The following is a 72089-nucleotide window of genomic DNA, read 5'->3' as shown; positions in this document are numbered from 1 at the left end:
TATTCATATATCTGTGACTCAAGGTGAACACTGTTATTCGGGTTTCCTTTTATGTATAAGGAGAATTCCAATACAAGAATGCAGTGCTGCTGGTCATCAGTAGTGCTGAGCTCTGGATTGATCCCCTGTCAGGGATGATGAGTGTGACCAAAGCCTCCATGCCTGTTCACATGCACTCTGTCATAACCAGGGGCTGATTTTTGGAGATGGCAGATATTATAATTGTCATTCTTGCAGATTGCAGCAAACATCAGATGGAAGCTGAGAAGCCAGGTTAGAGCTCATCATTTTTGTAAGTAGGTCTCCATACTGTGTTTGAAGTAACTATAAATTTTATCTTAGAGATAAAACTTTCATTTTGGGGGAGCGTAATTCAAAACTTGTACTATCTTTTCAATTTCAAAATTCCTCAAACTTTTAATATCTAACACATTTGAATATTTGCATTGGACTTACTCATAATGCATTTTATTTTGATCCAAGGCAGACCGAATAGACTGGGATTCTTTTTCACCAACTCGAAAATCCACTGTCATGTTAGCAGTTATGTGGTGGGTGGTGTCTGGATACCAGAAGTCAAGCTGTGGGAGATGAGTTCAGTGTTAGTCACAGTTGTTTACTTGCTCACTCAACACATACTTATTAAGAAATGACTGTAAGTGAAAGGAATTTGGGGTTCAATGTGACTGAAGTACGGACCCTTCTTTTAATAATCCTATGAGATTTTTACATATATATGTAAGAATTGTTGAATATTAGGGAGTGGGGAAAAAACCATTGTACTGATGATCACTTTTTTTAGGACATAGTAGCTACACATGCAAAAAGATTGAGCAGCTTTTGGTTAATATGTTGGTTTCTACCACCTTGGGGTCAGTTGGAGTTGTTTCACAATTGATTTAGCCATAGCATCTGTCTCTAGTTGGGAATATGGATTAATATGTGGCATCCCTCTCCCCTGCTCCCACTCCTGAGTCAGGCCTCAAAACGAGATGTCCCTGTAAACTCTGCAATTCCTGGAAGGTTTGTGTCCAATGAAGGCATAATCTCTACCCAGTTACTTTTCTAGCAGTATGTTCTTGGGAAAATAGTAAAACTCTTCGAGTTTCAGTTCTCTCCCCTAAGAAATAGGGTTAACAGTACTCCACTGGCAGTGCTGTGAAGATTGTGAAATAGCTATGATGTCTCGGCCATGCAGGCATTTAACAACTGCTGATTCCCTTCTCTTTATTTTCCTCTGGCTGATAATTTTAGAAACTTGGTGAAGGAGGCTATAAAGATAGCATTCAGATTAAAATAATTTGAGAAGATTTCAATTCTTGTTCTTCAAAATTATACTCAATTGTGAAACCAAATGAAGTACAAATTCCCCACCTAGGAAATGTGGAGAAAATGCTCACTTTCCACCCATCATGCCAAGCTTGTGGGTGTGTCTCAGTCTACCTGGCTGGTTTGTGGTTGGCTCCCATTCTACCTCTATTCTACATCAATTATGTGCCAATATGAGGCTGCTATGACCTAACCAATATGTATTGGTTTATTTTGATCAAAAAGCTATGGTATAATTAGATATGAGAGATGTAAGTGTGATTAAAAGGTGAATTAGGCAGGGCCATCTAATCTAATCTAATAGCAATTTTTCTGTTCTAACAGGCTAATGTAGTGCAGGAGTTGAAGGCTTGGTGAACTTTTGTGAGCATTTGTTAAGCACTAGGCACAGAGCTGGGTGGCAGGGTTGTAGAGGTTAATAAATGAGAAGCAAGATGTTTGGTGTGGGAAACAGAGCTGTATATGCATTTCCAATATGCTAACCAATTCCAGGGGCAAGCACAAGGTGTTCTAGGAGCACAAGAAGCAACCCAAACTGATCATGAGAGTTGATAACCAGAAAAGGACTTCCTTCAGGATACGCTGCCTGAGCTGGTTCTTAAAGAATGGAAAGCAGTTAGCCAAGTCAAGAAGGAAATACATTCCTCCTGAGAAAAGTGGGTTAGTTTTTGGTAGTTATGGTACTTGAAGGGTGAGAAAGAGGGTTGATGGGGAGGGGTTCAGAGGATTGGCAGATTGTGAAGGTCTTGGAATGCCACAGCAATACCAATAGTTTTCTATTGTAATAAGATATTGTAATAACTTCTACAGTGCTTATTAAGGCCAGGCCTGCTTCCGAGCATTACCTAAATATTAGCTTATTTAGTTTTTATAGCAATTTTAGGATGTTGGTATGATTATTATCCTTACTTTACAGAGCAGAAGATCGAGACACAGAGAGGTTAAGTAACTTGCCTATGGACATAGAGCTAGTGTAGAACTAGGATTTGAACCTCTGAAGGCCATAATCTTTCCATACTAGGCTGCCTCTCACTAAAAATTGGAGGAATGCAATTGTCCAGTTTTAGAGAAAGCAGTCAGGTTGCTTTGAGGACTTTGCTTTGTGGGAGGCAGGACTAGAACCCTAAGCACTAGAGAAATTGAAATTGTTGAGATTGTCCCTTTAAAAGCCAGGGCAGACATGGATTTGGCAGTGGCAGGGGAATGAAGAGGGAGTGTGGATTTAAAAAAACACTTGGGAATTAGTATAGGCAGGACTTTGGATTGATTTGATGTGACTAGAATAAATCTCAGATTTGGTTCTGGGTTTAAATCTAGTATGTTTACAGTGTTCTGTCAGTTTTCTACTGTACAGCTATAATGGAAAAAAAAATCATTATACAACCCCCCCAAAAAAAACCCCCTGATATGTGGTCTTGGTCATATAATTTATTGTCTTTGAACTTCAGTTCTAATGTTTTAAACAAGATAAATTATGACACTAACATTGAAAGTCTAATGGAGAATTTGAAATGATGTATGCAAGGTGGTGCTATCATAATTTTAACAGAAATTATGTCCCTGGTACAGATTAGAATGGAGTGAGGAGAGAGGAGGAGCGGGCTAGGCACTAGAAGGGAGGGAGAAGAGACCATGATAAAAGTGTCAGGAACATCTCCCTGCTTCACAGTTTCATCCAGAAAAAGCTGTTGTCTGCAAAGCTTTTGGGTAGGAAAACAAGTGATAATTTGGGGAAAAATAAACAAAAACAAGAAAAATATTGTCTGAATTACCCAGGTAGTTCCTATCACTTACCCTACCTTTGTCTTTGGTAGCTCCGTGTGCATTAAAAATAAAAGACAAAAAAAGTAGCTTTTAGGGAATGGAAAGAAAATATAAAATAGCCCTCTACATCCTTTACCTGGTTGGTTTTGGCTAAGTCCTTTATGGTGTTTGTTTGTTTTTCATCCTGGGGCTTCACACGGAGTACCTTCTCCCTTGAGGAATACAAAAGATGCAACATGCGAACTGCAAAGAAGTATTTCTTAATCCTCTTTTCACACGGAATCTGAAACAAGGGGCAGTGAGATTTACCTGTCAAAGAGACATGAGCGAAAGCAAGAATGGTAGTGATCAAACCCACAGCCAGGATGAACCGTGTGGTTCTTCTGTGCTTGCCCCAAGAAGACCCTCTGCCAGTTTTATGCCTCAGCTCTTATCTGGAGGTACAACTCATTTCCTCTTGGGGTTCTGGTGGGTGACATGTTCCCCCTATATTTTCTAGTTGGGGAGGAACACTAACACTAAATGCCTACTTTGTGTCAGGTAAGTGCTATGCATTCATATACATTTTATAATTGGAAATACCCATTTTACAGGTGGGATGAGAGGCAAATTCCATGTTTAGCAAATAATTTGCCCAAGGTAGCAGAGTTATTATGTTCACAGAGTTGAGATTTGAACCCAGTTCTTTGTTCTAAAATACTACTCAGAGGAGTTCCCATCGTGGTGCAGTGGATATGAATCTGACTAGGAACCATGAGGTTGAGGATTCAATCCTTGGCCTCGCTCAGTGAGTTAAGGATCTGGTGTTGCCATGAGCTGTGGTGTAGGTTGAAGACACGGCTTGGATCTGGCGTTGCTGTGGCTGTTGCGTAGGTCAGCAGCTACAGCTCTGATTAGATCCCTATGCTGTGGGTACGGTCCTAAAAAGACAAAAAAAAAAAAACAAAAAAACAAAAAAAAACTACCCTACCCTATGCTTGAATTGAATGGTGGAAGGAGTTACTTTATAAATTTGCACCTAGAACCTGAGGTAAATTTGGGTATCTGGCCATATAACCTTGATGGGTAGTCCTTAATAACAAACAATATGATTTTTGAAGGTACATTATGAATTGTTAAAAACATTTAACTTACAAAATATTTTGAATAGACTAAAAATACTGTGAGTAATCTGGAAAACATTGATGTATTCACCATCTTGATTTTATACTTTTGCTATCATTGCTTGATATCTCTCTTGGTAAAGAAGTAAACATTACAGAAATTACTAAATCATGTCATCTCCACTCCTTTCTCTTTTTCCTCCCTCTATCCTCAGAGGGAACCCCTGTTCATAAAGCAACTTGAGGACATTTAGAGGGCAAGATAATATGGTTGCTCAAATGTTTGTTCATTGGCTGATTTCTTCACGGTCTAGATGCTCTAGGTGCCCACTAAGTGCTTTTTGAAAGTTGAATTAATGGAAGTCATTTATGAACCATTTTAAACAATGTCTTGGGGGATTCTTCAATCTTGAACTCAACTCACTTAATTATGGATTGTTTGGGAGAAGGCAACACCTTTACCCAGAATTATAGGTAACAACATTAGTGAGTGCATTTATCTCATCAAATAACTTAGACTTTCCTCTCAAAAACTACATCTTCACATTGAGAAATATATAGATGGTCATATATGAAATTTCTGAGTCATAGTTATATATTTTTATTATCAAAATAATATATGGGGAGATGCCCCTGTTATATGTATAGCAGTAATAGCTTCATTCCTTTTCATCTGATGGATATGCAATATGACGTGTCCCCCAACCCTGCAAATAAGGAAGAGAAGGGTTTACAAATGCCTTCATGTTCTTGACATCGGACAACCTCATTAGCACTAGAAGATCTCAAAGCAAATTCTTGCTCCATTGCTTCTAAGCATGCATTTGACAGGGTTATGGAGGAAAAGGAAATGCTTGACTTAGGAATTAGACACACATAACCTCAGAGTGGCTCCCAAGCACTAGCTACTTTGCCTTGAGCAGGCTGCCTGGTCATTCCAGGCCTTGGTTTCCTCATCTGTAAAATGGAGATGCAAATGGGACTCTAATAAGTGGCTGTGAGGGCTAAAAGAGATCATTTGTAAGGGACTTGGTGGGTGGTAGGTACAAAAACACACCCCTGTCCTCTAGGCAGTTAATGTAATTGTCAAGTTCTGTAAACAGACTTAATTGGCCACTGTTAGGCTAGGCTGCAGAACTGATGAGTATCAGCATACATCAAGTTTAGGTTAAACTAGTGGCTGTGTCCTGGAGGGGCAAAATATCTCCCTGTATTTGTTTTCATGTGGACTGCTTCAAAGAAAAAAGTTGTATGTTATAGCTTTGCTTTTTGGAGTTTTATTTTCTGATTCTAAAAGTAATACATACTCATTGGAAATAATTTAGAAACATATAGAAAAATTGAAAGAAGAAAATAGGAATCACTCTTAATTCTAGCATTCTGATATATTTTCTATGTTAAAACCCTTTTCTGTGTGACTAGGTTTAAAACTGTAGAGAAGGTATCTATACCTGTTTTTCAAGTCAACAAGGAAGGTACTTTTATTTTATTTGGAGATCTAAGTAAATGTTTGAAAAATCCTGATATTTCTCAGGATAAGACTTTGATGATAAATTATCTTTGACTTCTTAACATCTATTGCATATTGACAATTCCTCGTTTCTGGAATAGGACATAGATATGATGTTTTAAGACCTCCTACTTCTCCCCAATCTATTTAGCCTCTGAAAAACAATATGGTAGATGGATTTCAAGAATATTTTGGAGCTTTTTCTCAGAATAGTTGTGATTTCTTGGCAGGAATAGTTTCGGTACAACTTTATATTACTGAATCAAGATTTATGAAGGGTGGCATATGTATGGAGTAGGATGAATAGTTGTTAGATACCTTACCATTTTAGGATTTACTATATAAGGCTCATAGGTTAATTAATCTCTTTAAAAATTATTTAAAGTTGAATGCTTCAAACAACAATAATTTTACATCTTCTTGAATCTTTGTACTCATAGGATTTTTCTATGTCTGAACATATTTAAAATATTGATATTTAAACTATGCTTTTCCTGCATATTTTCAAACATTATTACTATAAAAGAAATGTCCTAGAGAATGGAAATGAAAGTACTCTTGTGATTTACCAGAATCTTTCAAATAATTCTCTATTTTCAAATCAAATCTAGTAAACATCTGGAAAACCTTTAGCTATTTCATAAAGGATATGTTGAAAAGAAAATTTGTTGGCTTTAGCTGTGGATACTGGATTTTTAACATTGAAGTGAAACTGCCCTGCAAAAAAAAGCAGAGAAACTTAACCTTATTGACTGTTTTGGTTCCTCCTGTCTTCCTTTTATGCCTGAAATCCTCTCTTTGAGCAATTCATATAGGTTATCTGGCCAAGGCAGATGAAGACATAGAATGTGATTCTAGATATGTAGAACTTCCATACGCCAGACTGAAAACTGAGTCTTCCATTTTGTAGCCACACTGTTTGAGATAGGAAAGAATCAGGTGCCATTCCTGTGCTGTTCCTTACTTGCTGCTTTGGGGAGGTGAGAGTTTGGGACTGAAGGAAGAGTTTAGAGCCTGTCCTAGGTTCTCAGGGTGGGAGGAAGTCAAAGGAGGGAAAAGGAGAGGTGCTCTCACAGCCTGGGGCTCCTGTGTGGGCAAGGCTGGGCAAGGTCTGATCTGGCAAGGCAGCAGTCTCTAGTCTACCAGGCAGAAAGGCATGTGGTACTTTTGCACCAGTAAGGCCTAAACCAGATTTCCTTTTCTGTTTGTTTTCTTGATTAAGCTCAGGCAAGTGGCACTCCTAGCCTGCTGGCTGTTAACGTTCAGTTGGGAAGAGAGGCAGCAAAAATGTCTCCAGTGCAAGAAATCTCAGATACATTGATTTTAAGAGAGAATGATTGCATATTTACTTTCCTATTCCTTATTCATCTTAAACATCCCTTGGAATTTTAGAGAAATCCATATATGTTAATATTTTCTGTTTTAAAGCACTGAACTTTGGGTTGCAGCATCTCTTAGAAGTTGACACCACTGGCTAGAGGCAGGGTAAATGAGTGTCCTGTGGAACTGTATATGAGTTGTATGGTACACCTCTATCAAGATAACTTCACTCAGGTAACTGGTTGAGTGAACCTTCCAGTTCACATGGATATAACAAATAGAATGAGGGAAAGAAAATTTCACTAAACTACATATATTTAAAAAAATCAATATCAATACTGATGAAGAATTCATGGGAATTTTTTTTTTCTTTTTTTTTGCACCTTAGGGTCTCTCTTTTTCTCTGGCTAGTTAAATGATGTATTATTACTAAATTATTTTGAAGATGCTTGACAAGTTGTAGCAGCTGCACTGCTACCATCTAGTGGACAATTAATGCAATTAATCATTCTTTGGCTTGACAACTTCTAAACAATCATTGGGACTTTAATGGAGCTCGTTTTTGAATAGAACACTGTTACAAATATTTCAACATATTATGCTAGATATGGAATCTTGTACCCCTTGAATCCACATGGAAAACAATGAGGTAATATTTTTTTCTATGATTTTAAAGTGAGAAATGCCCCAAATTTTAATCTAAATACATACTATATTTTAAAATTTGAACTTTGCACACTCTCCAACATTATTAGCAAGTTCAGTTCTAATTCTGGAAAACTTTAGGTCATGTTTGATGTACAAATTATAGATTGATTTTCACCTCTTTCATTTTAGGCCCAGCTATTCCAGCCAGGGTCCCTAGCACCCTCTCGTTTCATTTCCAATCTGCTTTCCACATTTTGGCCTGGCTGGTATTTTTTAGAAAAACTGATCATGTCATTTACAATTTAACATCTTCCATGGCTTTTAATTGTCCTTTTTTTGTTGAATGAAAGAGTCTTTTTTTTTTAAATTTTTAAAATTTTTTTTTTTTAATTTTCCCACTGTACAGCAAGGGGGTCAGGTTATCCTTACATGTATACATTACAATTACATTTTTCCCCCAGCCTTTCTTCTGTTGCAACATGAGTATCTAGACAAAGTTCTCAGTGCTACTCAGCAGATTCTCCTTGTAAATCTATTCTAAGTTGTGTCTGATAAGCCCAAGCTCCCGATCCCTCCCACTCCCTCCCCCTCCCATCAGGCAGCCACAAGTCTCTTTTCCAAGTCCATGATTTTCTTTTCTAAGGATATGGTCATTTGTGCTGGATATTAGATTCCAGTTATAAGTGATATCATATGGTATTTGTCTTCGTCTTTCTGGCTCATTTCACTCAGTATGAGATTCTCTAGCTCCATCCATGTTGCTGCAAATGGCATTATGTCATTCTTTTTTATGGCTGAGTAGTATTCCATTGTGTATATGTACCACCTCTTCCGAATCCAATCATCTGCTGATGGACATTTGGGTGGTTTCCATGTCCTGGCTATTGTGAATAGTGCTGCAATGAACATGCGGGTGCACGTGTCTCTTTTAAGTAGAGTTTTGTCTGGATAGATGCCCAAGAGTGGGATTGCGGGGTCATATGGAAGTTCTATGTATAGATTTCTAAGGTATCTCCAAACTGTTCTCCATAGTGGCTGTACCAGTTTACATTCCCACCAACAGTGCAGGAGGGTTCCCTTTTCTCCACAGCCCCTCCAGCACTTGTTATTTGTGGATTTATTAATGATGGCCATTCTGACTGGTGTGAGGTGGTATCTCGTGGTAGTTTTGATTTTCATTTCTCTTATAACCAGCGATGTTGAGCATTTTTTCATGTGTTTGTTGGCCATCTGTATATCTTCTTTGGAGAAATGTCTATTCAGGTCTTTTGCCCATTTTTCCATTGATTGATTGGCTTTTTTGCTGCTGGGTTGTATAAGTTGTTTATATATTCTAGAGATTAAGCCCTTGTCGGTTGCATCATTTGAAACTATTTTCTCCCATTCTGTAAGTTGTCTTTTTGTTTTCTTTTGGGTTTCCTTTGCTGTGCAAAAGCTTTTCAGTTTGATGAGGTCCCATGGGTTTATTTTTGCTCTAATTTCTATTGCTTTGGGAGACTGACCTGAGAAAATATTCATGAGGTTGATGTCAGAGAGTGTTTTGCCTATGTCTTCTTCTAGGAGTTTGATGGTGTCCTGTCATATATTTAAGTCTTTCAGCCATTTGGAGTTTATTTTTGTGCATGGTGTGAGGGTGTGTTCTAGTTTCATTGCTTTGCATGCAACTGTCCAGGTTTCCCAGCAATGCTTGCTGAATAGACTTTCTTTTTCCCATTTGATGTTCTTGCCTCCCTTGTCAAAGATTAATTGACCATAGGTGTCAGGGTTTATTTCCGGGTTCTCTATTCTGTTCCATTGGTCTGTCTGTCTGTTTTGATACCAGTACCACACTGTTTTGATGACTGTGGCTTTGTAGTATTTCTTGAAGTCTGGGAGAGTGATGCCTCCTGCTTGGTTTTTGTTTCTCAGGATTGCTTTGGCGATTCTGGGTCTTTTGTGGTTCCATAGAAATGTTTGGATTGTTTGTTGTAGTTCTGTGAAAAATGTCATGGGTAATTTGATAGGGATTGCATTGAATCTGTAGATTGCTTTGGGTAGTATGGCCATTTTTACAATCTTGATTTTTGCAATCCAGGAACATGGAATATCTTTCCATTTCTTTACATCTTCTTGATTTCTTTGATTAAAGGTTTATACTTCTCGGCATATAGGTCCTTTACCTCCTTGGTCAGGTGTATTCCGAGGTATTTGATTTTGTGAGGTGCAATTTTAAAAGGTATCATATTTTTGTATTCCTTTTCTAATATTTCATTGCCGGTATACAGAAATGCAACTGACTTCTGAATGTTCATCTTATATCCTGCTACTTTGCTGAATTTAATAATCAGTTCAAGTAGTTTTTGGGTTGAGTCCTTAGGGTTTTCTATGTATAGTATCATGTCATCTGCATACAGTGACAGTTTGATCTCTTCTCTTCCTATATGGATGCCTTTTATTTCTTTTGTTTGTCTAATTGCTGTGGCTAGGACTTCCAAAACTATGTTGAAGAGCAGTGGTGAGAGTGGTCATCCCTGTCTTGTTCCAGATTTGAGGGAGAAGGCTTTCAGTTTTTCCCCATTGAGTATTATATTTGCTGTGGGTTTCTCATAAATGGCTTTGATTCTATTCAGGAATGTTCCCTCTATAGCCACTTTGGCGAGGGTCTTGATCATGAATGGATGTTGGACTTTTTCAAATGCTTTTTCTGCGTCTATTGAGATGATCATATGACTCGACTTTTTTTTTGTTAATGTGGTGTATGATGCTGATTGATTTGCGTATGTTGAACCATCCTTGTGAACCTGGGATGAACCCTACCTGGTCATGGTGTATAATTTTTTTGATATGTTGTTGGATTCGGTTGGCTAAGATTTTGTTGAGAATTTTTGCATCTATGTTCATCAATGATATTGGGTGATAGTTTTCTTTTTTGGTGGTATCTCTGTCTGGTTTTGGAATGAGGGTGATGGTGGCATCATAGAATGTCTTTGGGAGTATTCCTTCTTCTTCAACCTTTTGAAAGAGTTTAAGGAGGATGGGCACCAGTTCCTCTTTATATGTTTGATAGGATTCACCTGTGAAGCCATCTGGTTCTGGACTTTTATTTGTAGGGAGTGATTTTATGACCTCTTCCATTTCATTTCTAGTGATCGGTCTGTTCAGTTGGTCTGTTTCTACTTGATTCAGTTTTGGCAGGCTGTAAGATTCTAGAAAATTGTCCATTTCTTCCTGATTGTCAAACTTGTTGCCGTATAGTTGTTCATAGTATTCTCTTATGGTTTTTTGTATTTCTGCTGTATCCGTTGTGATTTCTCCTTTTTCATTTATAATTTTGGTTATTTGGGTTCTTTCTCTCCTCTTTTTAGTGAGTCTGGCCAGGGGTTTGTCAATTTTGTTCACCTTTTCAAAGAACCAGCTCTTGGTTTTATTAATTTTCTCTATTGTTTTTTGAGTCTCTATTTTATTGATTTCTTCTTTGATCTTTATAATTTCCTTCCTTCTGCTGACTTTAGGACTTTTTGGTTCTTCTTTTTCTAATTCATTTAGGTGGAGGGTTAAGTTGTCAATTTGGGATCTTTCTTCTTTTTTGAGAAAGGCCTGTATTGCTATAAATTTCCCTCTGAGCACTGCTTTCGCAGCATCCCATAGATTTTGAGCGGTTGTGTCTTCATTATCATTTGTTTCAAGGTAGTTTTTAATTTCCTTCTTGATTTCCTCATTGACCCATTGGTTTTTTAGTAGCATGTTGTTTAGTCTCCATGCAGTAGGTTTTTTCTCTTTCCTTTTCCCATGGTTGGTTTCTAATTTCATGGCATTGTGGTCAGAGAAGATACTTGAGATAATTTCTATGCTCCTAAATTTATTGAGATTAGCTTTGTGTCCCAATATGTGGTCGATTCCTGAGAATGTTCCATGAGCATTTGAGAAGAATGTGTCTTCTGCTTTTTTTGGATGTAGTGTCCTGAAGATATCAATGAAGTCTAACTTTTCTATTGTTTCCTTTAGGCTCTCTGTTGCTTTATTGGTTTTCTGTCTAGAGGATCTGTCCATTGATGTGAAGGGGGTATTAAGGTCTCCTACTATGATTGTTTTCTCATCAATATCTCCCTTTATGTCTGTTAATATTTGTTGTATGTATCTGGGTGCTCCTGTATTTGGGGCATATATGTTGACGATGGTAACATCCTCTCCTTGGATGGATCCCTTAATCATTAAGTAGTGTCCTTCTTTGTCTTTCTTTATGTCTTTTGTTTTAAAGTCTATTTTGTCTGATATGAGCGTTGCGACTCCTGCTTTTCTGTCATGTCTATTGACGTGAAATATTTTTCCCCACCCTTTCACTTGAATGAAAGAGTCTTTAAATTCTATAGTGGTTTATAATTTTCACACAAATGATTTTACATAATCCCATAATAACCCTTTTCTTCCTCCTAGCCCTGTATTGCTCCTTTGCCCCTGCCCTCTCCCCTCTGAGAGCTATTAGTTTGTTTGATATCTGTGAATCTGCTTCTTTTTTATTTTATTCACTACTTTGTTGTGTTTTTTAGATTCAACATATAAGTGGTATCATACAGTGTTTGTCTTTCTCTGTCTGACTTATTTCACTAAGCATAATGCCCTCCAAGTCTATCCACGTTGCTGTAAATGACAATTTCATTCCTTTTGTGGCTTAGTAGTATTCCATTCTGTGTGTGTGTGTGTGTGTGTGTGTGTGTGTGTGTGTATACACACATACCATGATTTTTTATCCATTCATCTTTAGAGGGACAGTTAGTTTGCTTCTATATCTTGGCAAATGTAAATAATGTTGCTGTTAACATTGAGGTGCAAGTATCTTTTTGAATGAGTGTTTTTAATTTTTTTAAATCTATACTTGGGAGTGGAACTGCTAGGTCATATGGTAGTTCTATTTTTAGTTTTTTGAGAAATTTTCATACTGTTTTCCATAGTGGCTGCCCAATTTATCTCACCAACACTTATTATTTGTATTCTTTTTGATGATAACCATTCTGACCAGTATGAGGTGATATCTCATTGTGGTTTTGATTTTCATTTTGCTGATAATTAGCTATGTTGAGCATCTTTTCATATGCCTGTTGACCGTCTTCATTTCCTCCTTGTAAAAATGTCTAATCACTTCTGCTCATCTTTTTATTAGGCTGTTTGTTTTTTTAATGTTGATTTGTATGAGCTGTTTATATATGTTGGATATTAACCCTTCATGGATCATATTATTTGCAAATATCTTCTCCCATTTAATAGGTTGGGTTTTTTGTTTTATTGATGGTTTTCTTTGCTGTGCAAAAGATTTTACATTTAATTAGGTCCCCCTTGTTTATTTTTGGTTTTGTTTCCTTTGCTTATGAATCTATGACAGAAGAGGTAAGAATATACAATGGAGAAAAGATAGTCAATATGTAGTGCTGGGAAAACTGGACAGTTACATGTAAAAGAATGAAATTAGAACATGTAAAAGAATGAAATTAGAACATTCTCTAATACCATATACTCTCTCTTTCCACACACACACACACACACACACACACACACACATACACACAATCAAAATGGATTAAAGACCTAAATGTAAGACTGGATACTATAAAACTCCTAGAGGGAAACATGAATGGAACACTCTTTGACATAACTTGAAACAGTATTTTTTTTTTGGATCCATCTCCAAAGGCTTCTCTTTGTTCTTAGACCATTGTTCTAAATTCTTACCATGACTTCTGAACCTGCCTAATATGATTCCCGATTTCCTTATCAGCTCTTACACATGCCCCTCTCCCCTCAATGCTCTGAGTTCCACCTTCTCTGGCTTTCTTCTTACAGTGTCTGCATAGTTACAGGGTCTGGAAGGAGTACTCCCTTTGTCCAGCTAATTATGAATCATTTTTCAGGTTTCAGCACCTCCCAAGAGAGCTTTCTCCCCCAATCAGGTAGACAATGTAAATTAATCCACTAATTATTAAATAATTAGTTGAATACTTATTTCATGCCCACCTTCTCACATGGCCTATATAACCATTGATGGCAGAAATGTTATCTTTCTTTTTCACTGCTTTGGTTTCAATTGCTTAGCAAACTGCCTAGCATGTAGTAAACAGCTCAGAAAATACCTTGAGTGAGCTGAGATAAAAACTAATCCAAGATTGGATTGTTTTATCTATACCACATTTTACAATCCTAAATTTCCTCTTATATTTCTTTTTCCTTATCAGGTCCCCACTATAATGTTGCATCTTTGTACTCTGCCAGGGTTGGCCAGTACTCGAAGGACTTTAACAGCTGTATGGCTGAACTACATCATCAGTTGTGCATGGCATGCTTCGTTGTTTGTTTACTCTCCCCCCCCCAAGTAAGTAGATAATCTGCAGTTTTTTCAATTATAGCGATTCTCTTTTATTATGATCAGTATTAAAGATCCAGGTAGTTTAGAAGAACCAGGAGCTTAAAAGAAAGATTAGGATCTGGAAAACATCCAAGCAAACAAAAGTAGGAATTCAAGATAAGAAAAGAAACCAGGAATCAACATTTAGAAATAAGGCTTTTAGCACTCCAGACTAGTACAGATGTCCCAGGACATAGTTAGTAACATATTTGATCGCCAGCATTGTTTCCTCACAGGTTGCCTGGATCTGGGATTCAGGGAGGATAAAACCATATCTGCCTTTATCCCGGAGTTCAAAGGTGAAGGAATATTTGATTCCTTGGTCATAAGCCCAGTCATCAGAGCCCCCAGCAGCAGGATCTGAAATGAGCAGACAGAAGAGAGAGAGAGAAAAAAAAAATTTAAATCTAGAAGGAGATTAAAAAAACCTATTAGCTTCCTTTTATAATTACTAATGTTTCCCTGTACTAAATAGCATGGGGAGATGGATTTTCTAGTGAACTGAATCATGAAAGGTATGAGGGCTATTTTAAAAATTAGTCCAGTCTTACCTCTAAGTCTCCTTAGCGGGAGTGATGTGTTTAATACCCCAGGAAGAATGTAGTTTGTAATATATAAACTTCTCAGTGTGCTTATATGCTGTAGTAAATGATGCTATGCAGTGTGTAATTTGTTTACAAAGTATATACGTTTCTGGGAAAAGAATGCGTATCTCCTGGAAAAATAAGGAAAACTGCATGATGATTGATGAGAGGAAAAGACTCTAAATCCTCCTAAAACTGTACTGAATGATGAAATTGGAGCAGCTTGAGGGCAGGGCTTCATTTTGTGCCTTCATTTTATTTCCTCAGGGTCTGGCATATGGCCTGGCATAGATTAGATATTCTCAGTTATTCATTCAATGACAGTTATGATGTCATTCATTTATTCAGTCACGTGTTTGTTCAATCATTCATACATTTATTAAGTCAACAGTTGTATAGCTCTCATTGAGCAGCAGGCCATGTGCTCAACACTGGAGATGCCAAGACAAAGGAAGGGCACAGCCCTTGCCCTCCAAGGGCTTACAGTATAATGGAAAAAGAAACCTCTTTGAACTAGCCTGAGTAAAACTGACAAGAAGTTGACAATATATGAATACAGGGATTATTTCTGATAGAGCCCACTTAAGAAAATAGTATACCCTATATGATATAGGTAAGTTTAATAAAGGATGAGAAAACAGAAAACTATATTCTTCATGAAGCCTTAGGATTGGAGCCTCTTTGAATTAGAGGCCCCTTGATAATGAAACTGGCCTTTTATTCTTGTATTTCTGCCCATTTAAGACCTGGAGCAGAAAGAAATCATGCCAAGGCAAATATATGTAGAAATTTGAAGTTGGGACCTGCACAATTTGCCTGGCTGGTGAAATCCAAACTACAGCATGGAAGGCTCTGGGGTCCAGCCCCTACCTAACTCTCTTGCTGCTTGTATCCCTTGAAAGTAGTTTGAGCTTGAAGTAGCCCTTTGAACCTGCAGTCTGTTTAGCCAAGACAACCTTCTCTTTTATTGCTTTCCTCTGGCAGTTGTCCTTCCAGATAAAACTTCTGTGTCATCATCCTGGGAAATCATCCCTGATACTGTGGGAGGGGTTGGTTAGTCTTTGGGTGTGCTCTTTTCTTGTGCATCCTTCAGTCACTGCATTTAGCACCTGTATGACAACTGACATTTAGTTTTCTTGTTTCCCTACTGTGGGTTCATTGACAGTTGCTCTGGTCCCCATCCTCCTTTCTCCTTCCCTCTTGCCTTCTCTTCATCCTTCCTTCCTTTATCCCTTTGTACCCGTTAAGGATCTGGCAAGTGGTAGATGCTCAATAGATGTTTACAATGTTTCTGTGGGTTGAAAGGGATAACTCCCCCCCCTTTTTTTTTCTGAGCAGAAAACTTATGACATATTTTATTAAAAATTTACTATCAGGCAGTAGCCACATGCTTTAAATGACAGAAAGGAAAGACTCTGGGAACCATTTGTTGCCTTTTAGGCATGTGGATTCTTTTATGGTTCTGAAGCCAAGACTCACAGATTGTTGTAGCTCCTGGGCCGTATGTGTACTTGGTGCCATACAGTGTAGCAAGTTCTTTCACGGCAGCCTTAGCCAGGTTATTCTGCAAAACAGCCAGCAGTAGGTGAGTGAAAGCACACACTGACAAACAAACACATTATTTTTACATCATTGGAGATACGTAGGTCACATTTCGGATTAGTGGTTTAAACTTATTCAGTTCCCATCCCCATTTTTCAGCTAACTTAGTCATAGGATCAAGTGATTCTTGTTGGAGGATGTCTTCCCTATCACCCTCTGAAAGCACTCACCCTGAGCCTCTTTTTGTCACACACAGAATATGTCCTATTGTGTCAATACCATTAGCTGCCCTCTGAGTTCTCAGTGACTTTTTCTGTGCTTTATCTCAGTGTCCCCCATGCTTAGCCCAGGGCTTGCTACTTGGTGGTTACTTAGTAATGATTTGTTAAAACTCTGAGGATAATTAGTACTCTTTTTATCCTACTGTTTGAGAATTAGGTCCTTATGTTTATTTTAAATCATTGGTACAGTAAAATCTTGGTCCTAGCTCTAAGTTCTGTTTTAGTCAGAGGACAGTCTTTTACTTTCTTTTTAATTTACATATAATTTAGTTGCTCTTTCTTTCCCTGGAATTCTTATTTAGGTCTGTTAAACATTTTTCTTAGTTCAGGCTAGAGAAATGAGGCTGTAATGATCTGTAACTGTCCCAGATATCATATTTATTGACATAGTAAAATGTCACTGCATATGAAGAATTAGATTATATCTAAGGATTAGTTTGGCAAATCTGTCTTGTTTCTGGAGCTTGTGAGAAAAGCAGGAGGCAAGAGGTCTTTATGGTTGTGCAAAGATGTTGCCTAACTATTACAGGCAGACAAACAAAAACCAAATACATACAAAATAAACCTAGACAAAATGATGCAAAAACCACCTGAAAATATGGCAGGTTATAAAGCCAAGATTAAGTCATGATAGGATTATATGAGTTGGGGCAGGAGTGTTAGAAACCATTCATATGAATGTTTGGACAGTCAATGCAACATTCAGTGATAGCATAAAAATACTTAAGGATGGACAGTTCTAAGGAAGAGTGGTAGTTCCAGCGTGGAAGAGATTTTATAGGGGGCATTTATTTCATTTCAAAATGCAGAACATTTGAATTCTAGAATTAAAAAAAAAAACTAGTGAGTATTAACTTACGTGTTTTTTTCCCTTAGAAGCAGCAGCATCACCTTTTCATTAGACCTGCTTACCTCCCCTAACCCTATATCCAGCTCCTCAAGGAGAAGGCTCTGTGCCCAACTCCTCCCTGTGCCATAATCTCCATAGTGTCTGCTAACATACTGTCTATTTAACTGAATCACTTGGAAAGCAAGGCTTGGCTGAGCTGTCTAGAGAATACAGATTTGTGAATCTGATTGTTTACTCCAAGAGAATTAGCCATAATTCATTCTGGCTATGAAACTAGCTATATTTCATACTTTGGCATCATGACAGTCTTGTGCATAATGCCTGGAAGGCTGAGAGGTTGGTGATGACATCAGAATAATTCTGTTTTTACAAAGTAGCAACTTCCCTTAAGCCTCATTTTAATATTAAAACCAGTTCAGTAAACCTCTTAAGTCTAATTGATGAGAGCATGGCTGTAAGACTCCAAGGGTTTCAGCTCCCAAACAGTTTTGAAAATTTAAAAGGACTTGTAAAACTTAAATCGTGATTTTCTGGTTTGATCCACTGAAATGATGCAATCAGTTTCTTAGAACTAACTTATTATTCTTAGAGTTTTGGAACAGTAACTTGAACATTTTAGGGTTTTATTACCCTTTTTCCAAACTGGTAAGCTAATATTTGCCTCCACATACTGGATGGAATCTTTACTGTTGTGATATAGAGGTATTATTTCTATCATTTAATCTTATTCTAATCAACATACTAGAGCAAGATCTTCACTCCACCCTTTAGTATGGGGCCTATAGCTGATTGAAATCAGAATAATCCATAAACATTGCATAATGTTCAGAATAGATTTCAAACCATCTTTCAGAGATGTGAAACATAGTGAGGTACTAGTACTTTTGGTAGATAAACAGCATGTTTCCTACTATTCTACAATCTTTTTTTTTCTTTTTAGGGCCACACCCATGGCATATGGAAGTTCCCAGGCTAGGCGTCAAATCAGAGCTGCATCTGCAATTTACACCACAACTGATGGCAATGTTGGATCCTTAACCCACTGAATAAGACCAGGGATGAAACCCACATCTTCATGGATCCTAGTCAGGGATTGTTAACTGCTAAGCCATGAAGGGAACTCCTCTACAATTTTTTTTTTTAACTTGCCATTCATCCAAGGAAATTTCTAGTTACTTATTTTCTGTAAGGTAGAACCTCTGATCCTAAAGAACTCTTACTTCTTCCCTAGCTACCCTCCATAGGTTTTTTTTTCCTCTTCTGTTTTTATCCTTTTATGCCTTGAATTCTTACTTTTAGTTAGTAGAAATAAAATTCTCAGTTGCAGGCATGTAATGTGCAGTACGTGACTATAATTAACAATACTGTACTGTATAGTCGAAGATGGCTCTGAGAGTGGGGCTTTAAGGTTCTCACCATAACAACAAAATGATAATTGTGTGAGGTACAGGCTGTGTAAACTACCTAGGTAAACATTTTGTAGTATATGTGTATATCAAATCATCACATAGTACACCTTAAATTTACACAGTACTATATGTCAATTATACATCAATAAAAATGGATACAAAAGAAATATGATTCTTTAAGATTAGTTCTAAATGTAAGAAGTTATGAAGTCTAGATGCGATTTAAGACAAGATCATTGTCATTATTTGTTGATCTCCCATGTATCGGGTGACTTTCAAGTCTCCGGTATCTCTATTGGTGTACATAATATTTGAGTTATCTGACAAATTGAAGGGGCTTACTCATGATCTGTTATCTTTTTATCATTTTGTCATAACTACCATTAGAGCCACATAAAAATGGTTATTTTGCCTTTCCTCAAAGCGATAACCAAGTTCTTTCTAAGCCTTCAGAGACATCATTTGGAAACAGTTACTCTGCCTTTGATGCTGAAGCAATATGTCAGATTGTAATTATTCTGTTCCTATCGCTGGTGCCCAATGAAGGAGCATTTAGTTTGTGCCTCAGCCTTGGCTCTCCTTGTCCTCAGTTTCCCTCTCATTTTGGTTTCTACCTCATCACTCATACACTGAGCATCCGCTCACCACATCTTTCAGTGGATCTCTCACCCTCTACTGAAGTCTAGCCTCCTCTCTTGACATAAAGAGTCTTTGTGAGTTAGTTCCTACCTTCTCTCTCAGGCTGCATCACTTGCTGTGCATCCCCATGTTCCTTCCAGGCCAGGTTTCCCTGAACCACTTTCTGTACCTTCCCTGCCTCTCCTTGCCTCCATCACTCTAGGTATCTTTCTCCCTTCACTGGAATCCTCTTTCTCTCTTTATTCCCAAAGAGAATTGCTATTGTTCTTTCACATTCAGTCTAAACGTCACCTTCTTTGCAAAACTGCCCTAATTCTCTTAGGGAGCAGTGAGCCCCTCTTCTTTGTGAGGGGTCCCACCTCTATCAGAGTTCTTGTCATTCTATACTGTAACCACTTGTTTTTGTATCTCTTTGCCCTTCAGGTGAGCTCCTGATGGGTGGGAAGGGAGACTTGGCTATTCATTTTGTATCCTCAGCAGATTGCATAACACTAGCACATGGCTGATTGATTGTGTCTTATCCTAGGGCTTCAGGTCTGATTTGGATGGAGATGCAGAGTGCTGAGCTCTGCAAAGGCTGTAACCCCCTCCCCCAAATGGAGACTGGCGATGCTTGTGGGGAGGGTGGCAGTACTGTGTAGTGATAACTGATGAGTTACCACATTTAGACCTTGACCTCTATTGTGCATTTTACTTATTTCCATTAATTAAAAAAAAAACAACAAGTGATGTCTGTGGATCCTTTCTCTTAGCCCCTCTGAGGCCAAGGATAAAAAAAGTCAGAACAGGCATTAATCAACCAACCAAAATATCATATTTTAAATTCCAATTACCATAACAAAAATCCCTGGAATCAGTGTGGGTCTTTTCTTTTCAAGAGTTCAAATATTTTTACAAATCTTACTCATTTATCTTCCCAAAATTATCTGTCCACATTTCATCAACACAGAATTTTCTAGAGAATGGAATGCCATGTGAGGCAGCATGCTTGGTGGGACTGTTCCAACCAAGCTGGGTGAATGACCCCTGCCAGGAATGGTAGAGAGAGAAGTGAGTCCTGCATTTGCTAAAATACTAGAGAGGTAACTCCTTTTCCTTGTGCATTTCTGTAAAAAAGGACTAAGACAGCTGACAAAAAATTGGCAGAAACAATAGCACATCAGAGAGCATGGTCCATGTCTTGAAACTCTAATTAAGGGCACTTTCTATATATCCTGTTATTTGAGGGACATCTTATATCCTTGCTCAGTGGGTTCAAAATAAGAACTAACATTTACATAAAACCTTAGACTTTACAAAGAGCTCTTGATAAGAGCTAGATATTTTTATCCCCATTTTACAGATAAAAGAACTGAAACTCAGAGAGGATAAAAGAACTTGCCCAAGGGCATGCAGCCCCATAAGTGGCTGACTTGAGCTAGGTTCTTCTTGCTTTAAATCCTGTGCTCTTTTTCACTTCTCCTTGTGGCCTTGGAATACTTCAAAAGAAGTGTTGCTAGAGCTGGTTTTACCAATTGTAAAGAACAGAAGGAAGCTAAATATAAATCAGCCTCAGAGAAAACTTTGCTTTCAGTCAAGGCCAAACATGGCCAGCCTTTATTAATCCTTAGATATGAGTTTCCTACCACGTCTTATGCATGTTCTCTTTTGTCACCTGTTTTCTTAAAAAGAGGCCTTGGTCATAGAGCAAAAGACAGAGAGTCTAAAATGTCACATCTAACTCAAAGCCCAAGAGACAAAGGACCAACTAGTGTAATGTTTCCCCGGGCTCTGAGCTCCAGGGGGCTGGTGAGATGAATAAGGTGAGGGTGTTCTTTTCCACTGACCTGCATTCCCAGGTAACATGTGATCTGATCAGGAAGCCCCTGTCTCATGACTGTGCTTATGGTCCGCATTGCAACCTCCATGTACACAACCAGTGCCATGACAGCAGGAGCTGACTCTTCTAATCTTCCACTGGTTCATTATTACAGTACAAGAAAACAAAAGCCCCAAACGGACTATAGGATCTAAACAAATTCAAAGGAAATTTTCTTCAGAACTTCATTTCTAACTCGAAGTTCTGAGTTTAACCATCCCTTGGGTGAATACATGTGATAATGGAAGAATCAAAATGATCTTTAACTGCAGTTTCCTTCCTTCTGTTCTGTGATAATGGGTAACTTATATACCAAGGGACCAATGAGGAATTTAACGTTTATAATTTTGGAGCAAAAGGACAAGCCCCCAAGGCCTACAGACAGGGACTAAAGATAAAGCCTTAGGGATTTGAAAAAAACAAATGTGTTTCTGTGATAAAAGAGGAGAGTAAACAAGTGCAGACTCTGGCTGCAAAGCTGTGAGGTGAAAAAAAAGGTGAGGAGTTGGGGAAGGCCTGCCTTAGGAGAGCAGAATCTGTCTATCCCGGCAGACCCCTTGGGGAGCATGGCAGTGCTTTCACAGATATAAACCATATGCTTTCTTTGGCTGATCTGCATATATATATTTCTGAGCTCTTTAAAATTCAATTAAAATGTGAAGCATGAGTCAGCTGAAGTTGCAAAGTCCAGATTTTTTTTTTTTTTTGGTGGCAATAGTGCTTCTTTCAAATAAATGTTTTTTGTTTTTTTTTTAAAAGCTCTCTATAATGGAGATGTACAGCCTCTCTTGCACTTTAGATGTGCAGAAAATTTTAAACTATTTGTGAGGAGGTGTAAATCCTGTGAAAGCCAGGGACCTTTGGCCAGGATTGAGGCTCTTCTTATCTTTGTTTAAGGCAGAGTTTCTCAACCTTGGCACTTTTGACACATGGGCTAGATAATCCTTTGTTGTGGGGGCTGTCCTGTACATTGGAAGGTGTTTATAAGCCTCCCATGACCTCTACCCATTACATTCCAGGAGCACTCCCACAGTTACGACAACCAAAAACGTACCCCCAACATTGCCAAATGTCCTCTGGGAGAACAGAAGGGGGCAAAAGTTAGCCTGAAGGAAAGTCAGATAAAAGACATAGTTACATTAAAGAAGAAAGTATTTCAGAGAAGAAATTAGAAAGGAAGACAACTGGTTTTGAAAGTGCTCTGAATGCCTTATTCTCCTCTGCCAACAATAGTATAAGTGCCTCCTAAACACCACTGCTAGGTCACTCCAGCTAAAAAATCACACTTTACCTGTAGGGTTGTTAGATTTAGCAAAGGAAGCAGAATATCCCAGTTAACTTAAATATCAGATAAACAATAATGCTTTTCCAGGATAAGTCTGTCCCATGAGATATTTGGAATGTACTTAACCCTAAAAATTATTTGTTGCTTATCTCAAATCAGATCTTACTGGGAATCCTGTATTTGACCTGGCAATCCTTTTGACCAAGTCACTGGCTCTAGGGTCTGCTCTGACTTTCATTCTGATATTCAAGCCCCTCCATAATTTGGTTACCTCACTCCCACTCTTCCCACATGAGAACACTCATAACAGCCTGCCCCCCTTCCATGGCCTTCCTCAGCTCCATTTTTCAGTCCCACCGTTGCACATTTGTTGCCTCTTCTCTCTGACTAAAATGCTCGTTTCCTTCCTTTGTCACTTACATTCTGTTCATCCTTCAAGGCTCTGAACAACTGTATGTCCTCCCTGTAACCTTCACTGAATAGCTTCATCACACATTGTTGTTTCCTACCCTGAATCTCTACTACAACAGTTTCCCTAGTTGGAGACTTCCAATTCTGTACTTCCCTTGTGTGGTTTCTGATATCCAAGTCTTGCCATTTCAATATGATCCTGCATTCTCAGTGGCAGGAACTGTGGTTTATACGGAGCACTTAATAGGTGCTCAGTGGAATTTCTGGTAATTGCCTGATGAATCATGTATTATTGATCAGGCTCTGTAGAAGAATGTCAACAGACCAAGAAGCCACTTAAAATGTATAGTGGGAAATCAGCAACCAGTTTCTCTAATTCAAGAAACTCTGTTGTTGTCATTTAAAATTTTTTTGTCTTATAAGTGAGATTAGAAATTTTGAGAAAATTCCTGAAGTAAATCTTTTGTGCCTCAAGTCCATCTGCCTTAGTTGCTGAAAGCCTGCCTGAGAGAGGGACTGTGACCTTGTTACTCTTGTTATTAGGCAGAGACATGGTGACAGCTGTGTTTGAGTGTGCACATGGCCCTGCAATTGTCCACCTCCTAATCACAATATTTCCTCCCTCTGATTTTCATGTTTATCTCTAATCATGGTCTTGCTTTCTGCTTACATGCTTGGGTGGAGCAGTGGGTTTCTATCTTAGCTCATTAACTAAAATTTTGAGAACTAGTAAGGTGTACTTGACTAGAAGGTGTTAGATTTTAGAAATGGATCTCTTTCTTTAGGTAAAGTTGAATAATGTTTCAGAAATTATTAGACGTTCATATTTCTACTGATATATATATATATCCATCCATGAAGGTATGGGCCAGACTTATAAAGACTGGGCCCTGAGAAGTCAGGGATATTAGCTGACCAGTATAAATATTTAGCAATGTTCAGGGTCAGAGGGTAATAATGATGTTGGGATAAAATAATTGACGAATGGTCTTTTGCGGACTAGCTCCATGGAGTACCAAATATGTACACAAATATGTGTGTGTATCTTTGGAAATTGGGCAGGATCTTCAGTATTCAATAGTTCCAGGCCCAAGGCTGCCTCTACTATGGTTGTTGGCTCAGTAAAGCCTTCATTATCTCAGTTCAAAATGAGGAAGCAGAGCCAGAGAAATTCCAAGATTTCCATCTGAAATAGAAGCTCTATGCTTCTAATGTAGAAACTTAGTGATAGATGCATGCCTTGGATCAGCACCTTTGTGTAGTGTCCATCAGCTTTCCATTTGGACAGTTTGGGGAATGGGTCAAGATACTTAGTTGATCAGTCTTTATTCTGGGCTCCTGCTTTTGAACTTAGAAATGGTATTATGATAATTATTGTTATTAACAGGGCCATGTAGGCATCTTTAGGGGGAAAGTAGACCAAAGATTGGGAGCTTCTCTATGGTCAATAAAGGCAGAGATATGGATAAGTTTGGGAACCTTTTCAACTATATCTCCTAGGTTTGTTTCCTCTGATGATGAAGAGGTCATATAATTCAATATTTCATTACCTTTTAGAATTTTGAAAATGTAAGTATATTCTTTTTCTGTGCCTTAAAATGTCCCTTGAAGATAGTGGTAGCTTTATATTGAAGAAGTCAACACTGAGGAACTGGGTGGTTCATGAAGCCATTAGAAACTCACAGTGCACTTTGTAGTCTTTCTTTAAATAATACAGTGTATGTAAAAGCAATTTGCAATCAGGAAAGCATTATGTATGTCAGATACACTTATGATTCCTCAAACTTTTTACTCATCTGCTGAAGATATATTTTTTGACAGCCTTTGTAATCCATGCTATTACTTCTGTACTTTTACTTCGCTGGTCTTTTGCATTCCCATCTCTGCCTTTCTCCCCACAGAAGGTTGTTTCATGATGAGTAATTGTCAGGTAATCTACATGTAAGATCTTTCATAAATGAAGCTGTATACATTTTTATCATGACTCACGTGTCAAAGGATTGCTGCTTATAGTATGTCCTAAATTTGGACCCAGAGTGCCAGTGTTAACTGTACAGACTAATTTCCTTCTGATTATTTCATTGTAGCTTTTTTTGCTATAACATGACCTTATCATTTTATAGATATAAAAATAAGAATTAAAATCTATATAAGACAAAGTATGCTTTGCATTCCTTTAAGAAAATTTGAGTTTTCTATAATGTGATATGGTGCCAATAATTCATCTTATTAATCTTTTACTATCTTTTGTTTTCTACAGTGGAGTCACTTTTCTAATTGAGAATTAATATGGAGGCACTAGATTTGGATGGAATATTGATCTTTCTAGATCAAGACTTTTACCTTTTTGGAGTTCCTGTCAATGGCTCAGTGGTAACAAACCTGACCTAGTATCCATGAAGACATGGGTTTGATCCCTGGCCTTGCTCAGTGGGTTAAGGATCTGGCATTGCTGTGAGCTGTGGTGTAGGTTGCAGACGGGGCTCAGATCCCACGTTGCTATGGCTGTGATATAGGCCAGCAGCTGCAGCTTAGATTTGACCCCTGGCCTGGAAACTTCCATATGCCACGGGTGTGGCCCTAAAAAAATAAGAAAGACAAAAACAAAGCTTTTTACCTTTTTAAAGTGATATCTTCATTACAAATAAAAACCCTGAAAAAGCCAATATTTTTCTTTTCGAGATACTCAGATTCTCTTTTGGCAATATGTATATTTGTAATAATACTACAGTTATCAATTGTTAGAGCAAAATGTGCTTAGAAAATAAGTTAATTGGATTTAAATAAGAAAAAGATTGAAAGGATCTCTAGTTAACCATCTAAAAGGGTTAAACCAAACTAACTTTAGATCCCTAATGAATCAAATAATCAAATAACATGCAACTTAGATTTTACTGATGGCATCTAATGTTTCTTTTAGATATTAGGCTAAAGTTTAATCACAGAGAAAAATTAGAAATTAAAATAACTTTAAAATCAATGCCTGTGATATAAGTGCAAATAAGTTTTATATTTTAGTCACCTATCTTATCATTGCCTGGAAAACATAGGAAGTAGCACGTCCTTTTCCTTGAATTTATTAGATTTGTCAGTATAAAAATAAATATCTAAGATAAGATTATTTTGAAGTTTGTATTTTTTTTGAGAATTGATTATGAATGTTTTACTTTCATATAATTTTGTTTTACTTCTTTGTTAATTAGAATTTAAAAGCAATTTTGGAGGATAGAAAAGTGATTTTTAGAGAAGAGTATCAGTGGATCAATGGTTTCACACCAGTTGCAGCACATGTGAACTCACTCTGAGTCTTGGGTCTTTTCCTGATAAATCATAGGAAGTAACAAGAATTATTCATGTGATTCTAAGGGTAGAGCTTATTTGATTCTTTTTTTTTTTTTTTTTGTCTTTTTAAGGGCTGCATCTGCAGCATATGGAGGTTCCCAGGCTAGAGTTTGAATCAGAGCTGCAGCTGCTGACCTATACCATAGCCACACCAGTGTGGGATCCCAGCTGCATCTGCGACCTACACCACCACTCACTGCAACACTGTATCCTTAACCCACTGAGCAAGGCTAGGGATCCAGCCTGCATCTTCATGGATGCTGGTCAGATTTGTTTCCACTGAGCCATGATGGGAACTCCTTAATTCTTTTTTTTAAAGGATAATTTGTAGACTTTTAGAGCAGCCCAGATGCTACATCATAATTGTATGTAGCCAGTGGGGCAACACAATTTTTATCACTAAAAGGGCTTAAACTTATTCCTCAAATAAGAAAAAGCATTGAAACTTTGTGAAGTAGTCCATTCCAAAGGACACCTTAAGCTTTTATGTTAGCATTAAGTCTTTTAGTGTTTATGTTTAAAACTGGTTATAAGCAAACTGGATATATTTCTTATTATATTTAGTATGGTTTATAATTTTAGTTTTAATATTTTACTAATGCATTAGTGATTAGTTTTTATGGCTTTGCCTTTTTCTCTTCTAAGTCCAATTTAAATATATTTACATAAATTGAACAAACAACATCCCCTACCTCCTCTCCTCTGGTGGCCAGAAATCTGGGACTGGAATGAGGAACTGACCACACCCATCTCTGGGACAGCAGGCCTGTGAGCACCCACTCCTGGGAACACTTACAGACTGAGCATGATGGAAAACTGAAGTACTTAATTGTTCCAACTAGTGATGTTCTCCTTTATTTTTTGGCAATGGACAGGGAAAATGGGATGTGTTTTGAAAAATAGCTTTTTTTTTTTTTAAAAAAAGAAAAGGACCTGGCCTTAGCTGCCCATTTTCTAAGATTCTGAGTTATTTTTCTGTTTTTCTCTTCACAAAATATTTACAGCATTACATGTTTTGTTTGGTCTATGAAAGACTGAATCTGAAAGTACAAAACAATAGTTTCCAGTTGATAAAGTTACTGGGTCTTTGAATTTATGCATTTGGGTAAGCCAAATATCTATGTCATTGTCTAAGTGGAATACTTTTTTTTTTTTTTTCCCCAGCATAACTTGAATGCTTTAAATCTTATACTTGTTCTTTTAGGTCATTGGTTCCAATTTCTGGCAGCCAGATGTTCATACATTTTCTAAAAAGTTGTTTGAAGGATTAAAACCTGCTTGTTTAAAAAATATCCATTAATATATAATGTTTGTTAGTATGACTATTATAAAACTCTTATATTATTTAACTTTTCATGTCATTATCTCCTGATTCTTCAACAAGATTGCCAGTTTTGTGAGTTAGGGATACTTAATTTTCTTTGCATTATTTCTCATATCTAGTAAGGAACCATTAAATATCATTTGTTCATTGATTGATTTACTTCTCTGTCTCACCTAATCCAATAGTAAAATAAGCAGTTTTAGGATCTTATCACAACCCAATATCAACCACATGTATTTAACTCCTAATGACATCTGCCATACTCTGCCTGTGTCAAATCCAGCTCAAGGCAACTTGACAAAATTGACTTTCTGATTAAGATTATGTATGAAATAAAGAAATTTTGTCACTTATCCCAGATGTATCATTTGTGTCAGTAATGTATTGAAGCAGGAGGAGGTGGAACTATTGTTATTTTGAAGATTAGTGAATTAACCACATGTTTGGGATCAGTCCTTGCATCAAAATGATATTTCTTCTAGCTAATTTATCTGGCCTATTTAAGATTCCTTGTAAATCTGTAGTGGTATTTTTATTTATTTATTTTTTACTTCTGTTACCCAAAATCAGTAATGAAACTTCCAGAAATTGTTCTTGTAATTTTTTTCCAGGAATAGAATTTAAAAGATCTCAACAGTGAAATACTATGTATACTACCACAACCACTTACCAACTCAACATTGTTCTTGGGGAGTTTGTAATCATAGGAGTAAGGGTAGAGTACCATCTGTGAGTATGAGTGGATCGTCAGGTATGCTTTGATGGAAGAGAGGTTGTTGCGTATAAAATCAGCCAGGGCCTTGGTCTCTTTTTCAGACTCTGCAGCAGATCCACAGTAAGTCTCATCACAGGGGTTTCTAGAGGCTCCAGTTGCTAGGAAAGCATATTTTTGTTAGTGGAAAATGGTCACCTACCGAAGTTCTCAGGGCATGTTTCAAAATTTAAAATTAGAGAGGGAGTTAAGTTTTCACAGGAGTTTTTTGTTTGTTTGTTTGTTTCTTTTGTCTTTTTGTCCTTTATAGGGCTGCACCCACAGCATATGGAGGTTCCCAGGCTAGGGGTCTAATTGGAGCTGTAGCTGCCAGCCTAAGCCAGAGCCACAGCAATGCTCACAGGAGTTTTTATAATCATCCTCATGTATGTATACATTATAAAGTATGTATACATTTAGTCACAAGATTAGGGTGTTTTTTTTTTGTCTTTTTTGTCTTTTTTTGCTATTTCTTGGGCCGCTCCCACGGCATATGGAGGTTCCCAGGCTAGGGGTTGAATCGGAGCTGTAGCCACTGGCCTACACCAGAGCCACAGCAACGCGGGATCCGAGCCGCGTCTGCAACCTACACCACAGCTCACGGCAACGCCGGATCGTCAACCCACTGAGCAGGGGCAGGGACCAAACCCACAACCTCATGGTTCCTAGTCGGATTCATTAACCACTGTGCCACGACGGGAACTCCCTTTTTTTTTTTTTGGCTTTTTTTGCTAAAGATTAGGGTGTTTTTAAGCTAATAGGGTAAAAAGTTGCACATGCAATCACCAGTATGTCCCTGTGTAATACTAAGCAACATATTAATATCGTGTAAGAATATTAGTAAGTAGGGGACAACTGATATACATGAGAAATTTCTATATTGCTATAATCATTTACTTAAATTGAATCAAAAATTGTGATTGTCATAATTTTATTTAAATAATTGTTTAAATAATTATTTAATGATGGTCTCCTCTAGATTGTACATTCCACAAGTAGTAGGATTATGTTTGGTTTGTTTGGTCTTATGTTTCCAGGCATCTAGCACAGCTGGAAACACAATAGAGTAAGCAGTACGTTTTTTATTAACTGAATAAATAAACTGTACTTTCAGAAAGTTGGAATTCTAAAATATAAAATTTTGTATTTTTTCTTGTTTTATACACTGTTGTGTTTTCCTCTGATATTTTTCTCCTATGCTTTTCAACAGATGCATGCAAAATAGTCAGCCAGATACTTACTGCACCACCCAGCATCAAAATTTCTGTTGGGGTCTGTGCCAATGCAGGTAGTTCCAGCATTGGTAGAGCGGGTCTTTCTCCACATTCGGTTCTGAAAATGCATTACATGGTTAGGACAAGTATAATGGAAAGTAGCTGGTTTTAATTTCATCAGCCCCTCAGTATTGGTTCGTATACCTTGGTCCAGGTGTAGATGTAGCCATCAATGTTGAGCACAGGCAAGACATAAAAGTCTAGCTTGTTGAGGAATTCTGTCATGTGACTCTCATATCCATAGGTGAGAACAGCCTGTATATAAATTACAAAGCAGAATCTCACGGAAAAATGGAATGCATTATGCTGTTAAAATTTACATAAATTAGATGAATGTTGACTTTGGTAACAAAGGTGCTATCCCCTTTTGAGGTAAATATTAATATTTAAAAAGAAATTAGCAAAATATTACTAATAGTTTTGTTTAAAATAGTTTCTAATTCTGCTGTTTCTGTGATATTCTATCCATATGTAATTCATATAATTCTTACTTTATATTTTAACTTTAAAGATGAACAAAAATTTAATAAAGACTTTGAAAGAACATAAATACTCATTTTCTTTGAAATAGTCATTTTAATAACTTTTTTCAAAGTTAGTAGGATATGAGAATAAGTCCTATTCCTAGTAAGGAATATCTATGGGCAACCATGCATTTTCCTAATACTATCATCTAGAAATCAGTTTTAATTTTGATGAGACTTCCTGTAGATGGTCTCAATGGAGGAAGTGTTTGACATGGAAGAAGGATGAAAAAGCCTCCCACTGTGAAGTGAGATAACATGATTTTGGAGAGGCTCTCACCAAACCTCCAAGTTGCATGATTGAAGTCTCCTCTTGCTCCTCTTTCTTGAGAAGGGAACCCTATTAATGGTCTAGCTCTCCCTGCTAAATGTTGTGGACCCTTATCTATGAATGAAGCACTTCATGCCTATGTATTGAGTTCTCTTAGTCACATTTCTTCAGCCCCAGGATCATATTAAATTTACATTTAATTCTTCCTTAGGGTTGCTTGAATAGATTTTAAAATATTTAAGGCTTCTAGGTAGTAATAGTTTTGTATACTCCTTGGGCTTTGGACGCATATGTTTATTAACACATGATAAAGCATGTGCTTTTTAGGTTGGAGGAACTATAGAACCATGTTCTACTAGTGGTCTACAATTAGAGGTAACCAAGTAATGATGAAAGTTCTTTCCTTCTAGAGGGCAGATGGCAAAATACTACTGAAATTAAAAGATACCAGTTGGGGGATTTCCTGTCATGGCAAGGAGGAAACAAACCCGACTAGGAACCATGAGGTTGTGGGTTCAATCCCTGGCCTCGCTCATTGGGTTAAGGATCTGGCATTGCTGTGAGCTGTGGTATAGGTCACAGGCATGGCTTGGATCCTATGTTGCTGTGGCTGTGACTGTGATGTACGCCAGCAGCTGTAGCTCCAATTAGATCCCTAGCTGGGGAACTTCTATATGCCATGGATGCAGCCCTAAAAAGACAAAAAGCCGGAAAACAAACAAACAAACAAACAAACAACAAAACCAAAGAAGAAAGAATTCCTATTATAGCTCAGTGGTTAATGAAACCCGACTAGCATCCATGAGGACGCAGGTTCGATCCCTGGCCTTGTTCAGTGGGTTATGGATCTGGCGTTGCCCAGAGCTTGTGGTGAGAGGTCACAGACATTGCTCAGATCCCACGTTGCTATAGTTCTGGCATAGGCCAGCAGCTATAGCTCTGATTTGACCCCTAGCCTGGGAACCTCCATATGCTGCTAGTGTGGCCCTAAAAGACCAAAAAAAAAAAAAAATACCACTTGGGTACATAGCATGTCTAGAAACCAAGAGCCTGAAAATAGATATAGAAATATTTATTTTATTTTAGTTTATGCAGTTTTGTTTTTGTTTTTTTTTTCTTTTTTGAGGCTTCAGGTGCAGCATATGGAAATTCCTAGGTTAGGGGTCAAATTGGAGCTGCAGCTGCTAGCCTATACCACTGCCACAGCAACACAGGATCTGAGCTGCGTCTGCAACCTATACCACAGCTCATGGCAACACCAGATTGCCCACCCACTGAGCGAGGCCAGGATCGAAACTACATCCTCGTGTATACTAGTCAGATTCGTTTCTGCTGTGCCACAATGGGAATTACCAGAAGTGTTTTAAAAAGAAATTATATTGCATGTAATAATATTATTATATTTTAAAGTACTTCAACATTTTAAACTTTTCTTTTTGAAATAATTTTAGACTTAGAGTTGCAAATACAGGGAGTTCCCATATACCCCTCACCCGGCTTCTCCTCATGTTAGCATCTTACATAACCATGGTACAACGATCAAGGTGAAGAAATTAATATTGGTACAGTGCTAAACTATAGGCTTTAATTCAGATTTTGTTAATTTTTTTCCATTAATGCCCCTTTTCTACTCTAGGATCCAATCTAGGATCCCACAGTGCATTTGGTTTTCATATCTCCTTAGTCTTCCCTTATCTGTGACAGTTCCTCAGTCTTTCCATGTCTTTTATGACTTTGACACTGTTAAAGAGTACTGGTCTGATTATTTTGCAGAAGGTCCCTCAACTTGTGTTTGTCTGATTTTTTTTTTTTTTTAATGATCAGAGGGAGGTTATCCATCTTGGGAAAGAATATGAAAAAGATGGTATATCTTTTTAGTGTATAATGTCAGAGGTTACATGATGTTCATTATGTGTTAAACTAGTGGTGTCACTGGTATTGTTAATCTTGATTACTTGATTAAGGGAGTTTCTGCTAGGTTTCTCCACTGTCAATTTTGCCTTTGTAATTTATTACAAAATTTTGGGAGATACTTTGATGCTGCAAATAACTTATTCCTCTTTAAACTTTTATCCAGTAATTTTTGCATCTATCTGTAGATTTTCCTGAAGTAGTTATTACTATGGTGTTCTAATGGTAGGGCGTTTGTATATCCACTAGTTGTAATTCTTCTATAAAGAAAGATGGAGTTGTTCCTTCGCTCTTATTTATTTAATCATCTATATCAATATGAGCTCATGGATATTTAAAAGAGTTTTCACACATATCTTACCATTAGAATTATGAGTATAAAACCAGTGTTATTTAGATATGGACTACTATGTACTCTTTTCTTTTGTTCTGATGTATACATTGATTACTATCCAGGAGATAATGATCAAGTTGGTGGTTTATCCACAGTCATTAACTTTTAAATGACCTAGTCACTATATTTACTACATGTTTGCCTTTCTACCAAAAGTGGGTAAGAAAGTTGAGTGAAATTCACATAAATACAGTTTTCTAGATATTTTTAAATTTTGCCTTATAAAGTTCTCTTGGTGACCTTTATAGCTTGGAACTTGTAATTGTGAATTTTTTTCTGTGCTATAATTCTCTTTTATTGTAGTTAGGTTATAAGGGATTGATTGGAATAAAAAAAACCACTTTCTACTTTTCTCTGTCAATAATCATTCTACATACTGACCTCTCTCACAAACCACTGGCAAAATGCAGGGGAAATCCATTCTCTGGCATGGAAACCACAGTCCATGAAAATGGCAGGCTTATTTGGTCCAGGTTTGCCAACCTATTGCAAACAAAAGGAAAAGGGAGATTCATCACATTGAGGGGTTAACATTCACTACCCTTCTGGGCTCTGGACTCAACAGGTGAAACTTGACAGCAGCAAGAAATATATTCCATGATTAAATTAAAGCATAATACTAGCACAGTATGTTCTTGCCTCTAGACACTCACAATGTTTGAGCTGAAGGCTTACATGGCTGTTTATTATTTTTATTAAGCTTGACAAGCTCATATTTTCAGAAGATGCTTGATTACCCTGCTTAATTGTACTCACGTGGAGGTTATTTTATGCTGCTATTATTAGGTGACATGACCAAGACAACTGGATGAGTAATTAGAAGTAATCATGATTGTTGCTAATCTTGTAAGAATTTTTCCTTCTCTCCCATGTATTCCTCATCTTTTTATTTTCTTCATTAGAATTGCATGATAAAAATGGCATTAGAGGACGACAGAAACAAATTGTTGATACGCTGTGTAATGTTGTCTGATAGACATGAAGTTTATGAACCTTTTTAGCAAATGGATTTGCAAACAACATCTGGGAGAGGAGAATTTCATCAAGGTAGGTGATCATTTACATTGCTTACAGGAATGCGGTTAAATTTATAGGACTTCTGTTATTTTATTGCATTTTTCCTTTTGAATAAATCAAAATAATGATTTAAAAATTCACATATGATAAAAGAATCTGGGGAATCTGTTTGATTCCCTGGAGGATATAGGCAGGGAAAGAGTTATAACAATGTTTGGGATGAACATGTCTGTGAAACAGATGTTAATGTGTTAGAATTCATTGATTTAAAGCCCTCAGACACGGTAAAGCCCTCAGACATGGTTAAAGAGGATTACCTTGAGGAGGTATATATTGTTTCCTAAAAATGTAGTTCCGATGGCTCTGCGAGAGATGAGGTTTGGATTTTCACTGGTGACTTGCTTAGTCCAAGCCTCTATCTACAAAATGGAACCATTTGTGGATTAATGTAGCATTCTTGGTTCAATTCCCAAAGCAATGTCTGTTGAAATCATGTGAACACAATACCGTTTTCCAGTTGTTGTACTTCTCATAACTGTGTCCAGTTGTACGGACTCTGCTGTCAAACTGAGCCTCTAGCACAGATCTCAGGTTGTTTATGAGTACCCTGTAATAAACCAAATGGTGTGCTTCTGTGAACATAGGTGTGGTTCCCAGTGAACATATGTAAAAACCCAGAGTTTTTGCTTTAGCAAATGGTACAATGCATTCTCCATGGAGGCAAATGTGTCCTCTGATTGTTCTTGATGCTCTTCAGCATGAACTACTCATCACAAAGAGTGGGTCAATCATTGAGAAGGATACTGGAGAGTATGAGCAAGGCTCTTCTTTGTCCCACATTTCACATATTTGGGTGTTCTTGGACCTTAAACTTGGAAAATGATTTCCTTGTACCTGGGCATTTTGGACCAGGATCTTGGGCTGCCACAAAAAGCATGCGCCCAAGCCCTATCTATGGTCTTTCTTCCTCAAGATTTCCCTGGTTTTGCACCCTGGTTTTAGCACTGAAAGTCCCATGTCCCAGGAACCTACTCAATCTCAGGTAAATTGGAACAGCTAGTCACCTAAGGCCTTTCTCTGGATTTGAGAAAACTATCTTGACGGATAGAAATTCAGAAATATTAACAAGCTAAAGATTTATTGGACCAAAGAATACCATTTAAAGTACTAGCTTCTACTTGCCTTTCTTTTGGCTGTTTTAGAGTAATCCAAGAATGGTTCTCCAACAAGGTGATATGAACACTGATGTGAATGGTTCGGTAGCAAGGTGACAGAAACTTTGAGGCCTGGTTAAGCCTATAAATGACTAAGTGAAAGTTCATATTATAAGAGGCAGGTGTGAAGGTGTGGGTCTATGTGAATTTGTTTCTCTTTGTGAGTAGCAAGTGTGGTCCTAAGGGAAAAATTTTTTATGAGCATTAATGTCTTTGATCATAGCACTGTAAATATTGTGGACAGTAGCTAGTTTGCAGAGACTTCTATTATCCTTAGTCAAGCCTTGAAATGTTTTTATCTGACACATGAAGAATTGTAGCTGCACATCAAAAGTCCGCTTCTCCTCTGGCTGCCCCAAGGGCATTCTGATGAAGTATGTCAGGGACATCTTCTGAACCTGCTCTCTCCTTCATTTGGGCATGAACTTGTGCCTATTTATGGAAAATGCAATCAACTAATACTAAATGATATTTGTTTCCTAGCAAGAGACAAATACTGTTTTAAGGTCCCTAACTGTCTTAAGGCAGTATTTAAAATAAAAAAGGAAAAGAAGAAGAGTTTAAAATTCATTCTGTGAGGGAGTTCTCATTGTGGTGCAGTGAAAATGAATGCGACTAGTATCCATGAGGATGTGGGTTTGATCCCCGGCCTCATTCAGTGGTTTGGGGATCCAGTGTTGCCATGAGCTGCCATGGTGTAGGTTGCAGTTGCGGCTCGGATCTGGGGTTGCTGTGGCTGTGGCGCAGGCCAGCCGCTGTAGCTCTGATTGACCCCTAGCCTGGGAACCTCCATATGCTGTGGGTGTGGCTCTAAAAAAAAAAAATTCATTCTGTGGAATGAAAACTTCCCATTAAACAACTAACTGTATTCGTTTCTATGGCTGCTGTAAGTTATTCCAAACTAAATGGCTAAAACAACATGAATTTATTATTTTACAGTTTTGAAGACCAGCACAGGTCTCACTGGGCTAAAATCAATGTGTCAACAGAGATATGCTCATTTCTGGGAGCTGTAGAGGGGAAATCTGATTCCTTGCCCTTTATAGCTTCTACAGGCTGCCCACATTCCTTGGCTCCTTGTCCTTTTTCATCTTCAAAATCAGCAACAGCAGCTCACGTCCTTCTCATGTTTCATCAGTCTGACCTCTTCTTCTTCCTCCCTCTTCCACATGTAAGGACCCTGTGGTTACTTTGGATTTATCCAGGCAATCTAGGATAACCTACCTATTTTAGGTTCAGCTGCTTAACAACCTTAATTTCATTTATGACACTAACTTTTCTTTTCCACTAACATAACATATTTAGGTGTTCTGGAGATTGGGATGTAGACATTTTGGGGAGACAGTCAATCATTCTGCTACAGTTAGGAACAATGATTATATTAGTAGTATAATTAATTATATTCAACACCCAAATTGGAATTTTAGAGAATAGCATGGAGTAGAAAGAACCTAGAATTAAGAATCAAAAGCTCAGTGTCATAATTTTGCCTAATATGTAAATTGGCTTTAGAAAAGTCATTTAATGTCAGGGCCTTAATTTCATAACTTTTAGAATTGGATATTTGATTAGCTGGTATTCACTGTCCTTTTCAGTTCTAAAATGCAATGATTTGATTCAAATCTATAGGCCTAGGTCATTTATACAGATGTCTTCCAAGGTCGAATGAAAGAAAAGTTAAACTATAGTACAGTTGACAGTTACCATCTTCATAAGTTCTGGGGAAATATCTACAATAGAGATAATTTAGGAAAGTTATTTTCAAATCTAACTAAAAAATTAAAGACAAACAGAACCAAAACAAGTAAAGCAAAAACCCTGAAAACTAAAAATGAACAGGCAGAAACCTTTAAGAAAACAACTATTTTCCAAGATCTACAATTTGAAAGAACAAATATTGCCTAACAAGGATGAATTTCTCTGACAGAATGGCAAAACTAAAATCCAAGAGGGGATGGTAAACGACATCTACTTTCCCTTTAACAAGATCTTCCATTGTCAGTGAGCAAGTAAAGTAATTATCTAGGTCACATGGTGTCTTAGTGGGTGCTCAGAGAAAAGAGATCCACAGTTAATTGTTCCCAGGCATTCTATAGCCTCAGGACACCAATAGACGTTTGTATCTAAGACCATAACCATCGTGACCTCTGAACTACCAGTAACTAGCTCTGAGTGGAGGGCGAAGTTGGGCTTCTATAGCATATCGCAACATTCTTTCTTTTGCACTCAATCCTCAAATTCAGATTACTTGGGAGAATAAGTGACAGTGTAGAGGCTGGTGTCTTGTTTGGTACTAAGAAGAAACATTCTGTTAGAGTTCTTTTTATGTTAAATATTTCATCAATAATCAGGACAGAGAAGCATAATAAAAACAGTTGGATTTAAGATGACACCCAAAAGTCTCCTCTGGTAATTTTCGGAAGAGTATTAGAATGAGGTTAATAAGTGGTGCTGAATTATGCCTGATGGTTGGGGATTGACCTTAAATGATCCTTTTCAGCCCTATGATTATTTGATTTTATTAGATTTAGGATGGAGCACTACTTTAGCTATATTACAAAATAATATTACTAAATAATGAGCTTCTATTCTAGGAAATTAAAATAATGCCTCTTAATGTGATAGGGATCATGTTATAGCTCCAAAATACAGAGGCATGTACACTAGTTTATACTTTTATATGTTCCTTTTATAGTGCTATCCAACTTTATTTTTTTAAGCATGCAGAGAGAGAGAGAGAGAGAGAGAGAGAGAGAGAGACTCCCCAAAAGCAAGAAACAAGTATGATGTCTAAGGAAGAGAAACATGACTTAGTTTTTTCCCCCTTTTAGATTCCTGAAAAAGGTGGATTTGATCAGTTTCCAGACTATGTACCCCTTGTTTTCCAAGAACACTCCCACGCAAGTCTGAAATATGCAGAAAAATGTTATAGGCAGATAGCAACAATCAGTCTCTTTCTGATTGGCTGGGCGCAGACAACCTTCCTGCAATTTGTAGGAGGGAATTCTATGAAGGCTCACCCACCAAAAGCTTCTGTCAACTTGGCTTCAGAACCATAAGTTGGAGATTTACACCATCTAATCCCTAATGTGTACCTAAGGTGAGACATAAGCATTTAAAAATTGTTATCTTTCTTGATGCACACATTTTGAATTGTTTAATAGTAGTTCAGAATCTGATTAAAACTGCTAAATGATGAAAGTCTTTGTGCAGAGGGTTGGAACTGCTGAAAAATCTGAAAAACTATTTTGATGGAACTGGTGCAGTCAATGGTTCCTGTTATATAGAAAAACAACTGCAAATTCTTGCTGGCAGAAAACCATCTAAATACACATTAGGAGATGGGATCAAGATAGCAGAGGAGTAAGACATGGCACTCTTTCTTCCACAAACACATCAAAAAACCCCATCTACATGTAGAAGAGTTTGCACAAAATCTTTACTGAATGCTGGCAGAAGACATTAAACCTTCAAAAAGGGCAGGAAACTCCCCACATAACCAGGTAGCACAAAAGGGAAAAAAGAGAGAGAGAAGAGAGGCAAAAAAAAGGAATAAGGACAGGACAAGCACCCCTGAGTGGGAGCTATGAAAGAGAAAAGGAAGCCACATCCTGGGATGCCACCTAATTGACAGGAAGATCAGCCGAGATGGAGGGGCCTCAAAGCCTCAGAGAAAAGCTCAGCAGCTGGGCTGAGGAGAAGAAAGCAGAGAGAGCTGCATGGACCATCTGTACTACCTCCTGGGACACCACAACCTGAGATGCTCAGAAGGGGGCTGGGCACTGAGACTCAGGCTCTAGAGGTCAGTTTCCCAGAGAGGACTAGGGTTGGCTGTGTGGAGACAGCCTGAGGGGCTAGGGAGCAGTGCGCCAAGGGCTGGGGAGCAGAGCACCACAGAGGAGGGAACCTGGGAGGAGGTCTGGGCTGGAAGGAGAAGCAAGGAGCCATTATTGGGGAGGGCAAGAGGAGGCAGGTGGACAGGCATAGGAATAATTTTCTCTGTGTACATGTGGACTCTCAGAGGGTGGGGCCATGGGCGGCAAGACCATGGGTGATGGGCTGTGGGTGGTAGCATTTCCTTCATGGGCTGAACTTGACTGGGCACCTCTTGTATGGTCTACAGGTGGTGGTGGCAAACCACTAATGTCGTCTCAGACTTCAGAGGTAGGTGTGGCCCACCACTACTAGAGGTCCATGAACAGGCACTACCTGCGGCCCCAGTCATTTCAGAGGTTGGCACTGCAACTAGGCACCACCTGTTGTTGTTCTCACTCCCTTGGAAATGCACACACCCTGCCACTGCCACTGCCAAATGCTCTGGGCACCACCTACAACTGCCTGAGGGTCAATGCCGTTTCCCAGGGCCTTGCAACCAGGATCAGCCTGTGCCACCTTCCCACGGGTCCTTGCCTACTATCAAAAGCTCAGCAACCACACACTGGCTACTAGCCCTGCCCATTGCCTTAATCTCCTTGGAAGCATACACAGCACCCTATCAAGGGGATAAGAGCGTGCACACATGGAGGGAAGAGACAGTAAGTACCCAAACCTAGAGCAGTCCTCATGCCAAAAATAAATAGTAAGCCCTCACAAAATACCCAGGGGTGCTCTCATATGTAAATAGCCCTCCAAGACTACAGTAGTTGTTTTCCCTAAACTCACAGAATAAGAAAAATATAAGCAAAATGAAGAACCTTAGGAAATATTTCTAGTTAGAAGAATGGGAGAATTGCCCTGAAGGAGCAAACAAAGAAACAGATCTCTACAGTCTAATAGACACTGAGTTCAAAAAGGAGATAGTGGGAGGTGGAGCAAGATGGGCAGTCCCGGAGAGAAAACTGGGGATGGCATGAGGGGCTAAGGAGCAGTGCACCATGGGCTAAGGAGGGGAACACCATGGCAGAGGGAACCTGGGAAAAGGTCCAGACCCACAGGAGAGGCAAGGAACCATTGCTGGGGAGGAAGGGTTGGCCGCCATAGGAAGTTCCCTGTGCTGGAGCGTGTACATGCCCTCAGGCTTAGAGGGTGCGGCAGCTCTGGGGAGGCTATGGGCAGAGAGAAGCCTCTTGCTCTTTTAAGGGAAATTAGGTACTTCTTGTGGAGGCTACCGGTGGCCACCTATTTTGTGGGCTAACGGCATAAGGGGATTAAGTGCGATGTGATGCCTCTTGCACGATCCATAGGTGGTGGGGACACAGACTGTGGCGGTCGTCTCAGAGGCCAGAGGGAGGTGTGGCTTGCCACCACTGGGGGCCTGTGAGTGGGCTCCACCAGTGATCCCAGTCACCTCAGGGGTTGCCAAAACACAAAAAAGAGGGTATTGTAACCAAGCACCAAACGATGTTGCTCTTATTCCCCTGGGGACACACCCATCCTGCAGCTGCCACTGCCAAACGCTCTGGGTGACCCCAAGACACTTGGTCACTGTCCCTTCCCAAGGCCCTACAACTAGGAGCAACTGGTGCAGCACCTCCTGCGTGGGATAAGGGGGCAGGGTGCTTCTAGAGTGGTCAGCAGGCAGCAGGGGCAAACTGATGCAGTTATCTCTGATTCCAGAGGTGGATGTGGCCCATTGCCATTGGAGATGTCTGAACAAAAATTACTTGCAGCCCCATTGACCTCAAGGGCACCACAGAGGAGGGCATTGTGACCGAATACCACCTGTTGGTGCTCTCACACTCCTGGGAACACATCCGCCCTGCTGTTGCCACTGCCAAACGTTCCAGGCAGTACCCACATGCCTGATCTCTGTCACTTCCCAAGATCCTGCAACTAGGAGCATCCTTTACAACACCTCATATATAGGCTAAGTGAGACAGGTTTCTTCATGCACGGTCTACACGTGGCAGGGGCAAACCACTGCAGTTATCACTGAGATGGTCATGGCCTACTCCCACTAGGGGTCCCTGAACAGGCACCACCTGTGGTTCCAGTCACCTTAAAGGAGGGCATTGCAATCAAACACAAGCTGTTGTTGCTCTCACTCCCCTGGGAACTCACACACCCTGCTGTTGCTACTGCCAAGTGCTCTGGTCACCTTGAAGATCTGCCTAGAGCTTATTACCACTTCCCAGGGCCCTGCAACTAGGAGTAGCCTGTGCCACCTTCCTGCAGGTCCTTGCTGCTATTGAGAGCCCAATGACCAGGCACTGACTGCTGGCCCTACCCATTGCCTCCTTCTCCTTGAAAACACGCTGAGCATCCTGGGAACAACAGCCTGCTCACACCAAAGAAAGAGACAGCAAATATTCAAACTCCCACACCAAAAATAAATAGCAACCCCCCCCAAAAATACAAAGGGGCATTCTCGCATAGAAGTAGCCTTACAAGACTACAGTTTGGCTTCCCCAAACTCACATAAAAAGAAAAACACAAGCAAGATGAAGAAGCACAGAAACCATTTCCAGTTAAAGGAGCAGGAGAATTCACCTAAAGCAGACAACAATGAAATAGATTTCTGCAGTCTGACAGACATTGAGTTCAAAAGGGAGGTATTGAAAATACTGAAGGAATTAAGAGAGGATATTAAGTAATGCAGATTCCTTTAGAAAGGAACTAGAAAATATAAGGAGCCAAGAAAAACTAGAATATTCATTTGCAGAGATACAAACTGAGCTTAAGGCAATAAAGAGCAGAAACAATAATGCGGAGTAACGAATTAGTGACATGAAAGATAAAATAATGGAAATCACCCAATCAGGACAGCAGACAGAATAACAAGTGAAAAAACATGAAAGCAATATAAGAGACCTATGGGATAACATAAAGCAGGCCAATCTATGCATAATAGCAATTCCAGAAGGAAAAGAAGAAAAGGGGAGTGAAAATATATTTGAAGAAATTATGGCTGAAAACTTAGAAATCTAAAGCATACTGATATCAAGATACAGGAAGCACAGAGGGCCCCAAACAAGCTGAACACAAACAGGCCTACACTAAGACATGTTATAATAAAAACAGCAAAAGTTAAAGAAAGGATTCTAAAGGCAGCAAGAGAAAAGCAAAGCATTAATGATAAAGGAACCCACGTAAGGCTATCAGCTGATTTCTCTACAGAAACACTGCAGGCCAGAAGGGAGTGGCAAGATATATTTAAAGTGCTGAAAGGAAAAATTTTGCAACCTAGAATACTTTATCCAGCAAGAATATCATTTAAATTAGAAGGGGAAATAAAGAATTTCTCCAACAAATGAAAGCTAAAAGAATACAGCAGTACTAAACCCATTCTAAAAGAAATACTGAAAGGGCTTCTCTAAAAAAAAAAGGATAGAAAAAAGAGAGAAGGAAGAACTAGGATGGAGGAAACCACAATTGGAAAGCAATCACTTAAATAAGCCAGCATACAGATCTAAACATGAAGATGTTAAAAAAAAAAGACATCAAAATCATACAATGTGGGGAAGGAAATTAAGAAAATATAGATTCTTTTTTTAATTTTAATGATGTGTCTGAGCCTATATGACTAAGAGGCAAAAGCAAGCAGGTGTAGGAAGGGCTTAATGCGCTTAAAAAAACAGGGCAACCACAAGTCAAAACCAAATATTACATTCACAAAAACTGAAAAGAAAAGTACTCAAGAATAAAATAAATGGAAACCATCCAACCCAAAAAAGAAAAGAAGAAAAGAGAAACATAGAATCAGCTGGAAAACAAGGTTTAAAATGGCAATAAATACGTATCTGTCACTAATCACCTTAAATATCAAAGGACTGAATGCTCCAATCAAGACACAGAGTGGCAGATTGGATAAAAAAGCAAAAACCTAAAATCTGCTGCCTACAGGAAACTCGCCTTAGATCAAAGGACACATATAGATTGAAAGTGAGGGGATGGGAAAAGGTATTTCATGCCAGTGGACAAGACAGGAAAGCAGGAGTAGCAATACTCATATCAGACAAAATAGACTTTAAAACGAAGCCCATAAAGAAAGACAAAGAAGGACACTATTTAATGATTAAAGGATCCATTCAAGAAGAGGATATTACAATCATCAATATATATGCCCCTAATATAGGAACACCCAGATACCTACAACAAATACTAACAGACATAAAAGGAGAAATCGATGGGAATACAATAATAGTAGGAGACTTTAACACCTTACGCACATCAATGGACAGATCCTCTAGACAGAAAATCAATAAGGCAACAGAAATCCTAAAGGACACAATAGAAAAGTTAGACTTAATTGACATTTTCAGGACATTAAATCCAAAAAAATCAGAATATTCCTTCTTCTCAAGTGCACATGGATCATTCTCAAGAATTGATCACATCTTGGGGCACAAAGCTAATTTCAACAAATTTAATATAGAAATTATTTCACGTATCTTCTGTGATCACAATGGCATGAAACTAGAAATCAACCACAGGAAAATAAATGAGAAAAAACTTACTACATGGAGAATAAACAACATGCTACTAAAAAACCAATGGGTCAGTGAGGAAATCAAGAAGGAAATTAAAAAATACCTCAAGACAAATGATAATGAAGACACATCCACTCAAAATCTATGGGATGCCGCAGAAACAGTGGTCAGAGGAAAATTCATAGCAATACAGGCCTTCCTCAAAAAAAAAAAAAAAGAAAGAAAAAAGAAAAATCTCAAATCAACAACTTAACCCAATACCTAAATGAATTAGCAAAAGAAGAGCAAACAAAACCTAAAATCAGCAGAAGGAAGGAAATCCTAAAGATCAAAGAGGAAATCAATAAAATAGAGATTCAAAAAACAATAGAAGGAATCAATAAAACCAAGAGGTGGGTCTTTGAAAAGGTAAACAAAATTGACAAACCTCTGGCTAGACTTACCAAGAAGAGGAGAGAAAAAACCCAGCTAAAATAAGAAATGAAAAAGGAAAAGTCACAATGGATACTACAGAAATACAAAAAACCATGAGAGAATACTATGAACAACTGTATGCCAACAAATTTGACAACATAGAAGAAATGGACAACTTAATAGATCTACTGAACAGACCGATCACTAGAAATGAAATTGAATACATCATAAAAACACTCCTTACAAATAAAAGTCCAGGACCAGATGGCCTCATAAACCAATTCTACGAAACATACAAAGAGGAACTTATACCCATCCTCCTTTAATTTTTTCAAAAGGTTGAAGAAGAAGGAACACTCCCAAAGACATTCTATGATGCCACCATCACCCTAATTCCAAAACCAAAGATACCACTAAAAAAGAAAACTGTAGACCAAAACTATAACCAATATAGACACAAAAATTCTCAACAAAATTTAGCCAACCGAATCCGACAACATATCAAAAAGATCATACACTACAACCAGGTGGGATTCATCTCAGGTTCACAAGGATAGTTCAACATATGCAACTCAATCAACATCATACACCACATTAACAAAAGAAAAGTAAAAAACCACATGATCATCTCAGCAGATGCATAAAAAGCATTTGACAAAATCCAGCATCCATTCATGATAAAAACTCTTACCAAAGTGGGTAGAGATGGAACATACCTTAACATAATAAAAGCCATTTATGACAAACCCACAGCAAATATAATACTCAATGGAGAAAAGCTGAAAGCCTTTCCACTAAAATCTGAAACAAGATAAGGATGTCCACCCTCACCACTGTTATTCAACATAGTACTGGAAGTCCTACTCACAGCAATCAGACAAAGAAAAAAAAAGGTATCCAAATTGGAAGAGAAGAGGTAAAATTGTCACTCTGTGAAGATTACATGATATTATATATAGAAAATCCTAAGGATTCTACACAAAAGCTACTTGAACTGATCAATGAATTCTTTAAAATAGCAGGATACAAGATTAACATTCAAAATCAGTTGCATTTCTGTGTACTAACAATGGCTATTAGAAAAGAAATATAAAAATACAATATCTTTTAAAATCACACTCCAGAAAATTAAATACCTAGGAATATACCTGACCAAGGAGGTGAAAGACTTATATGCTGAGAATTATAAAACATTAATCAAGGAAATTAAAGAAGATGTAAAGATATGGAAAGTTATTCCATGCTCCTGGGTTGGAAAAAATTAGTATCATAAAAATGGCCATACTACTCAAAACAATTTACAGATTCAGTGCAATCCCTATCAAATTACCCATGGCATTTTTTGCAGAACTAGAAAAAAACAATCCATACTTTATATGGAACCATAAAAGACCTAGAATTGCCGAAGAAATCCTGAGGAACAAAAACCAAGCAGGAGGCATAACTCTCCCAGGCTTCAGGCAATATTACAAAGCTACAGTAATCAAGACAGTGTGGTACTGGTACCAAAACAGATATACAGATCAATGGAACAGAATAGAGAACCCAGAAATAAACCCAAACCCTATGGTCAATTAATCTTTGACAAAGGAGGCAAGAACATAAAATGGGCAAAAGTCTCTTCAGGAAGTGGTGCTGGGAACACTGGACAGCTGCATGTAAATCAATGAACCTGGAACATACCCTCACACCATGCACAAAAATAAACTCAAAATGGTTTAAAAGACTTAAAATAAGACACCATTAAACTAGAAGAGAACATAGGCAAAACATTCTGACATCAACCATACTAATGTTCTCTTAGGTGGGTCTCCCAAAGCAATAGAAATAAAAACAAAAATAGACCAGTGGAATCTAATCAAACTGACAAGCTTTTGTATAGCAAAGGAAACCATAAAAAAAAGACAACTTACAGAAAGTGGAAAAATAGTTTTAAATGATGTAGTATACAAGGGGCTACTCTCCAAACAACTCCAGCTATCTCCAAAATACAAACAACTCATACAACTCAACAGCAAAAAACAAACAAACAAACAAACAAACAAAAAAACCAAAAAAACAAAAAGCAAAACAAAACAACAACAAAAACCAATTGAAAAATGGGGAGAAGACCCAAATAGGCATTTCTCCAAAGAAGACATACAGATAGCCAGCAGGCATATGAAGAAATGGTCAACATCACTAATTATTAGAGAAATGCAAGTCAAAACTACAATGATGTGCCACTTCACACTGGTGAGAAAGGCCATCATTAGTAAGTCTACAAATAACAAATACTGGAGAGGGTGTAGAGAAAAGGCAACCTTCCTACACTGTTGGTGGGAATGTAAATTGGTACAACCACTATCGAAAACAGTATGGAGGTACCTCAGAAAACTAAATATAGAACTACCATATGATGCCCAATCCCACTCCTGGGCATATATCCGGACAAAACTTTCTTTGAAAAAGATACATGCACCTTATGTTCATTGCAGCGCTATTCACAATAGCCAAGTTATGGAAACAACTGAAAGAAATGTCCATCGACAGATGAATGGATTAAGGTGTGGTACATATACACTATAGAGTACTACTGAGCCATAAAAATGAACAAAATAATGCCATTTGCAACAACATGGATGGAACTAGAGACTCTCATAAGTAAGTCAGAAAGAGAAAGACAAATACCATATGATATTGCTTATATGTGGAATCTAAAATATAGCACAAATGAACCTATCTACAGAAAAGAAACTCATGGACATGGAGAACAGACTTGTGGTTGTCGAGCGGGAGGGGGAGGGAGTGGGATGGACTGGACTGGGAGTTTGGGGTTAGTAGATGCAAACTATTGCATTTGGAGTGGATAAGCAATGAGATCTTGCTATGTAGCACAGGGAAGTATATTCAATCTCTTGTGATGCAACATGATGGAGGATAATGTGAGAAGAATGTGTGTGTATGTGTGTGTATATATATATATGTATATATGTATAACTGGGTTACTTTGCAGTACAGCAGAAATTGACAGAACATTGTAAGTCAGCTATAATAAAGAAATTTTAAAAATGCACATTAGTTACCATATGAAGTAATAATGGGATGCTTACAGTCCGGCAAGGATATTGCTGGTGTGCTGCTACAGGATTTCTAGGGACTTATTATTACTTAATATTTAGAAAATTATATGCTATAAATGTGCTAAGCAAAAATTAACAAGATTTTAGCCCTCAGGGAATGTCCTATGTTCTACATGACATATCATGTATACACAATTCCCCAAAAGCTTACCCACTAAAAAAGACATGAATTTTTCTACCTGGTACAGAGAGATTGATAAGTGATTAAAAACTATTTTACTACTTTGTGATTCTAGTACAATTAGGATGTCATTCAGGTGGCCAGGGATATTATCTTGTGGTCGCTGATCTTTTGTTTTTCCTAAAGAATTATAAAGAACTATTATCTTTTTGAATAATACTCAGGGCTTCTAAAGTCCTTCCTAATGTAATAAAAAGAACAAAATATCACAATGAATTTTAATCGCATTTTGAAACTTATTGATATCTTTGTTTTAAAAAGACAGTCAATTCTTAAGGTCACATTTTAACTCTCCTTCAGGCAAAAGAAGATAATTAAACTGTGTATGAAATGTGATAGGGGGTTAAAAAAAGTTTCCATTGACCTTTAAAAATGCATATAATGTACCTCTTTGTACAATAGTAAACCATAGTAGCATTCATAGCAATGATAATAACTGTTGCAGTTTATTTACGTATTGTTTTAGTTCATCTTTATAACAGCCCTTTGGAGTGGCATTATATATATATGTATATCTTCACTTTATGAACATAAGCTTATAAGGATCCTTTCCTTATAAGGACAAGGAAACCAGAGATCAGAAAGATTAAGCAAATTATCCAAGGTCTCTTAGCCAGGAAGTTGCAGAGTCAGGATTTAAGCCTCATCTATTTTTTTCCCCAGAGCATAGCTTGTATTATGCTGCACCACTTCTCCTGATGGAGGTTCAGGTTTTATAGGTGATAATTCTGATATCTTTACTAGCATAAATGCTATTCTATGTTTTGAGATGTGAAAAACAACAGAAAATTTCTGTTAGAATTATGTAGGTCACATTTTCTCTATAATGGAGACTTGAGCTTATTGTAGGGGATTGTTGGATAAACGTATGAATGTTCAGGACTGGATCCTGAGATGGTCTCTTTGCTTCTCACTTATCCACTCTCTAGTAGAAAACTCTGCTTTAGGCTAAAGACCTAATTTCTGCCTTCCCTCAAGTGTGTATAAGCCTTAGCATATAGTCTGTTCTTAGTATGATTTTTCCTTGTCTTTGTCTGGCTAAGTTCTCATCTTTTAGTTCTTAGCTGCAGCCTCCTTTCTGAGCATGACTCTCCATGATCCCTAGACCTGAGCTATTTCCCTCCATCTCCAGCTCTTACTCTTCTTGATATCTATTACACATATTAACATTCTTTGTTTAAAGTTCATTTTCCTCTGAAGGGGCAGGGCCAAATCTATTTTTTCAATACTTTTTATCTGTAGGCACACACTATTTATTTGTTGGATCAGTAAATGGTCAACTGCCTCTACTTAGGACATCCCCAACTTTTTTTTTTTTTGGCTTTTTACATCACACCCATGGAATATGGAAGTTCCCAGGCTAGGGGTCAAAACAGAGCTACAGCTGTCAGCCTACACCACAGCCACAGCAACTTGGAAGTTGAACCTTGTCTGTGACCTATACCACAGCTCATGGCAATGCTGGATCTTCGATCCACTGAGCGAGGCCAGGGATTGAACCCGCATCCTCAGAGGATACTAGTCAGGTTCATTTCCTCTGTGTTGCAACAAGAACTCTGGGTGTTCTCATCTTAAAAGGCTTATATGGACCAGCATGGTATTTAGAGAAGAGATATGGAGTGATCAGCCTAACCAATTCTACTCTAGGCCTTTGGGGAACCACTGTCCTTTTTTTCAGTCCTCCTCTCCATGCCTTCTCCTACCATTAGAGATAGTTGGGGACTTTGTGAGGGAAAAGGACAGAAGGACCATTCAGACTGACTATAGTCTTGTCCTTAATCTATAGAAGTATGAAGAACCCTTGTGGCTCATAATAGGGCTGGTGCTCACCTTAAAAGAAGACTTGATATGATTTGGGACTAAAACTGTGTCTAGCTAATAATAGGATATCCACTGGTTTGGCTTGTAGTCCATATATCATATGGCTTGTAGTCCATATAAGCCAGTAGAAGGTTATTGCTAAACCTGCTGGCTAAAGATTTGAGATTCAAGAGTAAAAATAATTTTTATTAGAGCAATAGTTAAACACAAAAATCTACCAGGCCTGATATCTTAAGACTTAGAATTCAGGGCCAGCTCTGCCATGACCTATTTGTGGGGAACTGGAGAAGCCAGTGTCTTGAACTTGTTTTTACCTTCCCAGGGTTTTTCAGAGACCAGGATGTGAGCATACATGGGAGAGAGTATTCATCACTATAAAACATGAACTTACTCATATTGTAGTTCATTCTGCTCCAGAAAGTCTTCCACAGCCAAAATATCTTCTGCTTTCACACGGAAGTCAACTGTACTGTGAGGTTTGATTTGTGTGACAGAATCTGGTTTCCAGAAGTCAATCTGAATAAGGAATAAAACATATTGTATTGGACACCTATAATTCAGTGGGTAAATTATCACCAGCAAGCACATTATTGCTCTATTCCAATGTTATTTTCAAACTCAAATTATCCATGAAATCTCTTAAAAGTATCTCCTTTGAGTGAACAGGAGTTGGGACCAAGCAGTTAGATGTCAATAAAAGTGTTTACACATATGTACATACATAGCATTTATTGATTATCAGCAATCATAAAGAACATATAATCATCTCCCATAATGCTAGTTAATTGCAGTATTCTATAACTGCTCTTTGCTATTTATTGATTTTCTGGAGCAAGTGCTTATTGTGATAACAATGTTTGTAGTAATGGATAAACGTGCTAAATGAATGATGATGAATTAACTAGAGCCACAAAATTTAATAGAAGGAAATTGGTCTTTCCCTATTACTTTTTTTTTTTTTTAATGGTGGCACCAGTGGCATATGGAAGTTCCTGGGCCAGGAATTGAATCTCTGCTGAAGCTGCAACCTATGCCATAGTAGCAGAAGCAATCCTGGATCCTTAGACCACTGCACTGCACTGGATCAGTGATTGAACCTGTGCCACCACAGACACAATGCCAGATCCTTAACCTGTTGTGCCACAGTGGGAACTTGCCCCTTTTACTGTTTAATGGACTTGTTTTATGAGTTTATCTTGTAACTCAGTGCTATCTATACAAGTCACAATAATGAGTGGAACCAGGAGCATCCCTGACCTGTGGAGGATCCATCAGGGAGGAAAAATGTATCTTTCCATAGTGGTCATCTTGGTACCATGGCCAGAAACAAAATATTCACTAGGATCCTACAATGTGCTGTTTTTTTATTTGTTTGATTATTTATCAACTGTTACTGTTACTATTTGCTAGGCTCTGTGCCTGAGACTTAGGAATATACTAATGAGCAAATAAAACATGGGCATATTGTAGAGAAAATTATGCACATATGTAGGATGGCATATATGATAATTCAAATGTTTTCTTTGTGGATGTGTGGTTTCAAATCTCCTTTTTTCCTTGGGAAAATGTTAACCAAGGACAACCTGCCTCTCTTAGGTCTCTGTTTTTCTCTTCTTTCCTTGAGTTAAGTAAAGCCCTAGACCCCTGAGGTAGCCAGGACATTGGGTCTTTCTTGGCCTTGGTGTCTCACCTAAATCCTGTTTAGATGTTTATTAGCTAGTCTCAAGATGGAGTTGTGACTGGTGGTATTTTTTAGGACCATGCTTTAGAATGTAGAAAGAAGTTTGGGCAGACTTAGAGGTTGTTAAGTAGAAATTAATGATGTAAGATATTAAGTTGAATCAATTTTAGATACACCTGTGGATAACACAGTAGCCTTATATCCCATCATGATAATCTTCTAACCACTATAGATGTCTAGAGGATGTTGAATCATGAGTCAGGATCATAGGGAATGTCAGGGCAGTGGGAGGTAGGGATATTAGGATTACACAGAAGGGATTCCAGGGGAAATAGTGTGAGTGTGATTGTCACTAAGGTGTTGAAAGGAGAGAGTATTGATAATTTGATAAGGATTGGCTACAGAATATGATCTAGTGAGTCAAAGATGAGAGGTTAAAAGATACTGGAGGGAAGTGTAAAGGCTTATCATGATAAGGACAGAGAAAGCAGAAGGCTGGTGATGAATTCTAGTTAGCCAGCATTGTAAAGAGAAGGACAATGAAGATAAGCACATTGCAGGAGAAAGCATAGTTTTAAAAGTTAACTCTGAGTTTGTATTCTTAATAAATGCCTGTTTTCCATGGTGGAATGGGAGGAGGGGGGGTGTATATTTATTACAGATACAGAGCTTTAGAATTGGTAAAGCACATAAAGTCCTCTAAGCATCTCCTGGCAACTTGACAGTACCCTACTCATACTTAATGCTGGGACCTTTTAGCATGCTCAGGAGACACCCCACTGCCAAGATCTGCATCTCTGTGCATGAAAGCTCCCCCAGAACTTGAAAAAGCCAAGTTAACAGCTCGTACGTAGCAGGCAGGAGGTGCCAAAGAGATAACTCTTTCCAGAGAAGTGCTTAACCAATGACCCTAGAAAATAGATGCCTAAATACTTCAATTTGCTCATTTCACAGGTGGGATTATTTTGAAGCTTGCAATTTGCGCCCTTTCCTGGAGTTTCTCTGTAGGATTAATCTCTAGTCATACTCTGTGGTAGCTGGCTTAATAGTGCCCCCTTAGTTAGCTGTCCTCCCTTCTGTGTATCACTCCTAACTTATTTCCCCAGGCTCCCTGTGCTTTCCAAATGATATCTTTGCCCTTGAATCTTTGTCTAAGTATCTTTTCTGGAAGAACCTATATTAAGATATTAGCTTTCCCACTTAGAGTAACAAATGCCTGCACAGTATTCTTGGTGATGGTTATAATACAATCTTGAGTATATCTAGTACCACTTTAGAACAGCGTAATTGCCTTACGGATGGTTTTCCTAATCTCCTAACCTCTAACTCATTTATCTTGGCTTTGCCAAATATTGGGAGGACACACACACACACGAAAGAGAGGGAGAGAGAAAGAGAAGGAGAGTGTGTTACTTTTAAGATTCTGCATTGAGAATGATAGATTTTTAAAAACAGGGTGGAGAAATCTCATAAACATGTTTGACAGAAGACTTACAGATCTAACCTGAGGTCCCTTAAAAATTTCAGTTTGATAAGGAGAAAACTGGTCAGCAAACATACCAACATCCAACACAATGGAATCCTGCAAATATGATGCAGATTTACTAAGCTGGAGCTAGTCCTCAGTTCTTCTTAGGAGAAATAGAGCCCCCAATCAGGAACAACACTATAGCCTCATAGATGGTTATAATGCATTAACTATGGTTACAAATAATAAACTTAAAATATTGGCACAAGGAGATAAATACAAATTTCAGGAATTACCAACACCCTGTGGTTGAGAGCTATGTTTAATATATGGAAGTGGAAACATAAGACCAGATACTGTAAAACTCTTAGAGGAAAACATATGCAGAACACTCTTTGACATAAATTGCAACAATATCTTTTTTGATCCACCTCCTAGAGTAATGAAATTAAGAACAAAAATTAAAAAATGGGGTCTAATTAAATTTAAAAGCTTTTGCACAACAAAGGAAACCATAAACAAAACTAAAAGACAACCCACAGAATGGAAGAAATTTTTTGCAATTGAAGCAACCAACGGGATTTATCTCAAAAATACATAAACATCTCTTATAGTTTTATGTTAAAAAAACCAATTAAGAAATGGTCAAAAGATCTAAACAGACATTCCTCCAAAGAAGACAGATAGATGGCCAAAAAACACATGAAAAGATGCTCAACATCACTAATTATTAGAGAAATGCAAATCAAAACTACAATGAGGTGTCACCTCACACTACTCAGAATGACCATCATCAAAAAGTCTACAAACAGTAAATACTGGAGAAGGTATGGAGAAAAGGGAACCCTTCTACCCTGTTGGTGGGGATGTACAGTGGTACAACCACTATTGAGAACAATATGGAGGGTCCTCAAAAAACTAAATATAGAACTACCATATGACCTAGCAGTCCTACTCCTGGCATACATCTGGAGAAATCCATAATTAGAAAAGATACGTGTACCCCGGTGTTCATTGCAGCACTATTTTACAATAGCCAAGACATGGAAGCAACTAAATGTCCATCAACAGAGGATTGGATAAAGAAGATGTGGGATACACACACACACACACACACACACACACACACAAAATAGCATGTTAGCCATAAAAAAGGACAGCATAATACCATTTGCAGCAACATTGGTAGACCTAGAGATTATCACTAAATGAAGTAAGTCAGAGAAAGACATATCATACAAGATTACTAATATGTGGAATCCAAAAATCATAAAACTAACTTACAAAACAGAAACAGACTCAAAGGTTTCAAAACCAAACTCATGGTTACCAAAGGGGATGTGTGTGTGTGCGTGCGCGCACGTGTGTGTGGATAAATTAGGGGGTTGGGGTTGAAATATGCACACTACTATATATCAAATAGATAGGTAACAGGACCTACTGAATAGCACAGAGAAATCTACTCAATACTGTGTAATAACCTCTATGGGAAAAGAATCTGAAAAGGAACAGATATATTTACATGTATAACTGATTTACTTTGCTGGACACCTGACACTAACACAACTTTGTAAGTTAGCTATGCACCAATAAAATAAAATGAAAAAGAATAAAATTCTCTTTGCACAAGTTAAGGGATCGTCTAGCTAAGATAGAAGAGGTTGGAGACAGTGGGCCTCAAATGTTCATGAGGGTATGAATCACCTGCGGAACTTGTAATAGTAGGTGCAGTCCCATTTCTGATTTAGTTGGTCTGGGAATGACATGTTTACTGAGGAAGGGGGCTGACCCTAATGTGGGCTATATTTTATAAAGCATATATGGAAGTGGAGTAAAATATCTGATATGAGATGTAGGAAATTGAATTATGTAAATTTAAATTTATATGTAAATTATATAAAACTGAGGTTATAAAATTATAAATCCAAGAACCTGAGTGACAAAGAACCATAAAGAACATTTGTTGGAAGATAAAGGAATATCTTCAAGTGATAGCATTGTGGGAATGTTAACTTAATCAGCCAGTGGGCTAATAACTACAGTTCTTCCTCAAATATGTTACAATACCAGCACAAAAGCCAGATAAAGTAGTGTACTTACCTTAAATTCTTCTGGGAAATAAGAAGGATATATACCAGAATAAATATTTGGTGTTGGGGAATTTTGGTTCTTCACATTATTTACACAATTTTTTCTTCACATTACATTTGACTATGAGTTGGGCATATGATAGACTTTTCATTTATCTTAATTGAATGTTCCTTTTTGTTTGAAGTCAATGACTTCTACTCTAGGTCTAGTTCCAGACAGCAGGAGAGGAATTTATAAGTATAATGAGAGTGTTGGGAACATTGAAAGACTGTAATCATATTACTCTGGGCATAGATAAGCATGCACCAGAAATTAGAGAAACAGAATTCAAGAAAGTACTGAGAAAGGAGAATATGTTCTATGGTGAATGTCTCCAATAAAGGAACAAGGAAATAAAATAAAATCCTTACTGTACAATTACATATGAAAAGAGGGAGGCTTCTAGAGTCCTAATACATTCAGCTTTTAAAAGGACATGTTCAAAAGCTGGGAGGAAGGACACATGGCCAAGGATGAATACAAAGACTAGATGCCCTTGTAATGATCTTATCAGGAAGGCTACAATCCAGAATATGCTGCACTTGCAGGATTGCTGAGGAGAGTGAAAAATCTCTTTTTCAATTATTTTGGAAATAAAATGAATAAAGAAGAAACATGTGGTCCTTCTGCTTGGAGCTGAAGCATGATGTTTGCAGCTGCAAGAGAGGAAGTAGCCATGTTTAACTCTAGTTTGGCTTTTGTCTTTTCTAAGGAGCTATGCTATATCTTGCATTTTATACTTCTATTGAGAGATGAAATTATTATAAGAATTTTTATCACATATGATATTAACAGAAATACCTTCTTTGGAAAGAGAACACTGAGGCCCAGGATAGATAAGGAGAGAGGGGATTATACTGTCCATGCAAATTGCATTGAAATCCTTGATCTAATGATGGTAATAATACGCTTACATAGTTTTTACTATGTAAGTTCTTTCTAAGTGCTTTATGTTAATTCTTTAAAATCTCATAATAATCCTATAAGGTAAATGCTGTTATTCTCCTTCTTTGGCAAATGAGAAAATTGAGACCCAGAGAAGGGCCCAGCATCCAGCTAGCAAGTGGTAGAGCCAGGAATTGAACCCAGGAAGTCTGAATCCAGATTCTCTGCTCTTGACCACCATGAATTGCTGAATTTTAAGTAACTAAAAAATACTGAGGATATGGTTGCAGAACTTTCTCAGCAACCTTGGCAGAAGCAGAGCTTGAAGGGATCACTGAGGAGTAGAGGGGGCATATCTTGGATTTCATAAACAGGAAAACAGGTGAATCCCAGAAGCAGGAGGTCCTGAGGCCTGATATGGATTCTGGCAAAGCTGCAGAGTAAACTGGAAGTAGATGGATTGTGAATGCCCAGAAAAGGAAGCTGTGATACTTGGGAGCCAGCACAGTTTAAAGCAAGTATAAGTCAGGCCCAAATGACTTCATGTTATTATTGAAAGAGACCACTCACCTGACAGAATGCTGGATCTGGTTCTTAGTAAAGTGTTTGACCACGTTTCTGCATTTATATTCTTTACAGGAAGGAAAGCTGTAGGTGACAGCCCAGTAACATGGGTGGTAGAGCAAACTCATCCAAGGAGAGTTGATTAATGAATCACTTTCAGTGCTTAACATTATGTCTGGCATATTGGAGACTCATGATAAATAGGTATTAAATGAATGAACCATGAAGGGGACCTCTAATTCTATGCTGGCCCTTATTTAATATTTTTCCTTTATCAGTGACAAAGATAAAAGTCAGAAAGGCAGGTGTATCAAACTTGCTGGCAATGTAAAGTTAGGGAGAGGAATTATTTCCTTGGATGACTTGATATGCTATCAAGATAAATTTTATCAGAGTAAATCTAAAATCCTGCATTTAGGTAAAAAAATAAATTAGACAAGTATAGAAGGAAGAATACTTTGCTTTTTTTTCATGTGAGAAAAAAAATCAGCCTAATGGTTCGGATTGGCCATAAGTTTTCTATAAGCTAGGAGTATTCTATATCTGTTCAAGATACTAAAAAAAATCTTGGGCCCCATTAATAAATGTCTACTTAACAAATGAAAGCAGGCAGTGGTCTGCAGTAGGTATTAATCAGAGAACACCTGGAGGCCCATTGTAAATTCTTTTTTGTCTTTTTAGGGCTGCACCTGAGGCATATGGAGGTTCCCAGGCTAGGGGTCTAATCGGAGCTACAGCTGCTGGCCTACACCACAGCCGTAGCAACTCCTGATCCAAGCCACGTCTGCAACCTACACCTCAGCTCACGGCAATGCTGTATCCTTAACCCACGGAGCGAGGCCAGGGATTGAACCTGAAACCTCATGGTTCTTAGTCAGATTCGTTTCCACTGCGCCATGACAGGAACTCCATCCATTGTCAATTCTGAGAGCTACTTTTAAAAAAGAAATATAGACAGAAAGATTGAATTATATCCAGAGGTGACCAGAACAAGTGTCTGTAAACCAGGGCTAGGAGAGATGATAGAAAGCTTGGAAAAGGTAAATCTTAGAGGTAAAACAATAGTTGGCTCAGCTAGATCCAATGGGTCAAAGTTAGATAAGGTAACTTTCATCTCAGTATAACAATTAGAATGATTTCTAAGACAAATTTGCTACTCTGAAAAAGCAGTATTCCTACTACCCTTGCAAGTACTCAAACAGATTTTATTAGGACTAGCAATCAAGGATGCTATTTCCACTGAGGAAATTCAAAATTTGAGTGGAAGGGTGGAATAGATGACTTCATATTCTCTTTCAATTCTAACATTCTGAATCCATTTCAGATTATGATACTCTCCACCTTCTTTTATCCTCCACACCTTAAAAGTGAAACAAAATAGCTATAGAAAGATTGATACTTAGAAATTGGTAGACTATTTTGGTTTATATATTCATGAAAAGATAGCATTGGATCAAATGAATTATTCACGGTCAGCAATAGCTTCCTACCACACACTCTATATATAATTAAAATGTCAGTTTTCATCCAATATACAGTAGATTTTTTTTTTTAAGTAGCCTACAGATTTTAGTTCCTTTAAAGTGAAATAAAAGTATGGAAATCACTCATGGCTTTTTACCTTCATTACCTCCCTCATATCATATCATTAAGAGGGCCTGAATCAAGGTCATGAAAACCCAAGCTGTTTGATTTGGAGTGAAAGAAAATCAAAGAGAACAGTTGATACATGGAATGTGGAAATGAATTTGAAGTTGGACAAAAGCCCAGTTTTTCTGTAATACCCAAGATGATCATTTTTCTCTTTTGCCTTAGAAGGGAAGTTACTGTACATTAGATGTTCTGTGACCTTTGCAATAGTTACAACTCATCCAGTTGTCATCCTCTATCAGCTCTTTAAAAAATTACCAAGGATTTATAATACTGTAGGCCTTATGGCAATCTAATTTAGGCAGAAAAAGAAGGTATGGTGGCACTAAATGTTTTTCAAGTTTCATTTCTTGCTACAAAAGTGCTAGAGTTAATATTTCATACCATTCTTCCTTTGATGGAATAACAGTGCAGTCTAAGATTTTAAAATAAGTATGAAGGAAACCTATAGGATAGCATTATTATTTACCTGCTTGGTGCTGGCCAACTCATGGAGTAAGCTGATGTCATTTTCATCTTCAACATTGACACGGAACACCTTCTCACTGAATGGTGAGATACAGAAGGAGAAAAAATTTTAAGTTGAGTGATGCGTTTAGATTTTTTGGCTAGTAAGGAAGGATTTGCTCATTTAAGGTGTTGCTTACTTACCCTTCAAAGTGCTCACCAGAATGATGAGCAGATGCTAGGGTCACAGTCACAAGAATCAAGAACGCCAACATTGTGCCTAACTAGATCTTTTGGGTAGGTTTTGCCTGCTTTTATAATCTGAGGTGTTCTTTGTTTTTTTCTCCTGATTGCAAATAGGCACTATCAAATCTTGATTAATGGTTTTCCTGCCATGGTTGATTTGGTACCTGTGTAAAGTCTGAGAGTATATCTCTCTCAACACCTGTGGAAACAGTGCAAATAACTGAAGTTCAGCCTATCTAATTTGGATATCAGACCTAAAATAGTCTGTAGGTAAAGGAGTTTTAAGTAAAATCTATTTTGTAGCTTTCTTCTTAAATTTCAGTATTGACTGTTCCACTGAGACTGTAATACAATTACAACAGGAAATGTTAGCTATTGCACAACCGCCACCATCACCTGCAAGAAGGGAGTCTAGGGCAACTCTATCATGCATAACAACCCTGGTCTAAACTAGCTAAATGATAGAGAACTTGGTATTCATGTAACTGAAAAGTTTAGCAGTAGTTTTGGCTTCACATCATCAGTTGATGATGTTTGTTAAGCTTGGATCACTCTTTTGATCAGTTCTGCCATATGATAGCAGGATGGCCTCTAACAGGTCCTTTTTTTTTTTTTTTTTGTGCCTGCGGCATGCATAAGTTCCAGGGCTAAGATCAAAGCCTTACTACAGCATTTACCTGAGCCACAGCAGTGACAATGTCAGATCCGTAACCCACTGAGCCACCAGGGAATTGCTAATAGGTCAAGTTTTGCATCCTACTGGATTAGCCAATCCAGAAAGACAGTTTTGGGAGTTCCTGTCGTGGCTCAGTGGTTAACAAATCCGACTAGGAACCATGAGGTTGCTGGTTTGATCCCTGCCCTTGCTCAGTGGGTTAAGGATCCAGTGTTGCCATGAGCTGTGGTGTAGGTCACAGACGCAGCTTGGATCACGCGTTGCTGTGGCTCTGGCGTAGGCCGGCGGCTACAGCTCCGATTGGACCCCTAGCCTGGGAACCTCGATATGCCATGGGAGCATATGGCAAAAAAAAAAAGACAAAAAAAAAAAAAACCCCAAAAAAACAAAAACCCAGAAAGACAGTTTCTTCTTCCCCAAAATTTTAGCTCGGATATGCAGATTGAATTTCAATGGGCTGACTTGGCACATGTGCTTTTCTATTCTTGAAACCCTTCTGTGTGGATGATAGGATGTGCTGAGTGGCCCGACCTAAATCATTTGATCACCCCTAGGACCTTGGCATAAATCCACCTAAAATACTAATAAAATTATTCCTGCAGCTGCTGGTACTTTTCCCAGGATGGATCTTGAGTAGTCCTCAGTTGTGTTTGTCAAAGTCAAGGTCATAGATCAGTGTCTAGCTACAAGAGAGGCTGGGAAAGTGGAAGTCTGACTTTTAACTTTGATAGTGGGAAGGGTCTCTGCCTCCTTTGACTCCTTAACTAGAGCATTCTCCAAACTTAGAATAGTGGTTTGAATTTAGATGGTTAAAAAAGAATGATGAAAGGAGGACACTAAAGGAGGACATAATCATTTGTGGATGACTTGTGGTATTGTACTTAGGACAGTAAATATACTGGAGAACTTATTTCAATTGATGCTTTGTGAATCAATTAGGTTTTTCAGTTAGCAATTTTTGTTGCAATATTTTTTCATAGATATTAAAATTTCTGCTTCCTGTCTCATGTTTATATGTTTAAATTCTTTTTTTTTTATGCACGGCTTTGGTGATTAATAAGCCAAGAGTGTCTGTGTTGCATGAGATTTTGGAGAATGTGGAAACTGCCCTGTGGAGTTATGGTTCATTCTATGTGATGTTTCACTTCCTGGAAAAGCACTTTCCCAGGTGTATGCCATGGTGTTAAATAGGAAAGGGTTCTCAGGTAGAACGTGTTTGCTTTAAACTAAAATAAACTTGTTTTGTTTTAGGGCTTTTTAGAGTCATTAATATGTATTGTAAGTCCTCAAAAAGAAACTCTGATACAACATTTCTTAAACTTATCTCATAGTAGAGTATCAGGTTGGATAAGTCCAGCTAAATTAGAAGATTTAGGACTATTGCTACATTCCATTTTGTTCGCCTGTGGAATATTTTCGTCAAAAACATCACTTAGGACCAGTGGTTTTGGGAGCACATTCTGGGAAACTCTAGACTGCGTTCACAGATGGAATCATATTAACTTGTGCATTCTTGCTCTGTTTTGTTCAAGGCCAAAAAGTTTATTGTGACTTCAGTGTTAAGGTCACTGGGCTAAGTGCTATTGGTGTGATTATAAAATGCTAAGAATATATTCAGAAGAATGTTTATAGGCATGTTTTGAAACCCATGCTGGATCATAAATTATACTATTAAGATGGAAGTTTTAAGTGTCAGTGAATATTTATGAATGTATATAGTTATATTTGATTACATGATTTAGGATATTGAAATATAACTTGATTTTTGGAGCTATATAAAAATTCTTCACTTAAGGATAGACCAGTCCAGGAGAAAGAGAGATGAACCTGTACTCCCTGTACTTTAAACAGTACCCTGCCTCCAGGATGATATTGTCATGGATGTCAGCCTCTCCCAAGTTTTACCAGGCAGATAAGTCATTCCTACCAGGAGGGGCAAGTAATGATCACCCCTCTTGGGAGGAGTGACTGTAAGTATTCAGAGATGAAAAGGGCTTGCTTACTGTTCCTCAAGTTGTGCTGTGACAGGCATGTTAGTGGTTAGGCCAGTATTAAGGGAGTGGTTTTCTTGACATCTTTCTTCTTCACTGTGGAGTATGGGTTTAATAATTGGGTCAGTTGATGATTCTGAGCAAACCATTCTCTCAGTTTGACTACTACCTAGAACTGAGGAGTAAATAGACAGCTCTTCTTCACTGTTAAAGGACCAGATGATAAAAGGGAAGAGAGATGAGTGAGGAAATGGGAGATTTCTGTTAAATCAGAGCAGACAGTTCTAATGACTTGGAGGAGTTCAAGTACTTGTAAATATATTTGTGTCTATTGGATATTGAGTAGGAAAAATTTTATGTAACAATTATTCTCTCAGAAACTCTGTATTATTATCATCATATTTTATCATCAGTTGCTAGACCATTTACTGTGAAAGAAGAATATTGTTACTTCAATTCTGATGTTTAAACATGATAGGATTTTAGGTGATAGAAAAGGGAAGCTCCTAAATAGGAAATTATTTTTGAACAGAGTTGGCTTTTGTTTCTGTTTGCATCCAATCAAAATAACTGGTTTCATAAATTCAGTGAAAGTTCTGTTCACATCTGTATCTTAACTGAACTGTCCACTTGTTTGTGAAGCAGCCAGAGTTTCCCTGTAACTTGAGGGGGTATAACTGATTGATGACACAATCTGTTGGTATTGCTCCAAGGAGGGGAAAAACAACCTGGAAATGTTATCCAGGTGTACGAATGGCCTGTTAGCTCTGTGTAATTATATTTAATATTTGAATAGACTGCCTTTTTATGGATGTGAAGAGTCAGGCTAGTAAACATGTTCTTGGCAGCTTTTCTCTCTGGCATCTACTGATGTTGGTGTATACACACACACACACACACACACACATTTTAAACATGCTCATCATCATTAATGGGCATAGTCTGCATATCTCTGGTGGGAATGCTTTTTGTTACTGAATTGCAGACCAGTATTTTTGAAAGCTGGAAGATAAACAGGACAACTTCATCCCATAAATCTTGCCACCTTACTCATCAATTTGAGGTTCCTTATTGAAACAAGGAAAACATCTTTAATCATGCAAATATTTGGAAATTGCAAGCATGTCTCTACTTGGAATTTGGGAGATAATTAAAATGGACAAGTTATGATTGATTAACTCATGAAGAATGGGCTAGTTAAAAGGCAGTTGGTTCTCTTTCTATCCTTATGTCAACACCTCATCAACAAGAATTAAGAAAATAGCATAACTAGGTTCCAGCTCCTTGCTGAGGGCAATTAATCAGGGCAGAAGAGTAGGGAGGTAAATTGGAGTGGTGCCAATTTACCAATAAATAAATCAACTTATCTTCGTACCTACATTTATCTTCGTCCATTCTTATAGACCATTTTCATATTGTGATTTTTGATTTGTGCATTAATGATGGATTTTAGGGAAAAGTTCCCTAAAAATTAGTTATTTTGAATTAAAGTGAATAAGTGACATTTTTTTTCTATTTCCATATTAACAACTTTATTGGAGACAAACTTAAGAAGATGTACATTTCTACCCTTAATTCATTTTTTTTTTCTTTTTAGGGTTACATCCACAGCATATGGAAGTTCACAGGCCCCAGGGGTCAAATCAGAGCTGCAGCTGCCAGCCTATGCCACAGCCACAGCAATGAAGGATCCTAGCTGTGTTTGCCACCTTCACTATAGCTGACAGCAATCCTAGATCCTTGACCCACTGAGTGAGGCCAGGGATTGAAGCCGCATCCTCATGGATAATAGTTGGGTTCATTACCACTGAGCTACAATGGGAACTCCTCTGCCCTTAATTTAAATATGAGAAATATTTGTTTCATTCTAGTTTGTACGATAATAGGAAACTATTTTTATCTTAAAATGTTGTAACAAAACATTAAAACTCCTTAAAACCTTTTGAGGAAAGGGCAGGGTTTTAATAAATAAATGTTAATAGTATAACATGCTATATGAGTAGAAAAATAAAAGCACAAAATCAATTCTAAAAAGAAAATGTCAATATTCTCTGACAACTTGTTTACTCTTTACCTGATATGATCTTCGAAAAGGTCTGTTTTCTATTTTGCATGGCTCCAGTGCAATTTCAATTTATTCTTGAAATTAGTTTGTAAGGGCAACCTCCAGGCACACAGATAATGCAGCTGATGCTGTCATTTGGCAGTGTGGTTCTAACTACCAGACTGTTTTTTTCTGTTCCCAAATTCTAAGTCATTGAGACTCTTGTTTTTTTTTCTATTAGATCACTATGAGTTAATTTTATAGGTGAATCCCATGAGGACTACTCAGGTTGACACTTGAGATTGATAGGTGGATGACAGGTTCTCCTGGAGTCATTTGAAAAAGTTTAGTTTTGAATTCTCAGAAAGATGGTCAGTACATTAGCACTTGGATTTTCACCCTTTAGCAGTGGTACATATTTTAATGCTGGAATGTTTTATAGTCCTTTTGGAGGACTAGACATTATATCACCATATTTTTAAATAATAAAATTCTTCCGAAGAACTCTGAGAATAGCTGAATTGACACCTTTTTTGAGATTTGAAAGAAGATTCCAGAATCTTTGTTTTTTTTTTTCTTTCAAACTCAGAGTTTTTCGGCCTCCGAATGCAAGCAGGGTTGAGCTTGCTTCACAATTAATGACCTAATTTTGTAGCACTGCATGCTGCTTCCCAACATTGATCTGACTCTGAGGCAAGTCTGTTAAACATGATGTCAGCAGGAATTATTTTGACAGCTGCCAAAAGCTGTAACATAAGGTTCAAAAAGTTTTCATTTTAGGGTGTAGTGGTCTAGAATATTGGTCTGATGTATACATACTAATGGGTAGTCAAAGACAGTAGCACAGTATTTAAGAGAAGAACCCACAAGGAAAAGTGATCCCATTTATGGAACATTGGGAGGTGAGGCCGAAACACAAAATATCCCCCTTAATTTTAAATTAAACAGAAGAATCAAAGCACATTCTTCTTTTTGATGGTCTCTAGTATTGCCTTACTGCCATGAGAAGTGATTCCAAGCCACATGGAATGCCATCTCTGATACACAGAGTATTGGCTGTTGACAGGTCCCTTTTAATTTGAGGAAAATGCCTCTGTAGATGGGCAATGGTTTTCATTCTCAGAATTGATGATCCAGCATCAGATTGCATGATAAACTTTCACAAAGCAGGATCTTGTGTTTTCTAGCAGTGTTGGATAAACATTCAGTGTCTGCATTTCAGAGTGGTAACACAAGGATGAATCAAATAGCAAATTAAATTTAGGTATGCCATCTGCTGCCTTTATTTTATGAATTCCAGCCCATAGGACATTGACTGGGCATGAAAGTGTAAGCCATTGTCTTTTATTGTTGGGCTTCCTACAAACATTGGACAAATGTTCATCCATGCTATTGGTCTTCTTGGAAAGAGTAAAATTCAGCAAAAGTGAATTTTTTTTAGTTGTTGTAAGTTTTTTGTTTTAATAAAAATAAACCACAACAGAAGAAAAAACAGCATGTACTCGTTTCTCCAAGTGCAACATCTCAGCATGCTTTAGGAACTCATCCACAAGGGGTAAATTGTTTAATGTGTAATTGTAAGCAGAACTGTAAAAAGCCATATTAGGCTTCCATGATTTTATTCTCTTCTTCTGGTAAAAGATCATTACTTCTCCCTGAGCCCCTAATGGTTAAGTCTTTTATAACTTTCCCATTTCCAAGAAAGTTCTTGATTTCTTCTGATGATGACTCTTATACTGTCTTTCCTTCACAGTGGTTTCTTAAGGAATTATATTTTTCCCAATATCTCTGTGGACATCTTATTCTTCTTTCAAGGCTTAAATTTAAAAAAAAAAAGACCTCCATTTTAGAGGGACAATAGGTATATTTTCTTTGAGCAGTTTAATGGAAAGTATGAATTTACAGACATGAAATTACAGTTTGGTGCTATCATTTGGAGGAATTTTATCTTTTAATATCTGTTGCCAGTCTGGTTTTTTAGCAGCATTTGCTTAGATGCAGTGGTTACCAGGACCAGTAAGAGCTTGCTTTTCAAGGACTTTTGTAGAGTTTTAGCTAGCACCATAAAATGAGTTCTCTATTTCTGAGGCTAATAAAAGTCTTAATGATATGTGCATCCAACAGATGGGACAGAGGGCTATTTTGGCAGTGGGCAGTTGAAATCTGCCCTCAGTTGTTTGTATAAGGCTCTCACTAAAGTCAATAAAAGGTAATTTTCACACACAATTTAGTTCAGAGTATAAAATATGGGAAAGAGTAGCTGGTTTAAGTCCAATGGGCATAAGGGTAGCAGTTGGTAAAAGTTTTGTTTGATGGCAAATTCTAAACAACAGACTGACAAGTTGATCAGGAGTAATACAGGATCAAGTCACACATTGTGGACAATGGCAGGGCTTCCAAGGCTGGGAGACAGACATAGCTGAAGTAATTATCCCCAACATCTTTGGCATAAGACTTGATGATTTTTACTTTAAAAAAGCTCTTTCTCTCTTTTTCTATTCCCAGTCTTCTTCTTTTTTACTCTGTTATTCATACTCATTTTTAAAGTCATTCATTTGCTCATTTCTGCTTCTCACTTTGCCAATCACATAAAATGTTTACATAAATTAGTACCTCAGTGTGGGAGCATTTTAATGACATCAATAAGATTCAGAATATAATGTATATTCTAGCCATACAGAGTCAGGTATGTGGCTCAAATCCGCTGACATGAAAGAGGGACTCCGTACATTCTTCCTGGTTATAATAGGGGATACTATGTTTAATGCAGGTACGATTTTAATGGAGATGAGAGTCTGGAGACAGGTTAATAAGTCTAAATTATGCATGGAAACTTTGGACTTTGTTCCTTCATGCACTTATTAAATGAGTTGTTTTAAAGATTTATGCATATTAATAGCTGCATATATTTTAGGAATTAAAAAAAGTCAAGAGTATTTTGGCATGCATTATTTTATCTGATGCTGGTGATATCTGAATATGATTTAAATGTATGCATGGCAGGTATGCAGAACAGATTCATATTCTAGATCTTATTATTGTTCAGGCTTTGAAGGCAGGTACTGTAAATACTGTGATTATATACCACAAATACATGACAAATGAAAAATAAGTTTATAGTCGTGGAATTAGTGATGCTTTGTAAGACTACTGCAAGGGTTTCTTAATCTTAGCATTATTGACATTTTGGGCTGGATAATTCTTTGTTCAGGGGCTGTCTTGTGCATTTTAGGCTGTTTAGCGGCATCCCTATACTCTACCATTTAGATGCCAATAGTAACCCCCTTGCCTCTTCTGAGTTCTGATAACTAAAAATGTCTTCAGACATTATCCAATGACCTCTTGGGGCTAAACCTCTCCTGTTGAGAACCACTGGTCCATTGACAGAATTAACTTGCTTCCAAGTCAAGCTAAGACTGCTGAACGTCAGTAAGACTTACGTGGACCCAACTGGAGAAGCAAATCAAGAAAAGGTATATATGTAGTATGTTTAGATTAGACATTGGTCATGGCTTCTTGATGGCTCCATCAGCATCCCTTAGAACCTATGAAAGCATTAAATTACAAGACAACATCAGCGACAATGAAGTGCTTACATGTCAACATGAAAATAATGCCTGCTCCAGTAGATTATTCTCCGAAACTATGCAGAACATAGAGGTTGGTGGTCCTGTGAGCAGCTGTGGTTTTGTGAGCTGAAGTGGAACAACTGTACCCAAGGCAAAAGAAATCTTGAAGCATGGCCTGAGAAGCGGAAACTGAGTTGTGACAAGCTGGAAAGCAATAGCAATTTTGCCTACAAAGACAGTGGCAGTTACTGAGCAGGAAGATTTTCTTGACTAGAGGTAACTTGATTTCTTCAAAGTTCCTTGGCGTTTGTTCCTTCTGAACATCTGCAAGCACTTCCCGGTCCCCCAGGGAAAGTTTTCCTCACAGTCCAGCTGGGCCTGGAGACCGTGATGGCAGTAAATGGACCGATGCTTTCTTACTTTTCTTCATGTTTCTTAGGCTTGATTTCCTTTACTAGTTCCAGGTGAAGATGAGTTGGGGCGAGGCAACTAGCAGCTGTATACTTACTTCTGTCTTCTATTTTTTAGTTGTGACACTACCTCTCCAAAGTGAAGTAAAAAAGAGGTGTTTGTTTCTTGCTAATTCTTGTCTCGTTGTGATCCAATCAAATAGTTTTTTCTATCCTTGACATTTTTCAGTAGACCATGGGATATTCTGGAGTTTGACCTGCCTAATACTGTAGGTAAAAATGTGTGCAAGTACCAAATGTACTTCCTCATTTGTGTGTTTTAAAATTTTACATTTAACACATTCTTAAAGGAATATGTTTTAAAGCTATATTCTATATATTTAGAATTCTAAAAAGCCAGTGTAATTTTCTGATTTCTAAGTTATAGAATTCTTAAAAATTTGTAGCTGCTTACCAGGTAATTTAAAGGGGGCATCCTTTCAAGACTGAAGTGAATGGTAAATCTTCATTTGAAATGAGACAGCTTCAATGAGAGTTTGAGTGTGGATGCTGAGTTCACTGCAGAGGTAGGGATTGTGGATGATTGTTGAGAAAGCTTGTTTAATTGCTCAGGCCTTTTTGATGAAAGGCTGTTTCAAGTTGTTTTTGGTCCTTCCAGGTACCATCGTTGCCCAAACACACCAGGCATTTTTAAACATCTGTGCCTTTGCTTGTGATTTGCCTGCTGGTGGGAATAGCTTCCTTTGTGAAGTCTAGCTGAGAAAATTCTTCGCCTCCTTCCCACAGTTCATTGAATCCAAGCCATGGTGTCACCTTCTCCATTTTAGTGTGTCTCTGTTTGCTGTGATTCTTAATAATGAATAGCATATCATAATCAAATTGGTGACTTTTTTTTGTCCTTTTGTCTTTTTAAGGCCACACCTGCAGCATATGGAGGTTCTGCAGGCTAGGGGTCAAATTGGAGCTGCAGCTGCTGGCCTACACCACGGCCACAGCAACACAGGATCCGAGCCACATCTGTGAACTATATCACAGCTCACAGCAATGACAGATCCTTAACCCGCTGAGTGAGGCCAGGGATCAAATCCACATCCTCATGGATACTAGTTGGGTCCATTAACCACTGAGCCATGGCAGGAACTCCAGAATTGCTTTTTAGGCTGCACCCACAGCATATGGAAGTTCGTTCCCAGGCTAGGGGTCTAATCAGAGCTGCAGCTGCCGGCCTACACCACAGCCAACACTCGATCCAAGCCTTGTCTGCAACCCACACCACAGCTCATGGCAATGCTGGATCCTTAACCCACAAGTGAGGCCAGGGATTGAACCTGCAACCTCATGGTTCCTAGTCAGATTCTTTTCTGCTGCACCATGGTGGGAACTCCCAGACTCTTTTTTTCTTAATGGTATATAAAGTAGTGGTGTATTTTGTAGTTGATAGCAATTTAGATTTGATGAAATACAGTATAGGAATCTGCACTGTTGATATGTTATTTAAGTAGAAATGTGCAGTAGGGAGTTGGAAGTGATTGTCTGGGTTTTTGGAGAGGTGAAGTTACAAAATATATTCACCCATCCCAACATTCCCCAAAGTCTCAGTCCTTAGAGATTCAACTCTAAGGCCTAAAGCACATTCCTGTGAGGCCATATAAAGTGAGGAACCAATGATGATGTAAATTTATAGAGCTATGTAACTGTCACTGAAATCCAATTTTAGAACCTTTCTGTCACCCCAAATAAATCTCTCAGAACCCTGTGCAGTTAATCACTGCTTCTATCCTTACCTCCAAACAGTCACTGATCTGCTATTTCCGATGATTTTTTTTCCTGGGCATTTTATACAAGTGGAATGATATAATAAGTGGTCTTTTGAACCTGGATTATTTCATTTAGCATAATATTTTTTTGAGGTCCATGCTATAATATTTTTCAGTAGTTCATTCCTTTTTATTGTTGGATAATATTTCATTGTCTGGATGGAGTACATTTTATTTATCCAATTACTAGTTCATGGATGTTTGGGTTGTTTCTACTTTTTGCTTATTATGAATAATGCTACTAAGAACATTAACATATAAGCCTTTTTGTGGATACATGTTTTCATTTCTCTTGAGTAGATACAGAATAATTTCTTGATCCATCATGGGTGCTTGTCTCAAGAGCGGAATGTTCTATAGACATTTTTGTAATTTTCTTTTTCACATGGGTTGTATTGAAACCTTGTTACATACCTAAAAATTAAAATACTAATGAGTATGTGAATATGAGAAGTGCAGCTAAAAGGCTGTTAAAATTTACTTGGCATCTGGTACAATTTACTGTCATTCACTAGTAACTACCTCCAGTCTTCCTGTCTGGAATAAAAATGACATATACATTATATTTACTACTCTGCTAATACCACCAAAAAGCCTAGCAATTGTCATTTCCAGACTGCTCTGTAGTGATGTAGCAATCTAATTCTCTAAAACTATGTCCTTGAATGTATCATTTCATCTCCTCCTTTTTGTCCTTTTATGGTTGAAGGATATTTCACATTTGAAAACTGGAATGTAGTTTGATTCTTAAAGAGCCAAGAGAAAAAAAAAGTAATTTGTTTTAACATCTTTTCAAATCCAGGACAACATGCAGGATAGTTTATTCATTTGCCAGAGAAGTGAAGAGTTTGGAAAATTTCCTGCACCTTGATTTGCTCTGTTCCTTGGCTTCTTACAACTGCAGAGCAATTTAGAGTCCAATTCTGCATTTGCACATTTTTTGATGGTGTGAATAGGGAAAGTGTGATGATGATGATGAATGTTAAAATAACATTAACAATAACACTTCTCAGGGCATTTCTGCTGGTGGTGATAGATTGAGACATAATATGGTCTTCATTCATTTATTCATCTATCTATTCACAAAACTAGTCTCTTATTATTGCTAAAGATTTTTATATGGTATCATTCATATGCTTGACACTGAGCTAGGCACCCCGATTACAACTGTGAACAGCAGTTTAAATTGTACATAGTAAAAGAAAGAAGCTATTTAGCAGATGATTTTCTCAACTAATTTAAAAAAAGGAGTTAATTTTCTTTGGAAGAAGAAAGTTTGCAACTTTTGAACTTGATTTAAAGATCTTTGGGGCGTCTCTTCAGTATTTTGATGTGATACCTTGGTCAGCATTTTTTTTTCTGAATCCCTATGGGTTTGGAATTGAGCAGCTTCCAATATCTAGAAAAACATGACCAAGGATAAGAAGAATCATTCTCTAAAGTGAAAATTCCAAGACCTCCAAGATGAGGTCTTCTGAACCCTACATGTTTTGCTGAAACCTAAGGAGATAGATAAAATATTGTTCAAAATAAAAACAAGATTAATTACAAGCATTTCATACAGAAGATAAATATTGTGCTGTATTCTATTGTAAAATCTTGTACAGCATGCTTAACCTTTGCTCCAGTTGAATATGACATAATAAATCCTTAATTAAAAATGACTGCTTTCATCCATGAAGATGCAGATTCGATCCCTGGCCTCGCTCAGTGGGTTAAGGATCTGGCATTGCTGTGAGCTGTGGTGTAGGTCACAGACATGGCTCAGATCCTGAGTTGCTGTGGCTCTGGGGTAGGCCGGTGGTTACAGCTCCAATTTGACCCCTAGCCTGGGAACCTCCATATGCCGCAGATGACTCCCTAAAAGACAAAAAAAAAAAAAAAAGACTGCTTTCTTGGGTCTCAGATTCATTTCCAGATGCAGCATGACTTAATTTTTAAATTCACACTTTTCTGCATCAAAATGAGCACTCATCAGATGTTAGGATGACTCAACAGAAAATGCTATGCTAAGTTTTGGGAAGAAAGTCTGGAAACTAGTGATGCTATCATTAAGAGAACAGCAATTTTAAACATAGGTATATTTCAGGTTACACTTCAAACTTATTAAATTCGAATTCACAAGGACATGGAGTTGTCTAAAGACAGTCTCACCATATACTACATTTTCCAAAATTTGGACATCCATAGCACTAGTTAAGCCACACCAGGGTCACTCTTGTTTCTTTCTAGACTTTTCTTATATAACAGACAAAACATTGAGTTCCAGTACTGTGATATTGTGATACAGAATAAGATATATATATTTGGTCTTTCTCCCTAACAAATTAATTGAAATCAAAGTGGGGGTCATGGGAACCTCTGATCTGTAGCTGGTTGGTAAGAAACACAGATAACAACTTGGCCTTGTGTGGCATCTGGGGCAGTGTGTGGGTGGGCAAGCCTTGTGGAACTGAACCCTTAACCTGATCTGATGCTGGCTCAAGGTAGATAGTGTTAAATCAAGTTAAATTGTAGAACCCCCAGCCAGTGTCATAGGAAATTGCTTGGTGTTATTAAAAATATACACAAACCAAGTATCAGCCAATGCCAGATTAGTAATTGCACTCTAAAGATTCTCTATTTGTTAGTGCAATAGCTTTTAAATAAAAAAAAAACTAATTGGTTTTGAAATATCGGAGTAGGAATACAACTATGTCTATTGTCTGCTGGATTAGACTCAGAGATGTCCTGAGTTCCATAAATATGCCTTCACTACCACAGGCACACTGGTGAAAGGGGATTTTGAATACCAAAGGAAACAGGCTTGAAGGAACACTTGGCCTCCTGTTTTTTCTTGGTGCTTTGCATATGCTGATGGTGGCCAGGTGGAGGATTTGGCTAGCCCTGCTAATTGCTTCTATCTGGAGGAATAAGCGAATAGTGCAGTAACAGTGCACTACCCCTAGATACAAATTAAATAGCACTAAAGTGCACTTAGAAGAAATTAGCAAAGCTCCAGAATGGAAAGTGACTTTAAAAAATTCATTCTCTTTTTATTTCAATTTTACGATTAGTGGGAAATGAATAAATGAAAAGACCAAGTAGAGAGAGGAAATAGTAAGGGATTATTACCAGAACACAGAGCTTTTATAGATATTGTATTTGAATGGGCTGAATAAAGGAGATGGGCTTTTAATCATTCCCCTAATTTTAAAGATCACTATTATTTAAGAAAAATTTATTTTGGCAGAAATCACAAAATTTTTATTTATTCTCCCTAATAGAAGCAACACTATAACTGTCCCCTCTCTCTCCAGGTAGATATAACTTTTCTTTATGTTGTATCAAAGCAGATGACATAGTCCTAGGCATAATATGAACTGCTAACTTCAAGTTAAAATTATACTTCTAACAACTTTGTTGTGAAAAAAAATGGCACAGCATTGGCACACCTTTGGTATATAGTTCACAAAATATAAGAACAAAAAGATTCCTGGAGTTCCCGTCGTGGTTCAGTGGTTAACGAAACTGACTAGTATCCATCAGGACTTGGGTTCTATCCCTGGCCTTGCTCAGTGGGTTAAGGATCAGACATTGCTGTGAGCTGTGGCATAGGCTGCGGATGCGGCTCAGATCCAGCATTGCTGTAGCTGTGGAATAGACCAGCTTCTACAACTCTGATTCAACCGCTAGC

At 37.8% G+C, this 72089-nt stretch overlaps 1 protein-coding gene across 1 annotated transcript; it reads right to left on the bottom strand.

Moving 5' to 3' along the window:
* Positions 1–14039: 14039 nt before the first annotated feature.
* On the bottom strand, positions 14040–57948 carry CPB1 (carboxypeptidase B1). Its single transcript, XM_047754866.1, has 11 exons — positions 57865–57948; positions 57683–57758; positions 49227–49351; positions 34222–34321; positions 34032–34133; positions 33079–33180; positions 29742–29852; positions 29565–29655; positions 28243–28445; positions 16111–16195; positions 14040–14407 (listed from the first exon to the last, which is right to left on the bottom strand). Exons 1-11 carry the CDS (start codon positions 57933–57935, stop codon positions 14220–14222), a joined length of 1254 nt encoding a protein of 417 aa, XP_047610822.1. The 5' UTR covers positions 57936–57948; the 3' UTR covers positions 14040–14219.
* Positions 57949–72089: the final 14141 nt, after the last annotated feature.

This window comes from Phacochoerus africanus, chromosome 1 (assembly GCF_016906955.1).
Source record: "Phacochoerus africanus isolate WHEZ1 chromosome 1, ROS_Pafr_v1, whole genome shotgun sequence".
Lineage (NCBI taxonomy): Eukaryota > Metazoa > Chordata > Mammalia > Artiodactyla > Suidae > Phacochoerus > Phacochoerus africanus.
This window is presented reverse-complemented; position numbering and strand designations above follow the sequence as displayed.

Excerpts from the sequence above, each read along its gene's own strand:
- CPB1 (XM_047754866.1), bottom strand. The coding sequence starts at position 57,935 with ATGTTGGCGTTCTTGATTCTTGTGACTGTGACCCTAGCATCTGCTCAT. Across the intron at positions 33,181-34,031 it reads ACAATATATACCTCCTCAAG|GTTGGCAAACCTGGACCAAA; the intron begins GTAATCCTCTTT and ends TGTTTGCAATAG. Across the intron at positions 29,656-29,741 it reads ACATCTACACCTGGACCAAG|AACCGAATGTGGAGAAAGAC; the intron begins GTATACGAACCA and ends ATGCATTTTCAG.